The following is a 72,089-nucleotide window of genomic DNA, read 5'->3' as shown; positions in this document are numbered from 1 at the left end:
CTTTGGGGAAAAACAAGGCTGCCATTACAATTTTCATAAAAGCCACTTCTGGAACTGTAGTGGAAGATAGCACAAGTTTAGTGCTCATTTCTGTGTTATTTGCTTCCAGAAGAAAGCCATTTGCAAATAATATGGAAGTGTGAAAATTGCACTATATTCCACTATAGTTCCAGAAATTGCTTTTACAGTGTGTGGAAAGCTCAAATATGTGAAAATTAGCAGCAAGGGACATGTTGTGAAAATGGAATAAACTGCCATGTGAATGCATCTCATGACTGCCTAAAGTGGTATGATACTACTTTAACTGTGTAGTGCAGATGGTGTAGCTCAGTTAAAATAATCAGCATATTAAACTGACAAGAAGAACAGTGGAAAACAACATTATGGTGCTGCCAGTTGGGGGCTGAATATTGGCTGTTCAGATATCATAAACAGGAAATTGGGTGTATGTGTGTGGTTTTTTTAATTTGTCAGATTTCCCTCAGAAATGATAAATTTGGATTAAATGGCAGTGGGGGGGGAGATAAGGGCTGGCAATTGTTGTTGTCTCATAGTTTTTTACACAAATGTGTCACAGAGTGACTTACAACATAAGGATGGAAATAATAAGAAACATTAAAAAAGAACAAGAACCTAAAATGCTCACCCACAGATTTAAAAAACAAACAAACAACAGGTCCACCCTGCCCCTCTAAAAGGATGAGTACAGAAGAGGCTACAGGCACACTTGATTATTCTCCAAAGCAAGGACCAAAAGCCTGGGTAGATAAGCATGTTTTTGTCTGTGCCAAAAAACAGACTACGATGGCATAAGGCGTGCCTCCCTGGGGAGAGTCTTCCACAAATGGGGAACTACCATTGATAAGGCCTGTTCAATGTGTAGCCATCCTCTGTACCTCCCTTGGCAGGGAGTGGCACATAAAGAAGGGCCTCAGATGGCCAACACATGGTCCGTGTTGGTACATGTGGAGATAGGTAGTCCCTGAGGGATTGGAGTCTTGAGGCCAGAGATGCCATGTGGCACTGTGAAAAATATGCATGCTTGAGGAGCACTGATCCCGCAGTAAACACCAGTGGTGATGCCTATAGGGGATGGTAGACCAGAAAGCAGAGAGGCCAATGGCCAATGGAGCAAGAGTCAGTGGTGGGCAGAGGCAACTACTTCTAGTTTTGTCCCCATCTTCTTCTCTGCTGTGTTGTACAAAGGAAATGCTGAGACAGAGGAAGAGGAAGCTGACAGCCAGGGCCACCCCGTGGACTAGATGTAAGTAGGAAGACAGGCAGCTGGGGGCTGGCTGAGAGCAGACTGTGCCCTACAAACTCCAATGGGTCAGCCTCCCCTGAAAACTCCATTCTTGGAAGCAAGCTACTTACTCTCCACTGGAGCATATACTAGTAACCTACAAATCCTTCAGCAAGCAGGTATGTGCATATAAGTGTTGCAGCCTTTCCCTACTAGTCATGATTTAAGGATGCCTCAGTGTTCCTTTATTATATTTGCTTTGGTTTTATTTTTATAGCCACTCCTGCTTCTTCTAACTGAGAAAAGCACTTCTCCATTTTTATATTGTTCCTCTTTTCAAACCTCTGGGAGGTAATCAGTCAGTTCAGGAGTACTGAGTCAGGCTGAGAGATAGGGCTGTTTCCCCAAGGGCCCATCTGAGAAGACACAGAAGTTCCTGGTGAACAAGGAACAAAACAGATCTCTTGCAAACTGAAATAACCGTCCAGCGGGTGAGCTGGGAAGGTGTAATGGGAACATATGATGGAGCATCTGTGATTTATTAGCTGCACAGAAAATGCATCTTTCCTGCACCAATTATTTTGCTTTCATCACTAATGAGAAAGAGGCTCAGGGGTCTGTTGCTCATGGCAAATTCAAACAGCCTCCCACGCATACTATGCATGCACATTTCTCATGCGCTATTGCGCATTACATTAAACAACAAATAATACATACAAGGACAATTCATTAGGACAGCAGCAAAATGCTCAAAAATAGGGCTGGAACTAATTTGAAGGGAAGGAGGCAGAAACAATCTCAAAGCAAAACTTCCTTACTGTAAGAATTCAAACTTATATTGTCCCAATATATGTCTCTCTGTGTGCATATATAGGCTTACTTTTCTTCTTCAACAGCATCAACAGCTTATTTTCCCAGAACACCTCCCAACACAGGTATAAGCTGTCTTGACACATGTGCAACGTGTGTGAAAGAATGTACATTTGCACAGCTCATTGATCTGTGCACACAGGTGCACAGGTGCATTGAGTGCCCATAAGGGCCTCTGTATTTCCTTTTCTGCAAATGCACTAGAGTCTAATTGTAGATCATCATTTAAGATTTAGCAGCCTATAACGCAGGGCTGCCATATTTCAAAAGGTGAAAATCCAGACACAAAAGCTGTTGAGCAAAATCTCAAAACCAAAATACCTTTTAAGGAAATTCGCCAAAATTGACATTACCTACATGGGTTGTCATACATCCAGATTTCCCCGGACATTTCAGGGATTTCTGCCCGGACACAATTTCTGACGGCCTAATCCTGGCAATGTCTGGGAAATTCCAGCTGTATGGTAACTCTAAGATAATGATGCAAAATCTAGGGCCACCATGAGGATTGATGATGGTATCAAACCAAAATGAAATGAAGAAATAAGTGTAGCAACATCAAAATACAAACTCCACCAGTGATAAACATGCCCTATTTTGATAAAAGATAAACATACTTCAACAAATCACTGTAATTAATGTGATCTACAAGCAGTACTGTTATACATTTCCCCCCCTTCTGGTGTAAACATGAATGAAACCATATAATCATTATATAATGACACACATATTTGATTTCCCATATTCCAGAATGCTATAAACAGGTAGTTTCCAAAATTTGCCTTTTGATGGCTTGAAACTAGTTCACCAACACAGGAGCCAGATATATGGAGAAACGTGACTCAAAGAAGTAGGAGGCCCAGGGTTCGCTCTGATTGTTTAGAAATACACAATCGCTTTGAGGTCCTCTCCCCTAGCATGGAAGACGAAGAGCAGACTCCATTTGAGGATCTCTCCCTCATTACAGTCGATCAGGTATATGAAGACGAGCAGCAAAGTCAGTCCTCAGGGAATGTGCAGGCGACCTTGGAATGGACAGCTCATGGAAGAACCCCGACCAGACCTAAGAGGAGGCGTGTAGTGGTGATAGGGGATTCCCTACTGAGGGGAACAGAAGCAGTGATCTGTGGGCCTGACAAGATGTCTTGGGAAGTGTGCTGTCTCCCCGGGGCTAAGATCTAAGATGTAACTGAACGACTGCAAGGAATCATAAAACCCACTGACAAATACCCCTTCCTCTTGGTTCATGTGGGAACCAATGACACTGCAAGCAATAGCCTCCAGAAGATCAAAAGAGACTACTAGGCTCTGGGCAGGAAATTGAAGCAATTAAATGCACAAATTGTCATCTCATCTGTCCTCCCAGTTGAACGACATGGCCCAGGGAGAGAGGGAAAAATAGTGGAAGTGAACAGCTGGCTTCGCAAATGGTGTAAACAGGAACAGTTTGGATTCTTAGATCACAGACTGCAGTTTCTTGAAGATGGACTTCTGGCAAGCGATGGGCTGCACCTCACAACGGTTGGGAGGAATGTTTTTGCCAAAAATCTCAGAAACCTCATCAGGAGGGCTTTAAACTGACTAATGTGGGGGAGGGAGACAGTGCTCCTGAAGGTAGGAGTCTATCAATTGATGATGATCATCCAAATGTCATAGACCAAATGGAGCAAACAGCACTCAGACCTAGTGGTGGGAGGAAAAAATCCTTAAATAAGAGACACGGGGGAATGATTAATGGACTTCAATGTCTGTACACTAATGCGCAAAGCATGGGAAATAAACAAGATGAGCTTGAGCTCTTGGTACAGCAAACTAAATATGACATAATAGGCATCACTGAAACCTGGTGGGATAAGTCCCACAATTGGAATGTAATAATGAAGAGATACAATCTATTTCAGAGAAACAGACCAGACAAGAAAGGAGGAGGAGTGGCGTTATATGTCAGGGATGTGTATACCTGTGAAGAGATCCAAGATTTAGAACCTCAAAGCCAAAGTGAGAGCATTTGGGTCAAAATTAAGGGAGAGAAGAATAACAGTGACCTCATTGTGGGAGTTTACTATAGATCCCAAGCCAAACGGAGGACATAGATGATGCCTTCCTGGAACAGATGGCCAAGCATGCAAAAGGAAGGGAGATAGTAGTAATGGGGGACTTCAATTACCCAGATATTTGTTGGATGTCAAACTCAGCCAAGAGCATAAGGTCAAACAGATTCCTCACTGGCCTTGCAGACAACTTCATTGTCCAGAAAGTGGGAGAAGCAACAAGAGCAACAGCCATTTTAGATCTGGTCCTAACCAATGTTGATGACCTGGTTAGTGGGGTAGAAGTGGAAGGATCATTAGGCGCGAGTGATCATGCTCTTGTGAAGTTTACTATACAGCGGAAAGGAGCAGCCAAGCATACTAGGACTCAATTTCTTGACTTTAAGAAAGCCGATTTCATAAAATTTAGGGAAGTGCTGGGTGAGATCCCATGGACAGTAATACTAAAAGGAAAGGGAGTTCATGATGGCTGGGAGTTTGTTAAGAGGGAGATAGTAAAAGCACAACTTCAGGCAATACCAATGAGACGGAAACATGGAAGGTGCATAAAGAAGCCAGGGTGGCTATCTAAAGAACTTTTAACTGAGTTAAGATTAAAAAAGGATGTGTACAAAAAATGGAAAAGGGGGGAAACCACCAAAGAGGAATTCAAACAAATAGCCAGCATGTGTAGACACAAAGTCAGAAAAGCTAAAGCACAGAATGAACTCAGGCTTGCTAGAGAGGTTAAAAGCAACAAAAAAGGCTTTTATGGGTATGTTCGTAGCAAAAGGAAGAACAAAGAAACAGTGGGGTCACTCAGAGGAGAAGATGGTGAAATGCAAACAGGGGACACAGAAAGGGCTGAACTCCTCAATGCCTTCTTTGCCTCAGTCTTCTCCGATAAAGAAAACAATGCCTGACCTGAAGAATTTGGAGCAAATGATTCAGCAGAGGAAACACAGCCCAGAATAACTAAGGAGATAGTACAAGAATACTTGGCTAGTTTAGATGTATTCAAGTCTCCAGGGCCAGATGAACTGCATCCAAGAGTATTAAAAGAACTGGCAGATGTGATCTCAGAACCACTGGCAGTCATCTTTGAGAATTCCTGGAGAACAGGCGAAGTCCCGGCAGACTGGAGGAGGGCAAATGTTGTCCCTATTTTCAAAAAGGGGAAAAGAGAGGACCCAAATAATTACCGCCCAGTCAGTCTGACATCAATACCAGGGAAGATTCTGGAGCAGATCATTAAGCAAACAGTCTGTGAGCACCTAGAAAGGAATGCTGTGATCACCAATAGTCAGCATGGATTTCTGAAAAATAAGTCATGTCAGACTAACCTGATCTCGTTTTTTGACAAAATTACAAGCCTGGTAGATGAAGGGAACGCAGTGGATGTAGCCTACCTTGATTTCAGCAAGGCATTTGACAAGGTGCCCCATGATATTCTTGTAAAGAAGCTGGTAAAATGCGGTCTTGACTATGCTACCACTCAGTGGATTTGTAACTGGCTGACTGATCGAACCCAAAGGGTGCTCATCAATGGTTCCTCTTCATCCTGGAGAAGAGTGACTAGTGGGGTGCCACAGGGTTCTGTCTTGGGCCCGGTCTTATTCAACATCTTTATCAACGACTTGGATGATGGACTCAAGGGCACCCTGATCAAATTTGCAGATGGCACCAAACTGGGAGGGGTGGCTAACAATCACACTTCAAAACGACCTTGACAGATTAGAGAACTGGGCAAAAACAAACAAGATGAATTTTAACAGGGAGAAATGTAAAGTATTGCACTTGGGCAAAAAAAATGAGAGGCACAAATACAAGATGGGGGACACCTGGCTTGAGAGCAGTACATGTGAAAAGGATCTAGGAGTCTTGGTTGACCACAAACTTGACATGAGCCAACAGTGTGACGCGGCAGCTAAAAAAGCCAATGTAATTCTGGGCTGCATCAATAGGAGTATAGCATCTAGATCAAGGGAAGTAATAGTGCCACTGTATTCTGCTCTGGTCAGACTTCACCTGGAGTACTGTGTCCAGTTCTGGGCACCACAGTTCAAGAAGGACACTGACAAACTGGAACGTGTCCAGAGGAGGGCAACCAAAATGGTCAAAGGCCTGGAAACGATGCCTTATGAGGAACGGCTAAGGGAGCTGGGCATGTTTAGCCTGGAGAAGAGGAGGTTAAGGGGTGATATGATAGCCATGTTCAAATATATAAAAGGATGTCACATAGAGGAGGGAGAAAGGTTGTTTTCTGCTGCTCCAGAGAAGCAGACACGGAGCAATGGATCCAAACTACAAGAAAGAAGATTCCACCTAAATATTAGGAAGAACTTCCTGACAGTAAGAGCTGTTCGACAGTGGAATTTGCTGCCAAGGAGTGTGGTGGAGTCTCCTTCTTTGGAGGTCTTTAAGCAGAGGCTTGACAACCATATGTCAGGAGTACTCTGATGGTGTTTCCTGCTTGGCAGGGGGTTGGACTCGATGGCCCTTGTGGTCTCTTCCAACTATGATTCTATGATTCTATGAAACTTGTATGCCAAAAAAAGGGCATCTTTCAGAAAAGGAGATGTCAACTCATAAAGATAACTTTCTAAGACATGGTTGGGTTTTGATGAAATAGAAATCTGGTGAAAATGTTGCCTCAGATGCACGATATCTAAGCTGACAAGATGAAACTAAAATAGTTTTTTGGATCCCACAGTCCCCTTAAACTCAGTGAGACTTACTTCTAAGTAGGCATGTCTAGGAGGCACTTAACATTTTTTGAAAGTTCCTTTCAAATTCTAATCTCAAAATCAGCATTTGAACATATTCAGAGTTCAAACAGTTGATCATAGATTTCCCCCTAATATATGTTTCTTTGTAAGCAGATTGCCTAATATACACATTTTTGCAAATCAATTTCATTTTTATAATGCATTTGTATAAACAATTTTCACTAATATGTCCATTTCCATATACATTATTTGGCTAGAAAACTGCACGACAAAATTCAGAGAAGTGTGGTTTTGAATGAGGGCTCTGTTTCAGTTTGCATATGAAACAGTGAGAACTGAACTGAATCTCTCTCTCTCTCACCCCTAAATCTAAACGAGCACTATCCCTCCTATCAAGCAGAAACTCTCCTAAATTTCAGACACCATTGTCCATCATTCACTGGCTGCTCTAAATTTAAGTAGGAACTGGAGAAATACTTAATACATCATTCATACTTCTTCAGAAGAACAGCTGTCACTTTAAGATTTCTGCATTGTCAGATGAGCATTATTCTCATACTCCGTCCAAAGTGAGCTTTTGCTTTTGGGTTGATACAGTGCTAGAATATATACCGTATTTTTCGCTCTATAAGACGCACCAGACCACAACACGTACCTAGTCTTTGGAGGAGGAAAACAAGGAAAAAAATATTCTGAAGCCCAGAAGCCAGAACAGCTAGAGGTATCGCTGCGCAGCGAAAGCAGCGATCCCTCTTGCTGTTGTGGCTTCTGGGATAGCTGTGCAGCCTGCATTCGCTCCATAAGAAGCACACACATTTCCCCTTACTTTTTAGGAGGGAAAAAGTGAGTCTTGTAGAGCAAAAAATACGGTAATCCCCTTTCAATACTGACATTTATTTATCCAATTTTGTGGGATTCTGCAAGATGGATGACCCAGAAGAAACCAGAATTAGACTTTACAAACACCCATATAAATTCGCTGATGAGAGTGTTTTCAAGTGTAAGATTGATTGTTATCTTCTCTGCTATTTTATACCACTTTAATTTTTGTACATTCTGGCATACATCACTCAAACTTGATAATAAATGGAGCATTGGATATGAAATACTTATTACATCAATCTTATTTTTAATTTTTTTAAAAGCAGCTTTTGTTCATGTTTGTGAATTTAAGATGCTTCATCATCTCTTCTGCTGTTTTATGTGTTCTGTTTTAGTTTGGGTTGCTTGTTTATTTGTAGGTTGATCATGGTTGCTGTTTTTGTTTTGGATATGGCTAAACAAAATCACATTAATTTTTCTCTCACTTGTAGAGTGTAGCAAAGTTCCAGAGCACTTTCACAACACCTAATGTCAGAACAAGCACAATTGATTGTATCCAAGGCTGTCCTTTTGCTCACAAAAGAATCTTCGGCTCACAAAATCTGATTTTGTTCCTTGCCATAGAACACCATATGAGAAAAGTGAAACTAAATCCACAAATGTCATTCTGCTAGTGTAATACACTTCATGGAGTTGCTTAAATATGCCAATGTATGAGAATTGTTATTGAACCATATCTACCATGGTACTTTATTTTTTAGCATTTATGCAATGAACTACACTGAGATCTATGATTGAATGGCAGTTTACAAATTTAATAAATAATAATTTGTAGAACAGCAATAATGTCTATTTTCTTTCCATTTATAATTCATTGGTTCCAACCCTAAAATCCGGATCCAATGCAATATCTACTCAATGGGAAGTTCACACATTTGGGTAAGTGTTCTCAGTTAGGGCTATGTATTTCTCTCTGCATTACCTTATTTCATCACTACAAACTTATTTCATCCCACCATTCATTTGTTTAAGGAAGGAGAGGAAACATAGGACTCTGGTGGCAGCCATCATTTCCACTACCATCCAGGACCAACTCAGAAAAATGCAACTTGCATTTTGAATGGGAAATGGCAGCTGCTAGAAGCAATGATTGAAGTCAGTTCTGCTGCTGCTGCCACCAACCAACCCCCCCCCCAAAAAAAACACATCCCCAAAAGATAACAAACACAGGTAACAAAAACTGTGCCCATTGTCCTGCTTTTCACCCAACACACACAACGAGGCTCTTAAATGTAAGAAAGAGTTCTTTATTCAAGCAAGTAACAGCACAGAATTAGCAGCAGACAGAGTTCAAGATGCACGATTCTGGAGTTTAGGGATCAGGCAAGATGTGCACAACTGGACAGAAGCAACAAAGATGTCCCAACAGTTCCCATGCCCCACCACCAAGCTTTTAAAGATACAGTGTGATGTCCTCACTTGAAGTACTTGCTCGCTTTGCAACAAACGTGTACTTCTCTGTGCAATAAAAACACTTTAATTGTACTCTGGTGTGCATTTGAATCCCTCCTGGGGGGGAAGCAACAGTCTGGATGCATCCCGAGTGTCTTAAGAGATAAGAAATGAGTGAACGGGTAAGCATGCTGATCAATCCTTAGTTTTTCAGAAAACAAAGATACATGAAATGACACGTGGCAACTCCTTGCAACAGCAATTCAAGTTAGTTCATCTAACAACTGCTATCTTTATTTATTATTTATTTTTAAAGTGCCTTTTCTTTGCTGTCAGAAGCAATATGACTTTCAGGTGCTGAACATATGCAAACGCTTGGCAGGCACTTAGCCTCTTGTTAGAACAATAGCGACTGAACACATGCACTGGACAGCCTGTCATTCCCACGGTCCTAAATTTAAATGAGACTGTTGTGCTTTATATTGCTCATGGGGATATTCCTCAAGATTGTAAAGTTTTAATGTTTCTGCTGGCTCAATTCTCCCCATCGCAGTTGGTTGACTTACACTGGGATGAGGAGACAATTGAGGATGCTGCTTTCTGTTCCGAGAACTTGTGGTTGTCATCAGTTTATATACCTCCAGGGGCACAGTTTGTGGTCAATAGAAAATTTCATTGCCTCCAAAAAGACTCAGTGGAGGTCCAGCTTCCTGTCCATTCCGGTTGGGGGATTTCATCAACAATTTCATTTGCAGAATTCCTTGATACTGATAATTCAAGATCAATTTAATTTTACTGTCCCAGGAAGAGTAATATAAGGAGTTCTTTACAATTTCCTGAACCGAAATGGTTTATATTACTAACCAGAATGTAGATGATTTTTATTTATTTTTTGAGTTGGGGTGTGTGTGGATTCTAGAGCACATTTTCCTAACTTGAGAGTGCTTACAGCATTCCCCCCCCAAATGTATATATTCTTTAATTCGAGTCCATTTATTTATTTAGTAAGAGATCTCCTTATCAATATAATACATAATAAACAAAAGCATTCAAAAATTATAATAAATTGTATAAACAGGATGGGTAAGAACTACATAAAAGTGACTTAAACATGTCAGACACTAAAATCTCAGTGAAAAGGGTGAGTTTTTAACTGGCATCTTAAATTATGTGGAATTGGGATGAGACACAACACAGTGAGAAGGTTGTTCCAAAGGCATGGTGCCATCACAGAAAAGACTCTTCTGCCTGCCCTTGAACTACAAATGAAGGATGGATACTTGTAAGGAAGAGGCTTGGACCCCGAGACAATTTAAGGAAATGAATGGAAGCAAATTAATCAATTAAAAATTTCTCAACTTGCCCTCTTTTGCCCACCCTCAGTGGCCACAACTACCACTAGAGATGGGAACACACTTTCTGAGATAATATACAAACTGAAACACAGCCATCTTGCAAAATTTGCACCTCTCTAAAAATTGCAATGCAATTCTCCAGCCAAGTGATGTGTACAAAATTGCATATGAGCATGCATAAAAATGCTTTTATTTTTGAAAATAACATATTGAAATGCACTATGGAAAATTTATTTGCGAAAATGTGTATATTAGGGGGCATTGCATACAAAAATGTTTAAGTCAGAGGAGAAATTCATACGTACTAAAATGCTGGTGTTTCTTTAAGTCTTCAAGAAAATGCCAAAATGATGCAGAAATGTGGAGAACTGAACATAAGACAGGAAAAATGAGAAACAGAGATACTCAGAAATGAATATATTCACCCTTCCCTTTCCTGTTTCCTGGACACTGTGGAATAAGACACAATAAACGTTCTTTCTGTGAACTTTCTTAAGGGATCATATCTTAGAATCAAAGACCAATTTTCAGTGATTCCCTCTTGCTCAGTAGTTCCCATACCCCAGCCCACATTGTTCAGGGCAACCACACAGGGGACCCCCCCCCCCAGGGGCTAATCAGGGTAGGGGGCTAGAATGTTTGCAGTGGGGAGAAGGGAATGGGGAAAATTATTCTAGGAACTTCCTTATCTTATTTATGATCCAAGCCAGATTTTGGGAGCGGCGGGCGAGCGGAGGGTGGAAAGTGTAAATGTATTGCATTTGTCGATTTAAGAGTATCTCTGAAAGTCAAATTTTAGCAGTGAAATTTCAAATGTTTTAATTCTTTTTTAAAAAATGCTGAATTTCAAAGTATCATTACATTTACCTCTGATCCCCCACATGCCATTGGACTCCAAATCCAACTGGAATTGGATATTTAAAGAAATTAATACAGCGACAAGTGAGGTGGTTCTTCTTATTCCACATCAGAACAATTGGGATTGGGGAATTACTGCTTCATTTATTGGTTCCTTTTGGTTTAGGCAATCCAGGACACTCAAATGTGGGGTTTAATGTTACTCCTTGAAATTGCACTGCAGTTATCATGTATTGGCAAGAAGTCACAATGAGAAGATGGTACATAAAAATTTCATATTACTGACTGCTCGACTAGGAATTGCAAAAACCTAGAAGCCGACAGTTAGCTTAACCTTTGAGCAATGGCTCCATGAATTTTGGCACATTGAAGGAAAATTAACATTCCGTATAAAATTAGCCAAAGGAAAAGCAAAACCTTTTGACCTTTTTTGCTGCCTGGATTCCACTCATGAAATATGTTAAGGGAGACATACACATACAAGGCTCTTTTATCTGCTTTCCTGAGACTGTGGAACACCAGCTGAAATGGCTTTTGTCCTCTGCCATTTGGACGCTGTAATTTCTTTTGCTTTGGATAGCCTCAGGAAGCTTTTCAACTGCTTGTTCTACTGTGAGGGTGGGGTGGGACTTACCTGTTTCTATACTGTTGTTTTCTCATGAAAACCAATATACTACACAGTATATACAGTACAGCTTTTGGGCAGGGGCACTCAAGGGTATGCAATACCGGCACCCATTTTTCCCTAGAAGAAAAGCACTGGTTTAAAATGTGGAACTCATAACAACTTCATGGTGAAGAAAAGAACTGTATATATCTCTCTCTTATAATCCTGACCATTGGCCCTGATGGTGGGGCTGTTGGGAGCAGGGCCGTCTTAAGCATATCTGGTGCCGTGGTGCAAAGCTCCCTCCTGTGCCCCCCCCAGAGTTGTCCACCTTTTTTTAGGGAGGATGGCGCTGCCGGCGGGGCTGGAGGAGGGCTCCTCTGGTGGGGAAGAGGCGGAGGCTGGATGCGGCGCCTCCTGGCTCAGCTGACTGCTTCGTGCCATGGTGGCCATGGCACATGGAGGCTCCGGGCACGGTGCTGCTTTGGCACGGGTGGCACGGCGGAGGCAGGCGAGGGTGGTGAGCTGATGCCGGGAGGCAGCATGTCCAGCCTCCACCTCTTCCCTGGCGCCCTCCAGAACTAGGCACCCTGGTGCCCCACGCCACTAGCCTCTAGGGTAAGACACCCCTGGTTGGGAGTCAAATGCCTACAACATCTGGGGGACCACAGGCCCCACATCCCACATTACTCTAGTTCTCGCTGCCCAGAGAGTCACTTGTTTAGGTTTGCTTCAATGGGGATTGAAAAACAAAACAATTTTGATGCTGTATGGTATCTATTTATATTCATAAAAAGAAAAAGAAAAGCATGCTGTATAGCCCCACAAACACCATATGCCTCTATGGGGCGAGGCCACCGTATCAATGTGTGGTTCTTACTGCCAAAAGTGTCCCTTTCAGGAATCTGTTTCATTACTTCTGCAAACGTTCGTTGAATGTTCTGCTTATTTTAACTGCGATAACGTGCTTCACACAGCTGTTGTTGTTCTTTGTTTCTTTGTCTTGTTTTTATATTGCTGTTTTTGAAAATTTAATAAACACATCTTCGAAAGAAGGAATTCTGGTTTAGATTGATGAATTTCACTCCAATTAACTCCAGAACTGAAGCAAGCAGAATACGTCATAGATCTCGGTTCCTCAAGTTCCTTGACATATTTCGGCAAAACTGTTTCCCTTACACTTATGCCTACTGAGAAAACACTGCCAGAAAGAAGAAGAAGCAATTCTGATATAATCGTGGGTATAATTGCATGAGGCATTTCATTTTGTTTTATTGGTCACACACAGACAGGCACCCCTGCCAATTAGTAAAACATACCACAAAAGAATCTGGATGCAACTGGATGCACAATCACAACAAAGTTGTTCTCTTGCTGAGTTGTATTCATGCATATCTGCACATTGGTAATGAACTGAAGATTTGATAATTGGTGCTGAAGTGTGCATGTGGTGCCTTATATACATTCAGAAATAAACATCAGAACAATTGGGATTGGGGATTACTATTCCATTTATTGGTCTTTTTTTGGTTTAGGCAATCCAGGACTCCCAAATGTGGGCTTTGATGTTACCTCTTGAAACTGCACTGCAGTTATCAAGCAGTTTCATTATACAGACAAATCTGCATAGATTGAGAACAGGCGTTGATCAATGCAAATTTACTTCCTTTGCTTTTCTATTTTTCTTTTATGGCCTATTAATCCTAAATTTCTGGATAACTGCACTAGCTGTGATTAACGACTTTTTGATACCTGAAAATCCCAAAATAATATTGTTATATTACCTTATAGACCTTTGTCAATTACATGTATTTGTCTGCCACCTAGTGGGCATTACTAAGAAATGTGTGCAGAGAATGAGGATAAATGAAGACGTAGAGTCAGTGAATGTTTCTGCACCATGAGTAAAGTGGTTGTGCAATGAAGACATAGTTATAGAAAAGAGAGAGATAACTTGTGAGCATTTTGTTGCTGATGATGGTTTTTATCTGAGGGTGGTAGAGTTAAAAAGAGCTGTGATTAACAGTGTATAGCAGAAGACCATGAGACTGTCCCAAGTATTCTCCAAAAGTTGATACCTACTGTTTGCTTTCTGGGAAAAGAGGCTGGTGGTTCTGCTAAGGCTTAGAACCAATTTGTTTTGCTTCCTGGGTAAAAAAAAGAAGAAGAAACTACTGGTCTTGTCCATGCCTGTGGCTGGTGGTTTCTGGAATCAATGCAAAAGTATTTGCCCTTTTCCCCAGGAGGTTTGGCTTGCCTTATCACCCCAACATACCCATGGATATTTAAAGAAATCTGGCTAGTCATTCAGGTGACTGAGATTGGCTACCATTTGAAGCGTTGTCTCTCAGTGGTAGAGCATCTGATTTGCATGTATAAGGTCTCAGGCTCATTCCTTGACATATCCAGGCAGGCTTGGGAATGCCCCTGTCTGAAACGCTGGAGCGTCTTTGCTAGTCAGTGTAGCTAGATGGATCAATGGTTTGACTTGGTATAAGCCACCTACTTTTGTACTCATTGAGACTGATGATTAAAGACACTCTACTGTGTGTCTCTCAATAAACTTTCCGTTAACTGAGCTACCTTTATCAAGGTGTGTGAGTTGGTACTTTTTACTCCAAGTACTGCCAGCTGTCTTGTTTGAAAACAGTGAGAAAGTGACCACTGTAAGCAGATGAAAACATTAGCAGGATTTTAATAACACTTGTAATAAATACTATGGACAGTATGGCATAATACCATGGATTATGAAATAATATGCAGTTGAAAATGTTGACAATAGGACCCATGGTGGGAAGTCAGGAGATTCAGAGAAATATATAAATATGGATATACATTTGGTATTGTTATAACTTTACACTTGTAAAATTAAATAAAAAATATTTCAAACAGAAAAAAGAAAACAGTGAGAAAGCATACTCTTGTAATTCCTTTATGATATATTTTTTTGCTTGTTTGTATACCCCCACCCACATAAAAGAAAGAAAAAGAAATGTTACCATTGCAAAGGATGTAAACATGCAGCCTGCTCTAGCTATGTGAAAAGAAGTTGCAGTATTACCAGGAGCAGCTATGGGATGCAAACAACCATTTTTCTGCTCTCAATATCTCCCTCTCTCTCTGAGCACCCTTGACTGGAACAGCCTTTGCCAACCTGGTGCTCTCTGTGTATTTTAGGCTGCAATTTTCATCAGCCCCAGCCAGCACTGGCAAAGGTTGTCCTAGCTAATTAATAGTGTGAGAGCTGCTGTAATAACCAGATAGCTAATATTATTGAATTGCAGTTTTCTATAATATTCTACTGTGGTTTTACAGATTCATTGCACACACACTTGCTATTTTTGTAAAGCACTTAGAGACTATTTTTTGTATTTTATGTCTTCGTATTTAGTATTTATCATCTTAGTATCTGGTGTCTTGTTATTTTATATTTAGAATTTAGTGTTTTGGACTGCAACTTTTGGGGTTTTTTTTTGTTATTTCTGGGATGGGTTTTTTATGTTTAATATTTAATGTTATGGACAGTGACCTCCATCAACCCCAGCCATTATGTACTGACTGGGGCTAATGGAAGCTGAAATTCAAAAACCATTTGAGAGTGCCAAGCTGGCAGAGTCTGGACTAGAGCTAAGAAGAGTGTCTGAACCTTCATTTCCACTATAAGAGAACAATTGATTGCAAATCCCTGCAGATAAAAAGCAAAGAGGGGCAATAAAGAACCCAATGTGCATGGTTCTTTTGCATTAATTTTGAGCAACTAAAGGTGCAGTCCCAATACAAGCTTAGTATTCCATTGAACACGGATGTCTCTTTTTTCATTGGAGAAATGTTGGAGGGTGTGGCATGATGAAACATAGTTTGAGGGCATGACACAATGAAACTTATGTGTACTGGGCAGATTTACCATTTCTTAGACAAGGTAGCAGGAGGAGAAAATGACAATTTCCCCCTGAAAGCTGTTTTTATTCCTCTAGATTTTGCAATTGTTGTTGTTTAGTCATTTAGTCGTGTCCGACTCTTTGTGACTCCATGGACCAGAGCACACCAGGCACTCCTGTCTTCCACTGCCTCCAGTTTGATCAAACTCATGCTGGTAGCTTCGAGAACACTGTCCAACCATCTCGTCCTCTGCCGTCCCCTTCTCCTTGTGCCCTCCATCTTTCCCAACATCAGGGTCTTTTCCAGGGAGTCTTCTCTTCTCATGAGGTGGCCAAAGAGTCTCAGCTTCAGGATCTGTCCTTCCAGTGAACACTCAGGGCTGATTTCCTTAAGAATGGATAGGTCTGATCTTCTTGCAGTCCATGGGACTCTCAAGAGTCTCCTCCAGCACCATAATTCAAAAGCATCAATTCTTCGGCGATCAGCCTTCTTTATGGTCCAACTCTCACTTCCATACATCACTATAGGGAAAACCATAGTTTTAACTATACAGACCTTTGTTGGCAAGCTGATGTCTCTGCTTTTTAAGATGCTGTCTAGGTTTGTCATTGCTTTTATCCCAAGAAGCAGGTATCTTTTAATTTTGTGACTGCTGTCACCATCTGCAGTGATCATGGAGTCCAAGAAAGTAAAATCTCTCACAGCCTCCAATTCTTCCCCTTCTATTTGCCAGGAGGTGATGGGACCAGTGGCCATGATCTTCGTTTTTTTGATGTTGAGCTTCAGACCATATTTTGCAATAGCATTATATTTAAACCAAAATGAAATCAGTTGCATCTTAAACAGTTGCAACCACCCCTGAGACCTAATGGTGAAGGGCAGGTAATGATACTTATAATGTTGATATGACTATTACTATTACTGTATATCTTTAGTACAGGAGAGATGAAACTGTGTCTCTCCAGGTCTTACTGTACTCCAACTCCCATCAGCCCCAGCCAGCATAGCCAACAGTCAGGGCTGATGTGAGTTGTGATCTGTCAACATCTGGTGGGCACCAGGTTCCATCTGCCTGCTTTAGAGTAAGAGCAGTGATGCTTGACAGCTGTTTACAACTGCAAGTTGCCTTTGTTTCACAATGATTTCAAAAATAATAATAGTATATAGCAATAACATATGCAATTACTTTATACAAATTGAGAAATTGGCTTTAGAAATCCAGTCCTAGTCAGGAGCAATCTATCCTCTTTAATTTCTTCCCTGTTATGCCAAACATCAGAGTGCATTGTCAGAAAAGTTTAGATAAAATGAAGAGACGTTGCGATGAGCACGCTGGATGTCAGCATGGTTCATAACATGTTTGCAAGTGATCAAAAATTATCGGCTTTTCTCTAATGCCTCAAGATAAAAACAAATGATTTTCCCGTGTCTGCTATGCAATTTATCCTGCTGTCTGCCAAAATATATTTTTTGGCAATGGCTGGAAGCAGGAAAATTGAAAACTGTTTTGGAAAATATGAATAGAGCAGGAAGGACAAAATCTTAAACACGGCATTGTTGATAGATTTTGTTTCTCCAAACTGGAAAAAGGCGACCCTGTTCTGACTGAAGGCAAATGCATTAGGAAGCTTAATACAGTTCTACAAACTGTGTTCATGGACACATGAAAGATACCCATCTTCAGCTGAGAGCACAGGGACAAATGGCAGTTTCTAGAATGCCCAGGAAATCAATACAAGGACAGTGATACACAATTTTTGATATATCAGTATAGATATAACAACAGGTGAGGACATTCTCTTTACTGCAGGCAATCTGTGGCCTCCCATCAGTCTGAACCTGGTCAACAGGGATGATGGAAGTTGCACTCCCAGCAGCACCTGGAAGGCTGCAGATTCCCCCACCCTTGTTTTACTGCATTACCCAAGTAAGGAACATAGAAAGCTGCTTTGTACCAAGTGAAACTATTGGTAAATCAGGATTAGTATTGTCTACACATTGACTGATAGTGGCGATCCAGGGTTTCTGATAGGACACTTCGTTAAGTTACACAGACATTGAAAATGTATATGAATTAATGAAGGTTTAAAATGGATAATGGCTAGATGTGTATTGCTCACATTGGGGTTTATCCACAGTTGTTTTCTAAAGGACTCTGAGCTCCTTAATGCATAACTGTTGGTTGTTTTCTGTTACTCTAAACTGTTATAACCTTAGATCAGGTAACTAAGGTATTGAGTTGCAAATCCGTCATCTTGGAAGGGTGGTGGCTGTAGAAGGATGTAAATGAAGTTCTCCAGAAGGGAGAGTAAAAGGCCTAAGGCCAATGGAGGCTGGAATGCAGGCTGTGGAGAGAGAGAGAGAGAGAGAGAGAGAGAGAGACCTTTGCTTATATGTCTGTTTGGATTATTTCATATTTTGTAAGATGCCGCACCTGTACTGGACAGCGCAATACATTGTATGGATATTTCGGCTGTGTCTATGATGCTTATGTTTTGTTTTGAAGTATTCTGCCAGTAAAAGTTTGAATAATATATTTATGGGCCTGGAGAATGAATCATTTCCAAAAGGAGGCAGTTCTTATGCTTCCAGTTGCTTTGAACTGTGCAATATTAATTTCTGCAAAAGACTTGCCAAGTCTGACTTAGAGATGGTGGTGCTTGAACCTGAACCTAGAGCTTTTGATGTGCAAATCATGTGCTCTATCATGGAGATATGATTCTACCTCACCTGTTGACTGTGCCAGTCCCAGGTGTGTTTTTTGTGTGGGTGAGAGCAGTTGGTATGTTCATTCTTGGATAAGGCAAGAGCTAGTGAGCAAGAAGCCAGAAGCAGCTCCTCCTCCTCCTAGGGTTATCATATTCCAAAAAGTAAAAACCAAGACACCCCAAAAGTTATTGAGCTAATGGCAGCCCTACCTCCTCCTCTTTTTGCATGGTTTTGTTTTCCAGAAAAAAACCAGAATACATATAAATACATCAAAACTAACCCTTTCCGAAATCCAGATCTTGATTGCTCAGCCAAGGCCATCACCATTCAACAGCACAATGAAAAAAGGAGATAAAACACAGTCCACTATAAATATCCAATATATATCCAGTATCTTTACAATTAACCCCCCCCCATAATACTCATTACAGAAGTGTCTAAAACAGCATCTCACACCTATGCTCTACCCGCACGACCAGTGGCAGTGAATACTGCTTGCTGTAAATCACAAGTGCAGAGAGCACTGCTGTGGCACTTAGGTCATACCTATGGGCTTCCCACAGGCATCTGATTGGCCACTGTGTGAACAACACACTGAACTATATAGACCTTTGGCCACATAGCCAGCTCAAGACATTTTGTTGCCTGAGGTGAAGGACAAAACTGCACTGGAGGCCTTCCACTGCACCGGAGGGCAGCAGGTTAGCACAGAGGGTACAGCGCACACCACATGGCACTCACAACTGCATTCCCTCCCAGCACCTCACCATCTGCCACCTGAGGCAGCTGCCTCACTCTGCCTCATCACAAGGCCAGCCCTATTGGGCCTGACCCAGCAAGGCTGTGTGTGTGTGTGTATTATTCAACCCTGCTATTGGGCATTCTCCAGCCTCTTTCATTTTTCTAAATTGTTCTGGCAATCAATCAAAAGGGAATCAGCCCATTCTTATTCTTCTTTTGACAGAAAAAGTAACACCCAAAAAGCTATCTGGATCAAATATGGTTGTCTGGGTCTGATTTTTCAGAAATAGACCTGTGCACCCTCTCCTATCCAATGCCTGTTGTCCCACAATCCTTTTCCAAACTGCCTTCCACACTGCAAAAAAACAGTTTCTGCCTTCACAACACTTCTTCCATTGTTGAATTATTGGCCTGGAGACCTCCATGGAAGTGGCACCCCCAGCATTTTAGTCTAACTCTCCCCCCCCCCACACACTTTTTTTGCCAGCACAAATACCTCTCTGGACAGACATCTTCCTTTTCAGAATACCTCCTCCACCCACCCAATAAAGAGATTAATTTTAGCCAGGGGGTAAAGACTTAATACCCCCCTTCCCCGATTTCCACAACACACTGTTGTTAAGTGCTTATTACCTGTTTTGCATACCACGAACCCTTTCAACAAATTGCTTCCACACTACACTCTTAACTTTTGGAGGGAAATTTTCAAAGTCCAAGGGTTAAGAAATTTAAACGTTTAAAGAGTCATGAAATGGACCGTTTCCGCTTCCCATCTGGCTTTTATCAATTTTAAGTCAGTTTCAGAAGTACTGCTACACAATCAAAACATACAATCTCCCTTAGTCGGATAATTCAATTTTATAAATGAATTACTTATGTGCCTATAAGTAAATGCATTCCTATGCAGGGAGATATTGACTGCTGTCAATGAAATAATCAAGTCCAGGGAGGGGTGGGGGAGCTGTCCCTGGAAGCGGTCTGAGCTCTAGAGGGCTCATAGTATGCTAGCCTTGGGTCCAAAGGAGGGTAGAGGGAGAATTCACATCTGTATTTAAAACAAAACAAAACAAAACAAAAACCCACGTCTTTACAAGCAAGAAACCCTGGCAGGCCTCAAATTACTACTGCTTATTGACGGAACCAAATGCCCTCCCTACAGGGCTGAGTTATGGGCGATGGAAATCTTGCTTGCTAATAGGTTCAAAATTGTTTCAAATTTGGGCATGACCCAGTCAAAGTTAAGCACGTTCAAGGTGCTTATTAAGAACTCATGTGGATCTTTTCTGCAGGAACCTCCCTGCCTATGATGGTGGCTGTGTGTCCCACTTTGTAGAGGGCAGATGTTTATTGGAAGAGCTGTCATTGGACTGTCTTCTCTTTGGAAGGCTATTCAGTCAAAGTCTGGGTTAAAGATATAGAGTCATAAGGAGGGCGAGCAGGAGGAGGGGCCTTGAAGTTGCCCATCAGCCATGGTTTCCTGGATGGCAGACTGAGAAGGCACACAGACCATAGTCTCCTCTGCTAGGTTGAAATGTACTGTACTTCTGTTCAAGAAACTGTTTTAGAAATTTGCATCCATAAATGATGTATTATACTTCTATTTAAATTACGGTAATTATTTCTAAATTTGCAACCCTACGGACTATTTATTTATTTATACATACCCCGACTTTTTCCCTGATGGGACTCAAGGCAACATACAGATAAAAAATAAGGACTGCTAAAAACAGAAGAATCAGTCATTAAAATGCTATTAAACATTGATAGAATTCAAATTACAGACATATAAAATCTGCTTTAAACATACCAGTAATTACAATAAAAACAGCACAACACCAGCCCTTTAATGAAAAGCACTCAGTTCCTCAAAGCCTGTTGGAACAAGAGCTTCACCTGCCGGCAAAAGGACAGCAAGGAGGAAGCCAGTCTAGCTTCCCTAGGGAGCAAGTTCCAAAATCTGGGAGAAGTCCCTTGGCAAATTTAGTGAAAAGCAGCATCCTGTTCATTGGCGGTGTGTTCCCAATGCTAATGTTGTTTCGCAATGCCTAGCCTAATACAGCTGAAAGGGTCAGGTGCTCCTGTCCATGCCACTGCCAGTCCAACCAACACAGCTGCTAGGGTCAGCCCTATCATTAGGTGGAATGAGGCAGCTATCTCAGGTGGCTGATGCTGGGGAATGGGAGTAGTGGCAAGGTGCTGGAGGACAAAGGTGTCTGTGCCACCCCATCTGCCCGGCATCTCCTCAGATAGCAGGCTGCCCTTAGGTGCAGTGGGCAATGCTATCCCTCAATCAGGGTGGAAGTGAGATTAAATTGCCACCCTTTTAAAAGTTTTTGCTTACATATCAAACCTGAATTGCAACTGCACCCGGTGGGATAGATCAGATCCACAGAAAGGTGTGCTCGATACAGAAAAGAGACTGAACTACATAATGGGAAGTCTCTGAGTCTAAGGAACTGAGGTGGATAGTGGAGATGAGAGATGAAGTTCTAGGCCTAATGGACAAATTAAAGGTAAAGGTAAAGGGACCCCTGACCATTAGGTCCAGTCGTGGCCGACTCTGGAGTTGCGGTGCTCATCTCGCTTTATTGACCAAAGGAGCCGGTGTACAGCTTCCAGGTCATGTGGCCAGCATGACTAAGCCTCTTCTGGTGAACCAGAGCAGCGCACGGAAACGCCGTTTACCTTCCCGCCAGAGCGGTACCTATTTATCTACTTGCACTGTGAAGTGCTTTCGAACTGCTAGGTTGGCAGGAGCAGGGACCGAATAATGGGAGCTCACCCCATCGCGGGGATTTCAACTGCCAACCTTCTGATTGGCAAGTCCTAGGCTCTGTGGTTTAACCCACAGTGCCACCAGTGTCCCTAATGGACAAAATAAAGGCTGACAAATATCTGAACCCAGATGGTGTCCACCTGAGAGTTCTCAAGGAACTCAAATGAGAAATTGCTTGTCTTCTATGTAACTTGTTCCTCGAATCAGCCTCCAGGATTGAAAGATTGGAAAGTAGCCAATGGAGCACCAATTTGTTTAAAAAAAACAACTGGTCCAGGGGGCATCCTGGAAATTACAGATTAACATGTCCTGGCAAAACTGGAGGAAAGTTGGTAACTTTGGGCCAATCAGGATACCTAAATGTGAGGAAAACCTCTATTGCAATCATTAATATTGTGCATATGGAAGCAATAGGATGCATAAAAACTACTCTTCTTGAAATAAACATTGTCCAGACCAAAAATATGGTTCCAAAGCTTTACTAACAGAACTTGTTCTAAAACAGACACTCAAAACATTAAAGTTGCATCCAAATAGTTGCATAATATCACATGCTTCTCCAAGCACAGGTACAGCATCTTAGATATATGAAATTACTTCATCCAGAGCTGAAAACAAAGCTCTGCCTCTGCCGCAGCCTCCATTACAGCCTAAGAATGTATTCCTAGAGAAAATCATTTGCATACTTTTCTACCCAACTGCTTCAGAGCGAGAACAATGATGAAATCACACAAAATGGAGATTTGCAACTGAATACCCCGTGTGATCTAAGTTAAATACAGTGGTACCTCTGGTTGCGAACAGGATCCGTTCCGGAGGCCTGTTCACAACCTGAAAAGAACGCAACCCATGTCTGTGCATGCGCAGGTTGCAATTCGCTGCTTCTGTGTATGCGCGTGATGTCATTTTGTGGGTCTGCGCATGCGCGAGCAGCGAAACTCAGAAGTACCCATTTCTGGTACTTCCGGGTCGCCGCGGGACCCAACCTGAAAACGCACAACCTGAAGCAAACGTAACATGAGGTATGACTGTACATCACAAGAGCTGGCAGAGATACATTCTAAGTTAATTATCAACTGTTAAGCACTCAGCTGGTCTTGCTTAGCTTCAGTGGAATTATCCAATGTTAAACCTTTAGCAATACGCATACAGAGTTCAATATACAATTAAACAATATTTTTGTTGTTGTTTAGTCGTTTAGTCGTGTCCGACTCTTCGTGACCCCATGGACCAGAGCACACCAGGCACTTCTGTCTTCCACTGTCTTCCATGGTCAAACTCATGCTGGTAGCTACAAGCCCTATGTGTATGTAGTCTGGCCAATCAGGGTTTCTCATCACAAGGAAGACTCCTATGTGCATACACTTTGGCCAGCCAGGATTCCCAGTCCTACAGATGTACAGCCACCCCCAGTACCTGTTCATTCAGACCAACCATGCAGCAGAGGATGTGGTGATCTGTGGGGACACGTCCCTTATACTTTTGGTGTTATGGAATCGGAATTGGGCGATTCCTCCCTATGCATTCTTCTAAGCATAGGGGAAGTAGTTTGAACCTAGGTTCCCTGCTCCGAAAACAAAAGCCTCATAATTAAATTTATTATTTTATTTATTTTATTTCTTTACTGCTCTTCTTCCAAGGATCACAGGATGGTTTACAATATAAAAACACAAAAATTCATAGCATAGTAACAAATGAAAGCAATACCCCACCCACCCACCCATTTTGAAAAACCATGCCTTGCATTTTTGTTTTTCCACCATCCTGTAGAACAACTTTCACCAAACATCACCCCAGATGATTTGGGCAACAAGTCTCATCAAACCCACCCAACAGGGTCATTGTAGTCCAAACCATCTTGAGAGGGCATCTGTACAATATCTGCCTTCACCCTAATTATGATTAGAGCACAAATAATAGAATTGTAGAATTGAGGAGCTGGAAGGGACCCTGAGGATCATCTAGTCCAACCCCCTGCAATGCAGGAATCTCAACTGAAGCATTCATGACAGATGGCCATCCCACAATCTGTGTTGATGCAGAGACCTAGGTTCACATATTCAGAGACAGGGGTCATATAGGTGAAGGAAAAAGGGAGCTCTTACATTTCCATTTGTTGCTCCACCCACTTCTGCCTCTGGCCCTGACCACCACTGGCATGTGGCCCTGGGAGGGTTGCTCAGAAGGGAATGTGGCCCTTGTGCCGAAAAAGTTTCCCATCCCCAATCTACAGGATTTTCTTTGCCATCTTCCCAACAAATTGTGATCCTGAGGTCACATCTATCTTCCACACCTCAAAGATAACAGCCAGTAATGGCCAACCCAACTTTCAGTTTCGTAGTAGGGTTGCTTCTGTGTGAGTTAGGCCTATGTACACACTAAAGGCCCCATCAAATCTAGAACTAGCCCTACTGTGACTAGTGGTAATAGTTTTTGCCAGCATGTCTGCACAAATTTCCCTGTTCAGAAAAGCCTTTTGGTGTCTGAGAAACACCCACCCTGTAAGAGCTAATAGACCATCTTGGAAAATTCCACTTATGGGACCACGCCATAGAGAATATTGTTATGAATTCAAGTGTTAAAATTTAACCATGTCTTCTAATTCTTGGAATCGCCAGGCTGGCCTCCTGGTGAGGTGATAGCCTGGGTGACGATCCATTATGGGGGAACAAAAGAGGCTCTGTACGAGATGGAAAGTGTGTGGGGGCTCCTTCCCTCAACAGACAAAGCCAGAGTTTAGGATCAAAAGCTGCACTGAAGTGAGATAGAGGGGAAAGCAGCAAGCTGGAGAGAAAGAGCAATGTTTGATTTCAGTTTGAATCCAGGGTTGCTGCTGTGGAAGAAACAAGACCCTTTCAGGGTGCCAATGCTTGTGAGCCCCTCCATCATAGACTCAGAATGTATATATGTGTAAAAAAAGCACATATCATAAAGACGCCACAGTCTCCGATATCCCTCATTCTAAAAAGGAAACATGAACCCCGGGTAAGCACCTGGAACTCTTGGAATCTTGCACTGCTCCAAGATTGGGGTGATGTGCAACAAATCATAGGGCAGCGACATGGAAATGGATATTTTCTGCTATTGCCTCTTGATTGGGGAATGCTATTCTCTCTGCCATTTAACAACTCTCAGTTGCTTCAGGCATCTTGTGAAGACATTATTTGCCTAGTCTTTTCCTGACCCGGGTTTACATGTTTACATCCTTTTATGTGTTTTTATACTACTGTTTTACTGGTTTGAGGTTATCTTTTTGTTTTAATGTTTTGATGACACATTGTATGGTTTTTATACGATACCATACACAACTTGGAGGTTTTTGAAATATCAAGCGGTTCATAAAAAGCCTTTAAATAAGTAAGTAATAAATGTTCTAGAAAGAAAACAATATAAATCCTATTCAGCAACTTTGACAGGTTTTGAGGTGCTTTTGTGAGGTGCTTACATTTCAGGACTACTGGGACAGGGTTGGTTGTGGGCAGGGGAAACAACATCTAGAATAATAAATCTGTACCGTTATGCAGGCTCTAAAAAGGGTGGGGGTTGATAAGCTTCTCTGCAGTCAGCTATCCGCAAAGTTCAGGAGGTCCCTCTTTCCATGGGGGAAGTGCTTTAATCAAGATTACACCCCCCCCCCCGAAGTAATTGGAGCTCTTCCTGAGTTTTCCTCCACTTTCCTTTAGGATGAAATTATCAAATTTCCATGGCAATTAAATGGAAAAGTTTGAACATATGGATCACTTCGTACAATAGAAGGCATGAAGCAAGTGAAATTAAGTAGAAAGAATATGGAGGGGATCCCCAGGAAGGATTTCCACCACTGAAACATCAACCTGTTCTAAATCTGCGATTATCAAAGCCACTTCAAATGCATTTCCATCTATCAGTTCTAATCTTTTGTCACTAGCTAAACAAACTCCAACTGAAATGTTGGACGATGATCTAAAGCACAAACTTGCAGAGGGGAATGAATTAATTAGGCAATTAAGAGGAAAGCAAATAGCCTGCACATTAATGTTAGCCAGACTGAAATAATTTTCTGCCCTTCCAGGATGGCTATATTTCTAGGTGGGACAGATTAGGGGCCCTGAAGCAATTTCAATTTTGGGGAGTCCCTGGGGTGTGACAATCTCCCTGCCTTTCTGTAATATAGACATATTTTATGCAAAACTCACGACCATTAAAGGAGTCTTATTGAAGCTACTTTCACTTGCCAACCAGGTAATAATGTGAAATGTGAAATGAAATAATGTCTGCACAGCTTCCTTTAATCTGTGCTTAACACATCAAATGCATCTCTGTGGCTTCCCTTGAGGTCTGCTGGACTTGGCGGATCAACGCTGAAGTACACTGTGCGGTGATTTAATAAGAGCTAAGTAAGAGTCCTGCTGGATCACACCAAAGGCCTATCTGGTCCAGCAGCCTGTCCTCACAGTGGCTGATCAGATGACTACTAGGGGAAGCCCATAGCAGAACCTGAGCATAACAGCCCTCTTTCAACTTGTGACACAGAACATTAGCAGCCATTGATGGCCATATCCTTCCTGAAGTACACTGAGTAGTCCTGGATCAGTCACCATCCTTTGGCTTAACATATTTCCCAGGGTTTTTGTGAGGGTAAAATGGGGTAAGGGGAGGAGACTGTGAACGTCTTCTTGGCCTGCTTTGAGGAAAGGTGGGATAAACATGTAATAAGTTAATAACAATGCAACTCAATGCATGCTTACTTGGAAGAAAGCCATAATGTTCAATGTGGCTTTCTTCCAAGTGAGGTCTGTGTAGGATTGAAGCCTAACATCCCATCTCCTTGAAACCCAGTATCTCTGTATCTGCAGGAGTAGGAGAGTTCAGTCTGCATTAACCACAGAACTTCACACTAGTAACCTTGCAACAAAAAGAAGAAGAGAAATAATGGCGAATCTCAAACTAATATATTTTTATATATCGCAAGATACATTTATGTGGAGCAGAGCTCCTGGCTGTGACCATGTAACACCACCACCACCATTATTATTATTAAAATTTGTACAGCTCTCTATACCCATAGATGTCAAGGTGGTTCACAACATAAAATTACCGTATTTTTCACTCCATAGGGCGCACCGGACCATAGGGCGCACCTAGTTTTTAGGGGGGGGATAAAGAAACCCCCCCCAGCCGCGGGGCTGGGGTGGAGGAAGCCCGAGCTTCCCCCGACCCCAGCCCCCAGAACAGGTCCAGGAGCGGCGGAAAGATTGCGCGCAACCTCGTCGCTGCTCCCAGAGCTTGTGGGGCTGGGGATGGGGGAAGTCCGAGCTTCCCCTGACCCCAGCCCACAGAACAGGCTGCTATCTGCAAGCCTTCAGAGCCTGAAGGCTTGCGGATAGCTGCCTGCAGCCTGAAGCCCGGGGAGCGCAGTGCCAACTCCCGCCTCGCTCAGAAGGTTTGCGGATAGCAGCCTGAAGCCTGGAGAGTGAGAGGGCTTGGTGCGCACTGACCCCTCTTGCTCTCCAGGCTTCAGCGAAAGCCTGCATTCGCTCCATAGGACGCACACACATTTCCCCTTCATTTTTGGAGGGGAAAAAGTGTGTCCTGTAGAGCGAAAATATAATATAAGTATAATATAAAAAACACAAAATGCATAATAAAATAGTTAAATAACTGCACTGCTTGCATCTGACAATCCATTTAAAAGGAACAAGTTCTGCCCACCCCACTTAAAGGTTGAGCAGAATAGGGGCTACTGACACATCTAACTACCCTCCCAATTAAAAACCATAAGCCTGGGTAAATAAGAATGCTTTTGTCTGGCACCTAAAAACAGACAGTGATGGTACCAAGCAGAGTATTTCTGGGCAGAATACTCCCAAATGGAGAGCCACCACTGAAAAGTCATGGGACTTAGTAAAAATAAAACATTGTAAATGCGTTATAACACGGTGACACCAGATGGCACTGTAGAGCTGAAATCAGAACTCTATAAAAAATTCCATTGTGAGCTTTAAAACTGTTTCCCCCCAGAGTGTTTCCAGAGCCTTTTTTAAAATAGCTGTGTAGATGCAGCCCTGTTCTCTGCCACCATCCTCCACACCTCCCTACTAGGGGGGTAAATGCAGGGATGCAATTCAAAGCGGTGAATCCAGAATTTTAAGAATGAAATTCAAAGTGACCTTGGTAGAATAGAAAACTACGCTGAAACTAAAATGAATGAAATTCAAGAGAGAGAAGTGTAAAGTCCTGCATTTAGACAACAACAACAACAGCAACTCAAACATACAAGTTTAATGCTTGGATATTAGGATTGTAGTGGTCCACGAGCACAACACGAGTTAACAGTGTGATGCAGCTGCAAGCTAAAGCAATTTTAGATTGCATCCTTAGAACTACTGTTTCCAAGTCACGGAAGTAATAATTTCAGTTTAGTCTGCATCTGAAGTACTGTGGGCATTTTTGGTTGCCACATTTTAAGAAGGACATAGACAAATTGGAATGTGTTCAGAGGAGAACACCAAAGATATTTGGGGTATGGAAAACAAGTTCCATGATGAAAGTTTGAAAGAACTGGGTATGTTTAGCCTGCAGAAGAGAAAACTGAGAGGGAACTCGATCACATTCTTCAAGTACCTGAAGGGCTGGCACATATGAGAGGGCAACAGACTTGGTTCCTTCTGCCTCAAAGGGCAGAACTAGATCAAATGAGTTTAAGCTGAAAGAGGGCAGATTTAGGCTGAACACCTGGAGAAATTATAAGAGCCACTCAGCAATGGAACCAATAACCTGGTGGCAGAGTGTCCCGCATTTGAGGCCTTCCTTTAGGAGCTGAACCACCCTGTATTGAGGATTCTCTAGCTCAAGATTTTTGGAATCAAGCTGGGGGATGGAATAGATGGCCTTAGAAGACCCCTTCCAACTCTGAGATCCTATGACTCCAAGTGCATGAGATCATTTCACTCGACTCTGAACATAAATCTGGCCCAGATGTGTAAAGAAGAGAAAAAGAAAGGCAGCATTTCTCTGGCAGCCGTAGCGTGAGTGTCCTTGTGGCTGAAGAACCCTTGGAATCCCTTAGTAATTAGTTGGAACAAGATGACCTGGAAGTTCCAGTAATGAAGTGCGTCCTGAAACATCTCAGTCAACAATTTAAATGCAGCAGCTGGATTATGATGTTGAGAACTAGCTGTTACAGGTAAGCCAACTCAAAAATGTTTTTTCGTTTTTGTTTTTTAAGTTGATTAAAGTAATTGTGTCACTGCCATCAGCCTTGCAGCTGAGAGCTGGCTAATTAACTATCTTAGTAATCAGATGGGAAGACAAACCAACACAAGCTTCAAATCTTGCTGGAACCGTGGGAACAAAGCAAAGGCTAAACTACAGCATCTGGAGATTCTCTTTGGTAAAGTTTTCTTGTTGAAGAAGTTAAGTTTCACTGCCTGCACAAGACTGTGCGCTTGAATTTAGGATGCGGCTGCATCACTTGGGACATCTAAATTTACACACTAGGTCCTGTGGCCTCCATAAGTCTGAAATTTTGGCAGTGATATCAGTAACTGCCATGCTTTTTTTAAAAAAATGCATCTGTTGTATGCTTGTTGTGGGCCAGAAAACATTTATTGCTTCATCTGCTTCTGTCAACAAGCACTACCTGGACTTGTGATAGCTGCACTATTACGATGCTAGAATGTATGTTCCTTGGGGCTTGGCCCACCCAGTCTTTTTAAAATGTGTGCATATGTTACTTTGTAAAGGTGCTATAGAAATAGAGGAAATGGTCCTCCAATATAGGGATGGGAGAGAAATTCGATACAGTGCACACTTAAAGGCAAGCCTTCCTAATTCTCACTCTCTGAAACAATGTGCAAAATGAAACATAGCCATCCCTCAATGTTTGCACCTCTCTGAATTTTGCAATTTTCCAGCCAAGTAATGTGTCACAAAAATGCATATACTAGGATAAAGTGTGCATACATATGCACATATTAATGAAAAAAAAATACAAAAAGGTAAAAAAGGTTAAAAAAATGATCTGCAAAAAAAATAATAATCACACTACAAATACCAATGAATTTTCATAAGGACTTTTTAATGTTATCCCATTTAGCCCCCAAGTACTCATGGCACCATAAAGAAGGCCTATATGTGGCCTTTTTAGATCTTAAGGCTGCTTTTGATTCAGTCGATAGGGGGCTGTTATGGTCCAAACTGGAGTCATTGGGCCTAGATCCTAGGTTACTTTACCTGATTAAAAAGCTTTATTCAAATAATACCTGTCATATAAGAATAACCCCAGGGGACGAGGTGTCAGACCCTGTTGTTATAGATAGAGGTGTGAAACAGGGCTGTGTTCTTGCTCCCTCTCTTTTTAATTTTGCTCTAGCTCTCCTAATACTGCAGTACCTTCCCCCCAGTGGTGGAAGAAGGGGGTATCAGTGGTGCCGGTCACCCCAGGTGTCATTACTAAAGGAGGGGGGTGACAAAACTACAAAAAATTGGGCTCACAAAACTTTTTAGCTCACTCAACAAACAGAACGGAATGTGACTGGCACTGGGCGCCACACCGCGGGGGCCAGCACTTACCACGGGGCCTACAGCATACCTGAGCCACGCATCTCCCCTGGGAGTGATGTGGCGGCTTGGGCACCTGCAGGCTCTGCACTGCCTGAAACGGTAGCGTGGGGCTTGCGTCTACCCACCGCCCTCCCTCAGCCGCCCCACAGCTGAGGGGGAGGCGGCGGAGAGGCTCCATGCAGTGCATCCTTGGCACCGGGATATTTCCAGGGGAATTGAAGGAGGCAGTGGTGCGCCCGCTCTTAAAGAAAACATCATTAGATCCCTTAGATCTATCCAGTTACCGCCCGGTTTCGAATCTTCCATTCCTGGGTAAGGTGATTGAGAGAGCGGTTGCTGAACAGCTTGGTAGATTTCTGGATGAAACATCGGCTCTGGATCCATTCCAGTCTGGCTTCCTCGCTGGTCATGGGACCGAGACGGCTCTGGTCGCCCTAACAGATGATCTCCGCAGGCAGCTGGATCGAGGCGGGTCGAGGCTGCTGATTCTTCTAGACCTGTCAGCAGCCTTTGACATGGTCGATCACGAACTCCCGGACCACCGCCTTGCCAACGTGGGGATCCAGGGCACAGTCCTTCAATGGCTGCGCTCGTTTCTCTCTGGTCGGGGACAGAGGGTGGCGCTTGGGGGGGAATTGTCATCGCGCCACTCCTTGGTGTGTGGAGTGCCCCAGGGTGCGATACTCTCCCCGATGCTTTTTAACATCTTTATGCGCCCCCTCGCCCAGCTTGTCCGGAGTTTTGGGCTGGGTTGCCATCAGTATGCCGATGACACCCAACTCTATCTGTTGATGGATGGCCATCCTGACTCGGCCCCAGACACACTGACCAGATGTTTGGAAGCTGTGGCTGGATGGTTACGTGGAAGCCGGTTGAAGTTAAATCCTTCGAAGACAGAGGTCCTCTGGCTGGGACGGGACGATATGGGATTGGGGGGGCAACTCCCATCTCTTGCGGGGGTGCAATTAGTGCAAGTACCGTCCGTTAAGAGTTTGGGTGTAATCTTCGATACCTCCCTCTCTATGGAGGCGCAGATTACAGCTATAACAAAGGCGGCATTTTTTCATCTCCGCCAAGCTAAGCAGTTGGCCCCTTATCTCTCTCGCCCTGACCTAGCCACTGTGATCCACGCGACGGTCACCTCCAGACTGGATTATTGTAACTCGCTCTACGTGGGGCTGCCCTTGAGACTGACCCAGAAACTCCAGCGGGTACAGAATGCCGCGGCGAGACTCCTTATGGGGTCTTCGCTGCGAGATCACATTCATCCGGTACTATACCAGCTGCACTGGCTCCCGGTGGAGTACAGGATCAGGTTTAAGGTGCTGGTTTTAACCTTTAAAGCCCTATACGGCCTAGGACCCTCGTACCTACGGGACCGCCTCTCCTGGTATGCCCCACAGAGGAACCTACGGTCTGCAAATAAAAACATCCTGAAGGTCCCAGGCCTCAGAGAGGTTAGGCTGGCCTCAACTAGAGCCAGGGCTTTCTCGGCTGCGGCTCCAATCTGGTGGAACGCTCTGTCACAAGAGACTAGGGCCCTGCGGGACTTGACATCTTTCCGCAAGGCCTGCAAGACAGAGTTGTTCCACCAGGCCTTTGGTCAGGGCCCAGCCTGACTCCTCCCTCCTCTGGCAACCTGCACAGAATTTTGCTTAACGGTTGCCATTAATTTGATTTTAATTAATTTTTATAATGAAATGTTTTAGAATGTTGGATTATTTGATTGTTGTTAGCCGCCCTGAGCCCGGCTTCGGCTGGGGAGGGCGGGATATAAATAAAATTTATTATTATTATTATTATTATTATTATTATTATCCTGCCCCCATGGGTGGCTCACCCCACCCCTGGCTGCAGGACGCATGTGTCGCACAGGGCACCTGAGCGGCTAGCTACGTCGCTGTTTCCCCATGCCTTACTCTCTAGGCCTCCAAGTCTTTCTCAATGAAAACACAAACTTGTCGTGCCACTATTGCACTGAAAACATTTTCCCAATCCTGGAGTCTTAAGGCTAGTTTCCGTGTTCACACAGATTCAAAAGTCTCAAAACACTGTCCTTGGATGCCTTTGCAGCAGACATCAAAGGCTCAGAGCTGCAACTTTGGCTCAGGCAGAAAGGCCTGAAATGCTCCAGGCTCCAGGAACTTTGCCCAGGAGAGAAATCACTGTTATATCATGCCATTTTTGTGGCAGATGGTGGTAGGATCAACAAACAAGAGCAACAGAATTAGAAAATATTTAGCAGCTAAGTCCTTGATGCAGTTGTTTCTATATTTGCATCCCTGAAAAGCAAGCTCCTTTGGTACAGGTTTAAAAATGGAATTAAGTCAACAATCTTAGGTTGCAGTCCTATGCTCACCTTTTCCCAGGTCCTATTCAGCTCATTGGTGCCTATATAGGATTGCAGTCCACATATCGGGGAGTAGACACCATTGACTATAGTGGGGTTTACTTTTGTGTACACATGTATAGGATCGAACTGTTAGCCTCTGTGCTCCATATCTTCGGTATGGACATTGACCTATTTGCTTTTTTCTGTCACAATTCTATGCATGACTATGCAAGTTGCACTGTGTTCAATGGTACTTACTCCCAGGAGAGCACACGTAGAACTGCAGAATATTAGCTGGTTATGTAGCAAAAGGAAGAACAAAGAAACAGTGGGGTCACTCAGAGGAGAAGATGGTGAAATGCAAACAGGGGACACAGAAAGGGCTGAACTCCTCAATGCCTTCTTTGCCTCAGTCTTCTCCGATAAAGAAAACAATGCCCAACCTGAAGAATTTGGAGCAAATGATTTAGCAGAGGAAACACAGCCCAGAATAACTAAGGAGATAGTACAAGAATACTTGGCTAGTTTAGATGTATTCAAGTCTCCAGGGTCAGATGAACTGCATCCAAGAGTATTAAAAGAACTGGCAGATGTGATCTCAGAACCACTGGCAGTCATCTTTGAGAATTCCTGGAGAACAGGCGAAGTCCCGGCAGACTGGAGGAGGGCAAATGTTGTCCCTATTTTCAAAAAGGGGAAAAGAGAGGACCCAAATAATTACCGCCCAGTCAGTCTGACATCAATACCAGGGAAGATTCTGGAGCAGATCATTAAGCAAACAGTCTGTGAGCACCTAGAAAGGAATGCTGTGATCACCAATAGTCAGCGTGGATTTCTGAAAAATAAGTCATGTCAGACTCACCTGATCTCATTTTTTGACAGAATTACAAGCCTGGTAGATGAAGGGAACGCAGTGGATGTAGCCTACCTTGATTTCAGCAAGGCATTTGACAAGGTGCCCCATGATATTCTTGTAAAGAAGCTGGTAAAATGCGGTCTTGACTATGCTACCACTCAGTGGATTTGTAACTGGCTGACTGACCGAACCCAAAGGGTGCTCATCAATGGTTCCTCTTCATCCTGGAGAAGAGTGACTAGTGGGGTGCCACAGGGTTCTGTCTTGGGCCCGGTCTTATTCAACATCTTTATCAACGACTTGGATGATGGACTCAAGGGCATCCTGATCAAATTTGCAGATGACACCAAACTGGGAGGGGTGGCTAACACCCCAGAGGACAGGATCACACTTCAAAACGACCTTGACAGATTAGAGAACTGGGCAAAAACAAACAAGATGAATTTTAACAGGGAGAAATGTAAAGTATTGCACTTGGGCAAAAAAAAATGAGAGGCACAAATACAAGATGGGGGACACCTGGCTTGAGAGCAGTACATGTGAAAAGGATCTAGGAGTCTTGGTTGACCACAAACTTGACATGAGCCAACAGTGTGACGCGGCAGCTAAAAAAGCCAATGCAATTCTGGGCTGCATCAATAGGAGTATAGCATCTAGATCAAGGGAAGTAATAGTGCCACTGTATTCTGCTCTGGTCAGACCTCACCTGGAGTACTGTGTCCAGTTCTGGGCACCACAGTTCAAGAAGGACACTGACAAACTGGAACGTGTCCAGAGGAGGGCAACCAAAATGGTCAAAGGCCTGGAAACGATGCCTTATGAGGAACGGCTAAGGGAGCTGGGCATGTTTAGCCTGGAGAAGAGGAGGTTAAGGGGTGATATGATAGCCATGTTCAAATATATAAAAGGATGTCACATAGAGGAGGGAGAAAGGTTGTTTTCTGCTGCTCCAGAGAAGCGGACACGGAGCAATGGATCCAAACTACAAGAAAGAAGATTCCACCTAAACATTAGGAAGAACTTCCTGACAGTAAGAGCTGTTCGACAGTGGAATTTGCTGCCAAGGAGTGTGGTGGAGTCTCCTTCTTTGGAGGTCTTTAAGCAGAGGCTTGACAACCATATGTCAGGAGTGCTCTTATGGTGTTTCCTGCTTAGCAGGCGGTTGGACTCGATGGCCCTTGTGGTCTCTTCCAACTCTATGATTCTATGATTCTATGTAAATACAGTCAAAACTTGGTTCTCAAACTGCTCCATTGCTGAATGCTTCAGCTCCTGAATGTCGAAAATGGTCCGTTTTTTTAATGTTCCTCAGAAGACGAACGTCCAGTGCAGCTTCTGATAAGTGCAAGAGCCAATCGGAAGCTACACCTTGAAACTCGAACGTTTCAAAGTCGAACGTCCTTCCAGAATAGATTATGTTCAAGTTCCGAGGTTTGACTGCATTTTGATGCTCCTCTGAGCAATCTGGCCACTGTATTCTTTTCTAGTTTTAGCCTCCAGACCAGATACAAGGGCAGCCCTGCATGAAGCATGTTACAACAATCAAGTCTTGAGGTTACCAAAGCATGGGCTGCTGTGGTCAGGCTGCTGTGGTCCACGAACAGTTGCAGCTGGTGCTACTGAAAATCACTCCTGACCACAGGAGTGTCACTTGGGCCTCTAGTGACATATATGGAGTACCCCTAGACTTGCCAAACCACACTTGTGAAACAACTCCCTTTTCCATTAAATAGTTCACATGGGCTGCCTGCACACACACTGGTTGGTTGCTTGCTTGCCTGCCTGCCTGCCTGCCTGCCTGCCTGCCTGCCATTCTGTCATCATGCTGGAGTTGGTGTGTCCTGCTGGTGGTCATGTGAACTGCAGCATGACAACAGCCTTACAATTTTATGTATATAGGAAGATTCTCTCTCTCTCTCTCTCTCTGACATACATACACATTTGAGATGAAATTGAAACGAAGAGATTCTTTCACAGCCATAAACCACTGTATTTAGAGTTAGACAAATATGTCAATATCAGTTTCTCTCATTGCTTCATTTTTCCAATCTTAAATTCAGTTCTCCACATTTCTACATCACTTTGTAAATTTTTTTTTTAAAAATCCTTAAAGTCCTCATGAAAATTCATCTATGTTTTTTGTGTGCCTTTCTCTTACTATACATATTTTATCTGCATTTTTGCCTAATATACATTTTTTTCAAAGCCATTTCCCCTGCTAAAATACTTTTTCATATATTGTTTTCATTAATATATGCATTTGTATGCACCCTTTGCCAAGTTATGTGTGGGTGGGTGGGTAAAGGGCACATATAAATGTATATGTGCATTGCAAAATATGGATAAGTGTGACTATTCAAGAACAGCTGTGTTTCAGTCCACATGTTGTTTCAAAAAATGTTGATTTGGTACATCTGTCTGGTGAACTGCATTGAATTTCTCCTCCATCCTTAGTTGTACTTATCCTGATATCACTAAGGGAAGTGTGAACACACCCATTGTCTCTGCCATTCTTCTTCCTGTCTGCATGATTTCCACTTTCAGCACATGATGGCTATCTTCAGATGCTCCCTGGATGGTTTCCAGCTTCTCAGCCATTTTACTATATCTCACTGACCTCACCATAGTCCCTCTCTTCAGTTCCTTACTAACTTCTAATTAACATGCTCTCAGTTTCCCCCGCACTTCAAATGGAAACTTCTTCCTTAGATAAGATACCTACTGGATGGTGTTGCACATCTTTCCTGGGTCTTAATGTGTTTTGCAGCAGTGACCTTTGAAGAAAAACCTTACCAGATAGACTTCCTTCTCATTTCCATTTGGAAGAGCTCAAGCAGCACCTTGATTTTCGGGAAATATCTTTTCGTTTATGTCATACCTCAAACCACAAACTGTTTCAATCAGGGTTTTGTATTATTAGCAGAGTTCGGAATAGGCAACAAATGCTTTTTAAGTCCTTGGCTTTTGCCTTTATCATCAGACATCTGAGATGGCTTAGAGTGGAGTCCCCCCCCCCCCCATCTCCACTCCCGCTTCTCCTTCTGTTTATCTCCAAGCTAAGCCTCAGGCTGCATAATTTAACAGTAACATTATCACCCCAGAGTTGATGCAAAAAAAAAAAAAAAAATTGTTTACAGGATAGGGTCAGCAAGAAGACGATGACAGTCTCTTTCTTCTGAAGACTTCATTCCCCATTCCTGAAGATGGTCTTTCCTCACCTCCCCAGTGGTAAACTGTGGGAAAAGCATTCAAAGTTCTCTTTGTGTATACCGGGGTGTTGTCAATATGCACATGTACCCACAGAGGCCTTCCCTACCTGTAGGGTTCTCTCCTGCTGATATTAAGTTTGAAAGAAGCCTTCTGTTGGAGCCAATAAACTAGGTGTGTGTGTGTGTGTGTGTGTGTGGTTTTGCAGATGTCCTCTGTTTGAAGACCTCAAGTGAGGGAGAGCTCATAGTGGTCCTTGGTAACTGATTCTGTTGTCAAACTGCTCTTACTGTCAGGAGCAAGTATTCAGCTAAATAAAACTCAATTATTAGTGCTAGCATGATAGCATTTCCCCCCACTCCTCTGCCCATGGGCGCACCACCCCCAAATCTGCTCCAGGGGGCTGAGGGGACCCCCAGAAGAGATTTAGAGATGAGTGCAGCGGAGGAGGAGAGGGGAGGATGTTCTACTGTGCAATGAGAAATCATTGCACTGTTGTTGAACATAATCCAATATATTTCTCCCAATATTCTATCAAAATCTATCCTCCTATAAATTAAGCCTATTCTAGTACTGCTTTCTGGAGAGGCAGAGAAGGAGGACTGCATCCAACTAAGTTATACCAAGAGAAGACCTGTTGAAATTTATGGGCTTGCTAATGATGCTCATTAATTTCAGTAGATCTCCTTTGAGCATGACTAACATAGGATACAACCCCAAGTCTTTGCCCCTTATTATGTGACAGCCCTTCAGGTATATCTTCCCCCACTCAGTCTACCTGCTAGAAATTCTGAATCCTCCTCAACAACATCACCACCTGAGCTTCAGAAATTGCCTGCATACTTTCTAGACCACATATTTTCAAACCTTTCAGACCCAGGACCCACTCTTCACCCAAACATGTGTTTGGGGACCCATTTCTTTATCCTTTACCATATACCGTATTTTTCGCTCTATAACAAACACCAGACCATAACACGCACATAGTTTTTAGAGGAGGAAAACAAGAAAAAAAATATTCTAAACAAAATAGTGGATATATGATTTTTGTGGTTCATGCTGTAGCCACAGACATGTGATCTGACAGTGAGTTTGGAGTAGCCCAATGCAAAAATCCTGAGGATCCATGTGGATCCATGCTTTGTAACCACGGAGGAGGGAAGGAAGGGGAACCATGGATCCTCTGCTCACGACTGCAGCAGATCCCCCCCGCCACCCACAGACATTCGCTCCATAACACGCACAGACATTTCCCCTTACTTTCTAGGAGGAAAAAAGTGAGTGTTATGGTGCAAAAAATACAGTATCTGCATGGTGGTAGTGCTTCTGTTGCAACCTGCTTAGGATCATAGCATGACCCAATAGTGGGTCCTGACTGACCAGCTGAAGGTAATGTTCTAGATCTAGACTATTGTTAAGGCTCCTTACTGTTAGGCAGGTTTCTGGTTAGCTGTTCAAGATAATAGGATAGTGCTTCACCAAGTGGAAGCTTGTAGGAACTTGTGGCCCTCCAGATATTGTTGGATGCAAATTCCCCTTAGGCACAGCCAGAATGGTCTCTGGTCAGGGGATCATGGGAGTTGTAGTCCCACCAACTTCTAGAAGGCTATCCCTGAGTTATGATGTGGCCTTTGGGGACCTCTTTGTGTTTGTTTTTATTTGAGAAGGTTCTCTTAATCAAAAGAAGAAAAATAATGAATATGCACATATAGCTATGGTGATAAAAGTCACCATAATAAATAAATTAAGTATATTCTTGCCAGAAAACTAACATCAGAAAAGGATAAGTGAAGGCCACAATAGCAAATGTAGCATTTCTGCCTGCACATTTTTTTTATAAGTTGTCTCTGTGTGTGAGTGTGTTCCAAAATTAAATAAATAGATGCGATTATTCATACAATTGAGAGACAGGGTTATAGTTACCTTTCCATGAGTTTTGATAGGACACAAAATTATTCAAAAGCAACGTGAGCTGGACTCTGTACACCTAAAAATGGAAACTGGGTTTGTTCCCAATATTTCAGTTAGGATCTGCCTGCCATAATACAATCCTTTATAAAACCTAAGAAGAAGAATAAAGGTGTAGATGATATGTGACATCTCACTAAGGCTGTAAGCGTATGTACATGTACTAGCAAGCAAGCCTTATTTAACCCAGTGAGGCTTACCTCTCAGCAATTACACATAGAAATACACTGAGAAAATTCCCAGGTACTTGTGTATAGAATTTCAGCTTAGTTTAATTTTTGTAGGGTGAATTATACATCTTTCCAAAAGGCTTGGACACAAGGTAATACCACTCCATATATAAATAAATGGCCCTTCAGATGACCTGTGTATTCAGCATTGGTCCTGATTTGCTTGCACAAAGCTTACATGGTGTTCAGACGATGTTTAGTCTTTACTGATTTGTTTACAGCGTGGTTACATGACAAAAACATTCCTCCTAATTTACTTTCAGAGTGTTTACAAGTCTTCCCATTATTCATGCAACCCACACTTTTCAGTGCATTTCACTAGCACTTTCCTAACCATAAAAAGTCATGCAAACACACAAACATATACACACACATATTAAAAGTAGATTTATTGTGCTAAGATGACAAAGCTTGTGAATCTACTTTAATTGCACAAACCTATATTTCTTGTATGCACTTGACTCCCTCCTGCAAAATAGTGAAAGTTTGGAGGCACCCTACAATCCATCCTTATAATCTACCCAAGTCCCATTGGTGCATGGGACCATTGGTACATTATCTTATAACAAGGTTCCTTTAGAGAGGTTCAAGGAAGCTCATGATTATAAGATCTTCCTTTGGACATTTCCCATGCCTTAGAAGGAGATACCCATTGTGCCTTAGAGAAAATGACTCCTCCAACTGAGGGAGGGGCCAGATGTGTGTATGTGTGCATGAAACAGCTGTTGACAGTTTTGGATAAGGCAGAGGGGCAGTGTGAGGAGGGGTGCTGACAGTTCCCAGCTGGAGAGAGCTGCCCAGTTGGTTCACTGCAGGCATGCTTGCCTACACCTAAACCCTGCTTGCATGTTTGGAAATAAAACTTAAAGTTACAGAGATACATTAAAGTCTGAGACAAACATATCAGAAAAGTTTTCCAGCAGAAGGGAAATGCTTCTGCCTCCACAGTCAGAAGTAATTATGCCTCTGGATTCCAGTTGCTGGAAACCACAGAAGGGAAGAATGCTCTTCTGCTTGGGTCCTGTTCTCAGTTTTTCAACAGGCATCTGTTTGGCCACTGTGAGAACAGGATGCTGAACTAGATGAGCCACTGGTCTGATCTAGCAGGGTTCTTGTGCTCTTAAGTGGCAAAGGAGGAAGAGGATTATGCATGGGCAGCAGCTATTAGAGATAGGGACGTGGGTGGCGCTATGGGTTAAACCACAGAGCCTAGGACTTGCCAATCAGAAGGTCGGCGGTTCGAATCCCTGCGACGGGGTGAGCTCCTGTTGCTCAGTCCCTGCTCCTGCCAACCTAGCAGTTCGAAAGCACGTCAAAGTGCAAGTAGATAAATAGGTACCGCTCCGGCGGGAAGGTAAATGGCATTTCTGTGTGCTGCTCTGGTTCACCAGAAGTGGCTTAGTCATGCTGGCCACATGACCCGGAAGCTGTATGCCGACTCCCTTGGCCAATAAAGTGAGATGAGTGCCGCAACCCCAGAGTCAGTCACGACTGGACCTAATGGTCAGGGGTCCCTTTACCTTTAAAGTTCTCCTGAGGAAGCTTGGAATGAGCTTTGGAGTGTCAAAGAAACCCACCTCAAGTGAGAGGCAAACTTTTAAAGTCCATTTTCCCTCTCTCCAGTTGGATTAAAACCCAAGCCCGTTCAGCTAAACTGGCATCCATAAATGGCATGCAAATCAGAAATGGTCATTGTTGTCAGAAATGGCCATTGTTGAGTATCTGATGAGTCCCAAGCCCCTGCAAAATGACTACTGTCAACTAGATTAAATTGTATTTTAATCAACTTGTTTTTATTATTGGTTGTTAGCCGCCCTGAGCCCGGTCTTGGCTGGGGAGGGCGGGGTAGAAATAAAAATATATTATTATTATTATTATTATTATTATTATTATTATTATTTATTGTTATTGGAATGAGAGAGAAATTTGATTCGGTTCACATATATAGATGAACACATCTAATTCACAGTTTCCCAAACCAAAACACAGCCATCCTTCAAGATTTCCAAATTTAGCAGTGCAGTTCTCCAGCCAGGCGACGTGTACAAAAAATCTGCATATAAATGCAAATATTAGCAGAAAAAGTATATTAAAATGTTTGTTTGTTTGTGTGTGTGTGCAGTATATATTAGGCAAAAATTAATTCCAAGGTGGATATATTTGGAGAACTTTGCACTAAAATGCTACTTGTGTTGTTTTTTAATGGCAGATTGCTGTGGAAATGCAGAGAACTGAATTTAAGAGTGGAAGAATGAGAAACTGAAAGAAACCATTATTGACAGATTCACTCATCCCAAGCCGCAGCCCACCTGATAATCTCTCAGCAATGCTGGATCCAGCAGTTGTCCTCAAGCTGCAAGCCTGCTTCTTAGAACAGATCATGAGCCCATCTCAAATCTTGAAGTCAGTGGGATTTAGGAATGCTTAACCTTGGCTGGATCACGCTATTGTTCCTTAGAACTGTCAGTCAACAGAATACTCTTCTTAACAAAGAGCAAAGAGATCCGAGGAATACATCCTCTCTCCTCTCCACTTTCCTTTCAGCTGCCAAACTCCTATATACATGAATGTTTTTCCCCACATTACTTTCAGCCTTATTAAATGTGTCATGTTGTTATGGCCTCCGGTCCTTTTTTTAAAAACGGAAAACAAATAAACAGCAAGAATTTGTCAATCTCCGTCCTAAGCGAGAGTGGCAGCAAACTTAATCTGGTGCTAATTAGGCTTGTGGAAAACTAAATCAAGCATCAGAAACCACAGATTATTTTAAGCTTCCTCCAGCATAAACAGAAAGGGCCGAGGATCGGTAACATTTTATTTTTGTTGACAGTTTCCCACTTTCCCCCCATTTCATTCCCTGCATCTGATAGGCTGGCCCTTGATTGCCTCTAGCTCTGTCTTCTTTTGGCCTCTGCACAGCAGTTTGTTAATCCTTCCTATTTATGTGTATTTAAGCAGGATTACAAACTTCAAATACACTGTAAAAGGAACCTGTATACAAGCCTTCAAAAGCACTTAAATAGGCTGCTGATAGATAGAACAGCCTCTCAAGGAAATGCCCAACCTTCTGGAAAAAAACAATCCCGGGTGTTTATTTGCAAGCCATTTGCAATTACTACGCAGCGAGGGACAAAAGGACTGGAAAATGTAAGATGACGGAGGGTTTAGCATCACATTTCAACTTGTACAGGACAAGGCAGGGATCAGTGTGCTTTCAAGTCAACGGAAATGTCATTGGGTAGATGCAATTTGTTGGCTTATTGGCAGGCTAATACAAAAAATGGGGAGGGGGACATTAGAAGGTGCCTTACACTGAGACTGATCATTGGTCCATTGAGCACAGTATGATCTGCAATGACTGGCAGTGCCTATCCAGGCTTTCCCATTAGGGACTTTCCCAGGCCTACCTGGGGTTGAACCTGAGATTTTCTGCATGTAAAACACAAGCACTACTACTATTACAACCCTTCCCCAATCAGTAGGGACACAGGAAGCCACTTTATACCTAATCAGACCATTGGTCCATCTAACACACGCTGCATTTCCCCGATGATTCCCTGTTAATTTTTGTGTTATATTTGAGCTTCCGCGTGTTGTAAAAGCCACTTCTAGAAGACAGATGGAATATAGCACATGTTTAGAGATAATTTCTGTGCTGATTCCAGAAAAAAAAAATCCAACTGCAGCCTCCTTAACCCTGAAAATTATGGGAGTAAAGTGAGGAAATTTAGGGTGGCATACTGGCATACAGTTCTTTCCTGCTGTTTCCATGGATAAAAGAGTGGGGGAGTGACAGCTTTGTCCAAAGATGTCGCACCATGCCCACTGGTGCAAATGAAATTTAGCATAGCATACTGGTATAAAGGTAATGAAGTCATAGTTACATAATACAGCATGTCTGCAGAAACATTAGAAAATGGGACAGAGGAACTAGGATTATAATCTGGAAAACTAAAGCAACATTCCCCACGTCTGAATGCACCCTCAGTACTGAGTACAGATGCTGATGAACTACAGCTCCCATCATCCCTCACCACTGGCGTTTCTGCCTAGAGCTGATGGGAGCTGGAATCCAACAGCATCTGGTGAGGCACAAGGTTTCCTATCCATGTTCTGCTTACAAAGAGCTCTGGATATGGGATATAGGATAGGGATAGGAATTCTTTTAAAGATGGACAAAGACACGAAAAGGAACCATAGGCACCAACAAGCATCTGATTGATGATACTTCAGAAGCACTGGTCAAGGCACTTTGCAAGCCCTGTGCATGGTGTTTTGGAAGCATTGTATCATCATTGTTGAGTGTTCGGAAAGCACTGCACAATAGCACAACAGCAGAGACTTCAAAGGAGCTCCCCTTGACCAATTGACAGGGAGACTCTTTGAAGATGTGTCCCCCAGCAACAATAAACTGAAAGCACATCTTCAAAGGCAGTTGCTCTAACCCACGATCAGCTGATTGGCAGTTACAGCAACCCCAAAACTTTGATAGGTGTCCAACACCTGACATCATTATGATGTCAGGTGTGTCAGGAGCTCATCCTACTCTCAGGTAGGACCTTGGTAGAGACACATGCCCGACTGGCATGTTCTCTCCCTCCTGGTCAATCTTTCGGGAGCTTCAAAAGCTTTCTTCTGCCCAAACATCACAGCGACCGATGCCAACAGATACCGGCACACTTAGGGATCTGCAGAGTCCATGCAGTTCGCGTAACAGATCTCAGCAACTCAGCATTTTGGCTAATATACTTTATTTACATATAAACACACACGGAGCACTGCAACATGGCTCCCCCTGTCTCTAGCATCAGACAGCAAAGAGAGAGAGCAAAGGACAATAGTCCCACTTCACAGAACACAGTAACACAAACATCCTGTCTCTGTCACTTCCCACTCTGTGGAGTCAAAACATACACCATCATGTGAAAGACAACAATCCCATGACTGTAATCATGGAGCAGGAATTCTAACAAGGAGATTTGAAGATGGGGAGACCCGTTCATGGTGGTATCTGTTCTATTGCCAATAGGTTACACTGGGTCATCCAAAGTTCCTGGGTTAGGGGATAGGGAGAAAAAGTTATCTCTATTCCCTTTCTGTACATCACACATAATTTGTCATCTTCCCCACCCCACTCACAAACTAAAAAGTCTCAAATGTTTTTGCTCTATCCTCCTATGCTAGATGCCCCACCCCACTTGATCATCTTGGTCACCCTATTCTGTTCCAAAACCTGCCTGTTGACCAAGCTCTTCTTAGCACACCTCACATGTCCCTTGATCTTCTGACCATACAGGAGCTGAGTAGGACATATATTATGTGAGGAACTACGAAAAGCAAGTTTCCTATTTGCCAAGTTTCCTATTTAATGATTTGATTTGGGTTTGTTCACACCATTACACTGAACTGAGTAAGAAGGTGTCTCTCCACATGTACAAGCATTTATGTGAGTGTGATTTTTTTTATTTGTGTAGCTCAGCCATTGCATAAGTAGACTGTACCTTCATTGAATGTTATACATGAATAACTGAATGAATGTACAGCTTATCCATTTCTGCATAGCTTGAACACTCATTGAATGTAACATGTCAACAGCTCTGTTAGTTAAAAGCCAGGTGAAACTCTCAAGGTTAGCGCTCCTTATAGTGATCTTTAATAATGCAACTTAAAGAATACCATAGAAAAACAATTGCCTCCAATCCAGTACAGTGCCATGCCACATTAATAAGTAACTCAATATTGCATGAGAGGGCAATGAAAAGGCAAACAGAGGGAATGATATTTCAATGTGATAATTGTTTCCTAGCCGTAATATTTCTCTCCGCACTAAGTAAATAAAGCTGCCATGGCTTCCTGGGGTTGTCAGTGCTCCAGTCCCCAGCTCTCAGGAGCCATCAAACAAGGATGTCTCAAATATTATTTTTTTGGGTGGGAGATAAGGGCTGATCAGTGCACCCCAGTAACAGTGTTTCTTGTGGGGGTGGGCTTCTGGATGTGCATATGGGGTTGTCCTGTTTTAAAGTGGCTTGGACGCGGGTGGCACTGTGGGTTAAACCACAGAGCCTAGGACTTGCCAATCAGAAGGTCGGCAGTTCGAATCCCCATGACGGGGTGAGCTCCCGTTGCTCGGTCCCAGCTCCTGCCAACCTGGCAGTTTGAAAGCACGTCAAAAGTTCAAATAGATAAATAGGTACCACTCTGGCGGGAAGGTAAACGGTGTTTCCGTGTGCTGCTCTGGTTCGCCAGAAGCGGCTTAGTCATGCTGGCCACAGGACCCGGAAGCTGTACTCCGGCTCCCTCGGCCAATAAAGCGAGATGAGCACCGCAACCCCAGAGTCGGTCACGACTGGACCTAAAGGGTCCAGTCAGGGGTCCCTTTACCTTTACCTCAGTTCACTTAGAGCAATTGGGTTCATTGAAGTAAATGGGGAAGGCATTCAGAGCATGGGCAGACTTTTGTTGGGGGGGGCAGAACCGATGTGATTGGTCAGTTAGTTAAGTATTTCTATTGTTTTACTTGATGGGGGGAGCTGCCCCTCCACACACACCCCTTGGCTATGCCCATGACCCAGGGATGAACGAACTGCATCACAACATTTGGATAAGTTCAAATTTTCATAGATAGCTGCATTTTGGTTTGCAGCTATCTATCAGTGAGTGTGAATTAGGTAGGTTCTCATTCAAATGCAAATTGAATTGAATTTCTCTCTCACCCTTTGAACTATGAAGGGTGGTGGCACTGCCAACAGGGTTTCTCCTTGATGATCTTAATACCTGGGTAGGTTTATGTGTTGTATGAAGGAATTTCCCTGTTTGTCCTCGATCTCTCATACATTGATTTCATTGGATGAAATATTTCTTATAGCTACTTTATGCAGGCAATCTTCATACCTCAGCATACCTTCATTGACTTCAGCAACATGCATTTGAATAAGAAATTCAAAATTCTATATTCATATAGAAAAGCAAATCTTGGGTTCAGGGTTGCCAACTTGAATAAAATATTGGGGGGCAGATAAGTCCTGCCCCACATAATTGATCAAAAGATGTGGTGCACACACCCCATTTGAATGGCAATGCCCATCAACTCTGCAGGGACCCAGCTCCCTCAAATATTTTATTGGAGGGGCCAAAGGAACCTCAGCCCCCAGGAATTGGCTCCTATGCTTGGGCTACACAGACTTGAATTCATACGCCGAGTCTCAGCAGGGGAATTGATGAATGGAGTATAGTTGCACTTGTTCCAAACTGCCACAAGGTGGAGCATTCAAATACATTTGGGATGCAGACAATATTACTGTATAATGTTCTTTTCCCCCCAAGAAAAAGGAAGGTAGTTAGAAAAGGGTTGTGCGTTATAATGTGTGGTATACAATTCCTACCTTTTTAATTCCAGTAAACAGGTTCATTGTTTCCCCCCTAAAGCTTAAAAAAATCTGAAAATGTATTTGACCAAAATCCAATATTGGGGGGAAAGAAATATATGTGTGTATGTGTGTAACTGCTTTTAACCCTGTCTAGCTCTAGCTTTACTTAACAAAGCATATGAATGTATTGTTTTAGGGGGAGAAAATTAATTGACTTAAGTAAAGGTCTGTAATTGTGCATAAACCATAGATTCACTTGATAACAACAAAAGCAACAACAGCAGGTTCTTAAAGCCTGCAATGGCACTGAGAAACAATCCAAGCCTATTTATTTACTTCACTGATAAACACCTAAAATCACTGTATGGACAGCCACTTTTAGAATTTTTTTATTAACCCTCAAAGGGACTGTGGTATTAATGTCAGCTTGAGAAAAAATTCCCAACTCCACTGTTGGGCAAATAATTTTTATTAGGACAGACCAAAAGGTCACAAAATTGTGACAGGCTTTCAAATTCAGCAGAACTTTTCTGCAGGTGAGCTGTCACAGAGAGAAAGGGGAGCTGGGGCTCAGAGGCTTTCTGAGCAGCGAGAGGCAACTCAGGGGCACCCTTGCACTCACAGGTAGCACAGCAGTGAGCCTGCCTGTAATAATAAATGCTCTAATCAGAAAAGGAATTGAAAGGGTGGCTAGATCCAGCAGCCTGAGGATGCTTAGCATGGCAGCCTGGGGGCAGTGGGGTGTTAAATGGGACCTGTGAGACCTCACCAACCCTGCCCACAACTAGGGTTAACTAAGGACTAAGCAGAAAGAACTAGAGGGCTATATTTGGCTCCTGGGCTTGGGATTCCATCCTTGGTTATATTTTTTTAGTCCTAGCTTTCTGCTGCTTATTCGATCCTGCCTCTGGTTTGCTCCTCAGTCCCTGGCCACTGGCTTGCCCTACAGATTATGACTCCCAGTGCCTGCCTCATCTTAGGCACTGCTCATGGTCCATCCCTGACACCAGGGGACCTCTCAAAACTGATGCCAACCCTGCCTGGAGTAATTTTAAACCTTCATATAAGGTGCTCCAAAGTTCAGTTTCGGTATGTGATCATGCAATTGTGTTAAGGTACCTGGAACTCTGCCAGTAAAAAGAGAGAGAAAGTTAACTCTAAATAAGGTGCCTGCATCATCATCAGTGTTTCCTGAGTCTCCTTTGGTGCAATATTTTATAGCAACACTCCCTGAATTCAACACTGCAGTTACCATTGTACTGAAGATATAGCTCTCTGGTCCAGAAAGATACATAAACAAACAAAAAATGAGGAAAGGGGCATTTAAGTCGGCTCTGCTAGGAACCTTTTGCTCACATAGCCAATTTCACTATCTAAAAAGAAATTTTTGGAACATTCAGTCAGCACGGGGCGGGCGGGGGAGGTTGCTTTTTATATTTGCCTTCCTCATTGCTATCAAATGCTTTAAAAAATGCTCCATCTGATTATGAATTTAGTTGCCAGAAGACAGCCTCTGTGATGTAGTTGATACAGGAGTGGGGAAGATGAGAGGCAACACTGCACCAGAATGCAGTGGCAAGAAGTGGGGGGGGGGGGAGTTTCTGGCACTGGTGGGAGCAGTGGAGCAGGTGGGAAAACATCCTTTGTTTTTCCACTGCCTGAGGTAGGTGCTTCAACCCACTTTATTGGTGGGCCTGCCCCAGTTTCAATGAAGGCAAAGTGGAGTGTAGGATGGCAGAGAAAAGCTGAAAGAGTAAGGGAGAGAGAAGGACAGATAGTGACACCCTCCCCCCCCCCTGACTTCTGCCCTGCCCACTATCAGCATGGCCCTGACAGATAATTTGTGAAGAATGCAGTCCTTGACAGAAAAAAAATCCCTGTCCCTGAGGGGATATATTGCAATATTTTGTGGCAGCTTCCACTTGCCAGTGGCTATTAGCCATGAAGGCCGACCACAAAGGCAGTATGACACGTGGCAGTTACTGAAGACCAGAAATGTTGCTGCATGAGGTGAAGGACAAGATGGTACCCCCTCCTAATTCAACATTTCAGAGCCAACTGGGCTGGCAGTTGAATCTTATTTTGGTGGGACAGCATTGTCCTCCGCACCTGAGGCAGCAGGCCGGATTAGTGAGCCCTGGAGAGGCCATGTAGCAACACCTGGGGGTTCAGGAGGAATAACCATGACTACCACCTGAGGCAGTTGCCTAATGGTAGGGTCAGCAATCGAAGAGTGGCTGTTGAGAGCCAGTGTGGTGTAGTAGAGTATCAGACTAGGTCCTGGGTGACGAGGGTTCAAATCCCTACTCAGCTGTTAAGCTCACTTGGTAATCTCGGGCCCAGTCACTGTGTTTCAGCCTAACTGACCTCACAGGGTTGTTGTGGTTTAAATGAGGAGGGGGAAGAACCATTTATGTTTCCTTGAACTCCTTGGGGGAAATGATGGGACATAAATGCAACAAACAAACAAACAAAAACACTGCCTTCTTGCCCTACTTAAGGGATGTGTCCAATTGACCACTTTAGGAAAGAAAATACTGCCCTAGATTGGTCCCTAATATGATCCAGCAGGACTCTCTTCATTTGTCTCATGCTTAGGAAGCTGCTTATTCATGTGCCCCTTGCACTCTTTTCAGCAGACTTTGTGAGGGTGAAACAGCCGGTGAAGTGTGCCCTTTGTATTTGACATAATTTTCAGGAAGGAGACAGAAGGCCAGAGGCTTTGCAGGTGTACCTGTGATTTTTTTCCTTTCTATTTTTGACATAACAGCCTTATTTTGGGTTTAGCACAAAGCAACAAAATTTACCCTTCAATGTACAAAAGGTTCTAACTTGTAACAGTGCAGAGATAACATCCAAATATAAGCCATTTGTGTGGGTTTCACGTGGCCTGTTTAAGAATTAACTGGAGCAGGTGTAAGTAGCACCTGCACTTTGGAACACACCCACACCCAAAATCAGAATGGTATCAACATTTTGTTCTTTCAAGTGCCATATATATATATATAGTCAGACTTTTTAGGGGTAGCATTTTTGGATATTTTTCATGCTGATTTTGCAGAGGGATTTAATGTATTCTTGTTGTTGTAACAGCATTTAGTTTTTTATTTCTTTTTTGTACAATAGTACAATATTTTCAAACTGGGTGGTTTATAAATACAGTAAGTAAATAAATGAATCATCTAAGAAAGTTTCAGAGTGGCATGGTGATCTGCAATAGGGCGGTCCTATAATGAAATGGGTACGTTCAATTTTGTAAATTTACAAAAGATTGTAAAATAACAACAAGGCTGTCCTAATTAAAATAAAAATTGGCTGCAATTCTTTTCTGTTCTCTTACATTTTTAAAAATTGGGACCACACAAAGCAATAAAACAACAAAGTGATAACAAAATACATCAAAACACTAATATATTGCATATTCAGAATATCACTGGGATATACAATTTATTCCTGTATTGTGGGGGGCTGGACTAGGTGTCCCTTCCAACTCTACAATTCTATTATTCTAAGACACAGAGGATTATGCTAGCAAATGCAGAGGCCATAAATCAGTTTGGGGATTTTTACTCTGGGTGCCAGCTTTGACAGTCAGGTGAGGCAACCTATTTCTCAGTCATATTGTGTCATTATGATATCACAGGGTTGACAGCTGGGTTGTCCTCCGCACCCTGTTAAAATCCCTTGCGTGGGATCCCCAAACTCGGAAACCACAGTGCAAGGGGCTTTGTCAGCCTAATTTCAGGGGTTGAAAGGAGCAGCGGGAAATGGCTCACAAAGCCCTTTGCAAGCCTCAAAAACTGGAGGTTGAAATGAGCAGCACACTGTGGTTTCAAAGAGCAGTCTAAGAAGGAGAAGCAGTTTATATTGATTCTAAACTGCTTTCCACTCCTTGAGCAAGGCATGCTCCTATGGCCCAATGGGAGCACACCTTTTGCCAGCAAAGGAGCAATCAGCAGCCCACTCTGAGTGGCTGGTTGTTCTTTTGAAGCCCTGCCCTTACCTGCTGCACATCTGACATCCAGTCATTGCATATCCTGTAACTTCCTGCCAAAATCCATAACTGGTTTATTTATGTCCTGCTTTTGTTTTGCCGTAGCCCCCCTGGACAGGCAGCAATAATGTGTTAACAATAGGGAAACATTGCAGAACCAAGAAAAAACAGAATAAATTCACCACCCGTGCACTAATATTATGTCAACCATATGTTGCAGAATTCTCCTGCAATAAAACAGCGGTCTTTTCTGGATTAGAAAGGTCCTTGGATGGCAATTTGTGTTACTTCACTTACTGCAAAATTGCTGAGTGGGGCCTTGGACATTTGCCCCAAAGCCTTGTTCTGACAGCACCACTGAATGCTTTGCAGCAGAGCTGGGGACCTGTGGGCACTCCAGATGTTGCTGAGCTCCAGCTCCAGTCTTCCTTGGCTATCAGTCATGCTGGGTGAGGCTGATGGGAGATGAAGACCAACAAGTAGCCAGTCATTTTAACCATCGTTTTGTACTGCTTTTCATTGTGTTTTATCATTGTACACTGTCCTGATTCATCATATGGTAGCATACAGGGTGGCCCCTAGGTAGGTATACTGCTTTAGAATCCACTTTCTTTGTTCTTGACTCATGTTCACTGTCATCAGTCACAGTATCAGTAAAGAAAAATAATCCTTTTATCTGACTCCACTGTTCTTTCCAACTACCAACCTGAAATTTAACTGCCACTTTGTTGTGTGCCACTAATGTGTACCCATATAACCTGTTGTGATGAATTTCATTTATTCAACTGTATACCTACTTTGGGGCCACCCTTTATAATGCCTTTATAAACAAACAAACAAACATATGATAGACCACAAGTTCTCAATATCTGCTTCATAGTTTTGTTCTCCTGCCAAACTTGTAAACCACCATTTCCCTTTTTTTACAAATGGAGACTAGGGAACAGCATTATCTTTGGGGAAACCCCAGTGAATTCACATCTTCCATATCTGAATCCAGTTGTCTGTCCACACTGTCTCTCCCATAGGGATGAGGGAGAAACTCAATTTAGTTTGCATTTAAAGATGAATCTATACCTAATCTTCACTTTCCAAAACAATACATGAAACAAGAAAACAGACTGTTCACAATTCACACCTTCCTTCCTTCCTTCCTTCCTTCCTTTCTTTCTTTCTTTCTTTCTTTCTTTCTTTCTTTCTTTTTAGCAATTCAGTACTCCATTATGCACATTTTGGGGGAGGGTGAGCATAAAAATGAATGTACCCATGAAAACAATATACACAAATGGATTATATGAAGTTACACAGCTTTCCAAAATGTGTATATTAGACAAAGTGCATACAAGCATATGCATATTATGAAAAATTTGCATTAAAATGATGCTGAATTTAACAAGGACTAATTTTCCCCCACTAAGCAACCACTGACTCTTGTAGACATATTTTTCCTCCTTTGTGGAGGGAAATCAACCAATGACTAGTTTGCAGGGAAAAAATTTTGCTTGTGCCATTTCAGCTGCTTCCCTCATCAACAGGCACCCTCGTCATCAAGGTACTTTCCCTGGTGTGGACAACAAGGAGTGAGATAGAGCAAAAAGTTGCCTATGGCAGGACAGCAACCTTATTCCTCTGCCTCACTACATTCCAGGCAGTTTTTAGCCCTAACTAAAACAAACCGACCAAGGAGTTGTCCTTTTACTCCGGGTGAAAGGTGAGACACTGCACTGCTAGAGCCACCAAGCAAGAGGCCATTGGGAAATCAAGAGAAGCCCAAGGATAAAGAAGGTGGGGTGGGGTGGGGTGGAGGTGTTTGACAGGTAAATCTCTGCTCAGCCGCACGAGGGCCAGGAGATTGGACAGGGCCGTCCGCAATTGCTCTCCAGCATAGCTATTCCTCGGGGCCAACAATGCACAGGACCAACAGATTGATGAGAGAAGAAGGAGCAAGCTGGTTCTTCTTGCCCACTTGTGGCAGAAACAAAAGGGTTGCTGGAAAATGGAGCCCCTGAGGGTGGCATCAGTGCCAAAGGCAATTGAGAGGGAGAAAGAAAGGTCTCCAGTGACACCCCTGAAAGCCAAGGTAAAACATGTGGTGTTTTGGGTTTCTTTTGCTTGGTTCAGCCGAAATCCAGTTTCTTGCAGTATTTCTTCATTTCCTTATGAATTTAGTAGAAGTATTGGTTGGCTTTCCCCACACCCCATATATATGTTTTTAAATTGCAACAATAGTAGGGGTTTTTTTGGCAATTGAGAGAGGGATTCTGTATTGGATTTCTTTGGGAAGTATTTTCCTAGACACTTGATTCTTTGGCCAAATTGGTCTCTGGTGCAATAACACCACTGGGCTCATGACAGGTGGAAGAAGCTGTTGTGCAGTAAACCCAGCTATCTATTCCAGAATTGCCTACTTCAACTGTCATCTATCTTTCACAGCCCTGGCACCTCAGATTTTTTAGCTAGAGGTTCTAGGGTTGGAACCTGAGGTTGGAACCTGAGACCATTATTTTTAATGTCTTGTGTGAAGGATGAAATAGTATCACAAACACACACATGCTCCATATACAGAAGCTGACTGGTGGCAGAGCATCTGCCTTGCATGCAGAAGGTCCCAGGTTCGGTCCCCGGCATCTCCAGGTTGGGCTGGGAGAGACCCTTGCAAATCTTGCTAATGTAAATTATTGCAAAGCAACGTCTCCCATTATAATGCATTTTTGCATGCTGTTTTCACTAATGTATGCACTTTGATGCAGACTTTATAAATGCATTGTTTTACGTGTTACTTGTGGTACTCTACTGAAAAATTTGAGGTAGTATGCATTTAGAAATATGGTTGTGTTCTGGTTTGTCAGGAAGAGTGGATTTGGTAGGTTCGACTTTAAATGCAGACTGAATCCAATTTCCCACCCATCCCTATGCAAGGATGACCTGGCCTGAGACATGCATATGGGAGGAGAGCATAGGCACTACCATTGAGTTAGTTATCCCAGAACCAAATGCCCAACACCCCTTCACTGCAGTTCATTAGGCCCAGGGAAGATCTACAGGTTCAGTGGCAGAGCATCTGATTCGTAACCAGGAGGTCCCAGGTTCCATCCCCTGTATCTCCCGGTAAGACTAGGAATGTCACCTGTCTGAAACAGCAGAAAGCTTCTTGCCAGTGGGCAGTGTGTGGCTTATGAGAGGAACTTTGCCTTTGAAATGGCCCTTAGCTCACAGTCATTTGGCTTATTTCTATAGGGCAGGATTTGTCATGGAAACTTTAAAAGCTATTGATGGAATGTCTTGCGATTCAGTGCTTTTACAATTCTCCACAGTGTTTGGTTAGCAGAATACAGTAATTACATAGGTGTATATGTTGGGGGATTTGCCCCCCCTTTCCTTTTTACTATGTTGCACAATTGGTAATCTCAGTCAGACTCTTCTCCTTTTTCTTCAGCTACACAGTTCCCCAATTGCAAAAGAAGCAATATTTATCATTATATGATTTTCCTGTAAAGGTGAGGATTTTCCTCACTTCTCAAGTCACTTTTCAGTCTTGAAAACAAATTATTTTAATAATAATAATTCCACATCTGTATCAAAAAGATACAAGTGGGAAAAGAACAGGGTGGAGAACATTGATAAAAGAGCCTTCATTATCTGTACAGTGGTACCTCGGGTTAAGAACTTAATTCGTTCTGGATGTCTGTTCTTAACCTGAAACTGTTCTTAACCTGAAGCACCACTTTAGCTAATGGGGCCTCTTGAAGAAGAAGAAGAAGAGTTTGGATTTGATATCCCGCCTTTCACTCCCTTTAAGGAGTCTCAAAGCGGCTAACATTCTCCTTTCCCTTCCTCCCCCACAACAAACACTCTGTGAGGTGAGTGGGGCTGAGAGACTTCAAAGAAGTGTGACTGGCCCAAGGTCACCCAGCAGCTGCATGTGGAGGAGCGGAGACTCAAACCCGGTTCCCCAGATTACGAGACTACCGCTCTTAACCACTACACCACACTGGCTCTTGCTGCTGCGCCGCCGCTGCACGATTTCTGTTCTCATCCTGAAGCAAAGTTCTTAACCCGAGGTACTCTTTCTGGGTTAGCGGAGTCTGTAACCTGAAGCGTATGTAACCTGAAGCGTATGTAACCCAAGGTACCACTGTACTGTATTCCCTTCGCATGCATAAGAACTAATATATGCCTCACAACTAGCCATTATAATCAAAATATTGCTGTATTGGATGAGTTCTCCTGTTCCAGACACTCCATTCAATTCCTCCTCCCAGTTTTTCTCCTCTCTCCCCACCCCACTTAAAAAATAAAAGAAGCCAATATTATGTGGCTACTCATCATGTTCAGTCCTTGTTGGACTGTTTCAGGGGTTTCCTTCCCTTTAGGCCCACCCCCAAACATATTTTTTGCACTTATGCAAACTTCAGGGCTTCCCCTAGTTGGCTGATTCCTCACTCTTATTGGGCTGCTTTTGACCGCATAGATGAAAACACTTAAACAGAGGGAGCATTGTTACTACTCTGGGGCTGAAACTGTCATAGGCCTAGCGAATGCATGGCTATGGCAAGAATTGAACTATGGCATGGGACTTCTGATCTCAAGTTCTTAGCAATAACCACCACATTGCGCCATTTCTGTTGGTTTCCTGTTGCAATATGGGAAAACACCCACAGCATCAGGGTGACCCAGGCTTACAGTCAAAGAGCCTAAGAGAAGTAATCTGGGCTCACAACAGAGGCAATTTCAGGTTCTGGACGGAATGCCCCTACACCCCTGTGTAGATCTTAAGAGCTTTCTGATGCTTGAGGTGCTAGGCCAAGCTTCACCAACCAGCCACAAGCTGCCTGGGGCTATTGGGAGTTGGAATCCAAAAGAGCTGAAAGTCACTAGGTTGGTGAAGATGGTGCTAAAATGAGAGCCAAGTGACATGTCCTTCTTTGTGCACTGGTTTGCTGCTTATGTTTGAAGTAGAGAGTAGCCTGGCAGAGTCAATTCCAGGATTAAGGGGGATTCTCGGTCTAGTGTTTTATGATCAGTGGCTTAGTGGTTGAGCAAATGCTTTGCAGATAGAAGGTCTCAAGTTCAACCCCCAGCATCTCCCATGTCTAAAACCCTGGAGAGCTTCCAGTAGTCAGTGGATACCAGGGATGCGGACCTTGTGCGCCTCCAAAACTTGTTACAGTTGAATTCCCACCAGCCCCAGGCAGAATGTCCAGTGGTCAGGGGTGATGTAGTCTGACAACATACAGAAGGCCACAAGTTTCCTATTCCTGGTGTAGATGATATGGAGCTAGATGGCCCAACAGTCTGAATATGTAAAGCAGTTTCCTGTGTACCTCCTGGTTGAAGAAAGGTGGTAGCTCAGTGGTAGAGAACATGGTAGAATGTCACAAGTTGAGTCCCTGGCATCTCCAGATGGAGCTGGTTAAGACTCCTCTGAAACCCTGGACAGACACTTCCAATCAGTGTAGACAGTACTGACCTGGATGGGCCAGGAGTCTGACTAACCTTAAGGCAGCTTCCTATGTGACCTGGTGTTGGGCAATTGGAGCAGTGATAATCCAAAGGGTGTTTGCAGCAGCTTGAAGTCACCATATCCTACAATCTCCTGCAGTAATTTCCTGTAGAATATGTAATGAGAGCATGAGGTGAGCCTCCCTGGGAAGGCCATTCCACAAGCAGGGAGCCACTACAGAAAAGGCCTGTTCTCATGCTGCCACCCTCTGGACCTCTCTTGGAGGAGAGGGCCTCAAAAGATGATCTAAAGGTCTGGGTAGATCATATGGGGAGAGGCGGTCCTTGAGGTATTGCAATTGGTGTTATATGCTCAAACCATCCTGCCCACAACCTGGCCACTGAATCCTGCACCAGCTGAAGTTTCTGAACAGTCTTCAGAGCCATGTTCTTACTTTTTGTGTCTACTGACATCAGGATTCTGACTTCAGTAGGGCCCAGAACTGGGTGAATATGTACATTTTGGCTTCTCTCAGCTTCTCCTGTTTTTTTTAAAAATCTTAAATTCAGTTATTCACATTTCCACATCAGTCTGTGAGATACACACACACACTTCATGAAAATTCATCAGCATTTAGTGCAAATGTATCCTAATATATACATCTTGGAAAGCAATTTTACCACTACAATGTATTTTGTATGTTTTTTCCATGAATCTGCCTTTTTATGTGCACATTACCTCAGCATTTTGGTACACGTGGTACACGACATTTTGTACACATCCACCCGATGCTGTGGAATACTCTGCCAATAGAGATTCAACAGGTGCCTCCTAAATCAGTCCTTAATCAATTCTGTTCAGCTAACCTTATACATCTTTCAGAAAAGCTTATAATTTTATGTGGTTTTATACTATATAGATATTATTGTTAACCACTTTGATATTTTTCATGATATAGCAGTGTGTGTGTGTGTGTGTGTGTGTGTGTGTGTGTATGAATGAAAATGAACAAAAGTGATTTGTTGGCTGGAGACCTGCATTGCAAAATCTGGAGACGTGCATTTCAAAGGATGGCTGCATTTTGGTTCTTGTATTGATTCAGGAAGTGTGGGTTAGCGAGATTCTCCATTAAAAGTGAACGGAACAGATTTTCTCCAACATCCCTAGTAGCACAAGGGCTGTGGAAGTTTCCAGGGCAGCGGAGAGGGGGAGTTCAACATTAGATCATCATACTCCATGTGGTGATATACATAACAATGTGTGCATGTGGTATGTCAAAAAAATCAGTGTCGGAGCCGGTCTGTGAAGCTGGTCATCACTTCTCTTGTGGTTCCTGCTGCCTCAACTGTCCCCTGCTTCCTGCAGAGGGCAGCAAACCACAAGAGCAGGGACTCAAGAAAGCAGCCTACCTGGGAACTTTCCTTAGTAATATAGATACCATGAGCTTCTTGTTTTAAGCACCAGGCACCAGGCTGGTACGATATGAGGGAGATGCCAGCGCGAGATGCCTTACGGTTCTTGCTAGGAACTTCTTTCCCTCTTCCTTGCTCCTCCTTTGGGCTCTCTCTGCAGGCAGGGCCATGCTAGTTCTGTGGAAAAATAAACTGTAATCCCCATATTTTGGGGGGGGGGGGGTACGTAAAGCCACAAATCCCCAGAATGGGGTGGCAGCAAGGTGGAGGGCTGCTTACCTGAATTTAGGAATACAGTGCAAGGGCTCTGGGGCAGTTGTGATCTTGGTATATCGTGATGTTTAGCTGGTAACATATCACAATGTTGTACACCAGGCACCATTTCATTAAGTCCATTTTCTGTTCCTATCACGATCTGTCATAAAATGGTGCTTTTGCATCCCTCAGTGAAGGCAGTGCCCGGGCTCTGGCAAGTCACTGCCAGGGCTCTGACCACATCCGGGAAGCCTCACCCTGCCCTTCCAAAGCCGGAAGCTAGAGAAGGAAAGACGGGCTCTAGGACCTGCCAGAGCCCTAGAGCTGGCACCTTGTTTTGCTGCAATGCGGGGATCCGGCACAGGGATCTGATCTGGAGTGGTACAAAATTACGAAGATTCATAATTGAGAAGTTCCATTTAGGCATGCCACTTTTTTGCTTAAAAGATTATTAAAATCTGTCCATTTTATCCCCCTTTGGGAAGGCAGTCTGAGGGATCTGGGGTGTTACCAGAATCCCGGCAGTGCTTTCCCAAATCTGGGAAAACCTCATTTGATCCCAGCTTTGGTATCTTTATTTAACTGCTCTACACACCTTCACTGGGACCCTTGCCCTACCTCCCCTTAACCCTGCAGGTTGCTGCCTGGCTCTGCCTTTTGAACAGCTACTGCTCTCAGCCAGAACTAACTCGAAGCTGCTGCTAGTGCCGTGGAAAAATAAACTGTGATTATTTGCTTCTAAGATGAAAGAAATAAAATCACCCCTTCCCCTGTTGTCTAATTTCAATTTTTAATTTAAGAGAAAATGTGCTGATGTTAAAAAACTATCTGTACTATAAAATATGTAACCATATGTTAAAGTATAAGTTTGTGATCTCAGTAAATCGTGATGTTTAGCTGGTAACATATCACAATGTTGTACACCAGGCGCCATTTCATTTAGTCCATCTTCTGTTCCTATCACGGTCTGTCATAAAATGGTGCTGTTGCATCCCTCAGTGAAGGCAGTGCCCGGGCTCTGGCAAGTCACTGCCAGGGCTCTGACCACATCCGGGAAGCCTCACCCTGCCCTTCCAAAGCCGGAAGCTAGGGAAGGAAAGACGGGCTCTAGGACCTGCCAGAGCCCTAGAGCTGGCACCTTGTTTTGCTGCAATGCGGGGATCCGGCACAGGGATCTGATCTGGAGTGGTACAAAATTACGAAGATTCATAATCGAGAAGTTCCATTTAGGCGTGCCACTTATTGGCTTAAAAGATTATTAAAATCTGTCCATTTTATCCCCCTTTGGGAAGGCAGTCTGAGGGATCTGGGGTGTTACCAGAACCCCGGCAGTGCTTTCCCAAAGCTGGGAAAACCTCATTTGATCCTAGCTTTGGTTTCTTTATTTAACCGCTCTACACACCTTCACTGGGACCCCTGCCCCACCTCCCCTAAACCCTCCAGGTTGCTGTCCAGGTCTGCCTTTTGAACAGCCACTGCCCTCAGCCGGAACTAACTCAGAAGTTGCTGCTAGTGCCGTGGAAAAATAAACTGTGATTATTTGCTTCTAAGTTGAAAGAAATAAAATCAACCCTTCTCCTGTTGTTTAATTTTAATTTTTAATTTAAGAGAAAATGTGCTGATGTTAAAAAACTATCTGTACTATAAAATATGTAACCATATGTTAAAGTTTGTGATCTCAGTATATCGTGATGTTTAGCTGGTAACATATCACAATGTTGTACACCAGGCGCCATTTCATTAAGTCCATTTTCTGTTCCTATCACAATCTGTCATAAAATGGTGCTGTTGCATCCCTCAGTGAAGGCAGTGCCCGGGCTCTGGCAAGTCACTGCCAGGGCTCTGACTACATCCGGGAAGCCTCACCCTGCCCTTCCAAAGCCGGATGCTAGGGAAGGAAAGGCGGGCTCTACGACCTGCCAGAGCCCTAGTGCTGGCACCTTGTTTTGCTGCAATGCGGGGATCCGGCACAGGGATCTGAAGTGGTACAAAATGACGAAGATTCATAATTGAGAAGTTCCATTTAGGCGTGCCACTTATTGGCTTAAAAGATTATTAAAATCTGTCCATTTTATCCCCCTTTGGGAAGGCAGTCTGAGGGATCTGGGGTGTTACCAGAACCCCGGCAGTGCTTTCCCAAAGCTGGGAAAACCTCATTTGATCCTAGCTTTGGTTTCTTTATTTAACTGCTCTACACACCTTCACTGGGACCCCTGCCCCACCTCCCCTAAACCCTCCAGGTTGCTGTCCAGGTCTGCCTTTTGAACAGCCACTGCCCTCAGCCGGAACTAACTCAGAAGCTGCTGCTAGTGCCGTGGAAAAAAAAACTGTGATTATTTGCTTCTAAGTTGAAAAAAAGTAAATCAACCCTTCCCCTGTTGTCTAATTTCAATTTTTAATTTAAGAGAAAATGTGCTGATGTAAAAAAACTATCTGTACTATAAAATATGTATCCATATGTTAAAGTATAAGTTTGTGATCTCAGTAAATCGCGATGTTTAGCTGGTAACATATCACAATGTTGTACACCAGGCGCCATTTCATTTAGTCCATCTTCTGTTCCTATCACGATCTGTCATAAAATGGTGCTGTTGCATCCCTCAGTGAAGGCAGTGCCCGGGCTCTGGCAAGTCACTGCCAGGGCTCTGACCACATCCGGGAAGCCTCACCCTGCCCTTCCAAAGCCGGAAGCTAGGGAAGGAAAGACGGGCTCTAGGACCTGCCAGAGCCCTAGAACTGCTTTTCAGAACCTGGCACCTTGTTTTGCTGCAATGCGGAATCCAGCAGTTTTCCTGCACATGGTGCGGAGCTGTCACCTCCTTCTTAGAGCCCCGTGCTCTGGGATGCCAACAGAGCCATGGCCCCACCTTCATATGATTGAGTTTTGCTCAGGTGTGTGTGTGGAAATGGGGAAATAAATAAATGCAGTGTGGGATTCCTTCACTGTCCATTTTTTTATTTACTTTCCCTTGCACCTCCTGCACTGGGACCTTAGGACCCTGGACTCACCAAGAGCCATGACTCGCTTGGAAGCCACCGCTAGTCCCATGGAAGAAAGAACTGGGGTTATTTACTTATGAGGTTAAGAAAATAAAAATAAGCCTTGTATTGTTGTTTAAGCCTATTTCCTCCCTTCTCCTCTGTGTGTGTGTGTGTGTCTGTCTGAGTCTCCTGTTTGACTATTAGGGAGCACTCTCTCACCTTATTTTGATATCTATGCTACTAATTGCATCTGTAGTTTTAATGTTGGGAAAAATGTTGCCCTGCATCTACATAGTCCCACCCTTATTTCAACATCATGTTATATTGGCATATCACAGTGTTTAGCTGTTGACACATTACAGTGTTGAAAACCAAACATTGCCCAGCCTTCATTGCAGTGGATTTAGCGTCTGAACTATGTTTATGTAGGATGCTCATTTCAGTTTGTCAATCTTGATGCCTTTTCAATCAGCAGAACCTCATATATGATAGAATACATTGCCTGTAGCGATCTCCTTTTCTTGTAGGGTACAATACTTCTGAGATACTTAGCACTGATTCCAGTCCATTATTCCTGTTCTCATTTCTACATAGTTCTATACTATTTCAGCCAGCCCAAAAATCCCAACTGTGCCCCTAGTGGTGAAACCTGTGATGCACATAAGTTCTTAATCATACAAAAAGGTACGACTGAACTACTTTGCTTAATTGTCATATTTCTAATGACTATTTCTGAGAAATGAGGTCACCCTGCATCTGGTGGCTTTTAGGGGCTGCTGTTTTGTTACCTCTGAAGAGCCACCCCCTTATCTCATTTTAACCTACTACTCTCTCTCATGTTGAGGGGGTTTATGAAGACTGATCACTTCAGTGCTGCTAATACCACCGAGCCAACATTAAGGGTGGATCTTTATTGTGCATATCCCTTTGCCTCAGGCTTATTACCCACCAGTTAGTTAGTGTTTCAAGAACAGAAGTAGGTGGCAGAGTGGAGCATATGCTTATGAACTGTGGACCCACTATTTATTTTGCTGCAAGTATATCTTTATCTGTCACTGTGTCAGGACAGGACACTGGGAGACAAAATTTGGGGTCCCACTCAGCTGAATGTGTAGAAGGATCCAGTATATGGGATAAAAATGTGTAAAGCCACAAATTTCCCAGTACAGACCCCAGAAAGGTGTGGGACAGCTTACCTGACTTTGGGAAGGTGGTGCAAGGGCTCTGGCCATGTCCCAGAGTCCTCCTGCCAAAGCCCAATAAGCACTTGTGCAGCTAGTGGAAGGGCTTTAGGACCCTGTTGGAGCCCTGGAACAAGTGCCTTGATCCACTGCAGGGCTGAAGTGGTGCCAGCAGTATTTTTGTACAGGGCACTGAGCTGGTGCAAAATTAAGAAATTCCACTTGGTGGCGCCAAATATTGGTCTTGCTCTGGCCGCCATTTTAAGAAGTATATTTTGTCTAGTCCATTTGTAATCTGTCACAAAGTGCGCCAGTACAGACCGATATTTGGTGCCTCCAAGTGGATTTTGTAAATATTTAACCATCAAAATCCTAGTAATTGTTCACCCGTCCCCCCGCCCCGCTTTGGGAAGGAGATAAGGCTGGCACTGCCTTCCCAAAGCCAGGACCTCATAAGAGAAGAAAGCCCTTTCCCCCTTGCCTCCCAAATTGCCCCAAGTTGCTCCCCAGTCTTGTCTGTTGAACAGCTGTTGCCCTCAGCTCCAGCTTTCTTGGAATCTGCCAGTGGTCTGCTTGAGCTGTGGAAGAATAAACATGGATTATTTACTTTTGAGTTAAAAATATATTTTTGTGTGTGTTTCTGTGCCCCCATCCTGTCTACCAGGGAACCATCTTTCACCTTACTTTTGATATCTATGCTACTAATTACTTCTGCAGTTTTAATATTAGAGAAAATGTGCTGATTTAAGAATTATATGTACCATAAAAAAAATTGCAAAAATATGTTAAAGATAAGTAAAAAATTATAAATTTAATACCCCATGAGTAGTAACAGGGGTTAACAATTACAGATAGGTAGCCGTGTTGGTCTGCCATATTCAAAATAAAAAAAATCCTTCCAGTAGCACCTTTAAGACCAACTAAGTTAGTTCTTGGTATGAGCTTTCGTGTGCAAGCACACTTCTTCAGATACACTGAAACAGAAGTTGCCAGATCCTTCTATATAGTGAGAAGGTGGGGAGGGGTATTACTCAGAAGGGTGGTGGGAATGGGAGATTGGCAGATAGCTGAGATGAGCCTGCTGACGACTCTTAACGACTGTAATAGGTCTTACAGGAAAAGGCAAGGGGTGAGAAGGTGAGAAATGGCTTAGTCATGTATAATGGGATAAGAATCCAATGTCTTTGTTCAAACCAGGTCTCTCCATGGTTTTAAGTTTGGTAATGAGTTGCAATTCAGCAGCTTCTCTTTCCAGTCTATTTCTGAAATTCCTTTGTAGTAAAACAGCTACTTTGAGATCTTGTATAGAATGTCCTGGGAGATTGAAGTGTTCTCCTACTGGTTTCTCTGTTTTGTGATTCTTGATGTCAGATTTATGTCCATTTATTCTTTGGCGTAAGGTTTGGCCTGTTTGTTCAATATAGAGAGTAGAAGGACACTGTTGGCATTTGATGCCATACACAATGTTAGATGATGAGCAATTGAATAGTCCCGAGATGGTATGTGTGATGTTGTTGGGGCCAGTAATGGTGTTGTCCGGGTGTATGTGGCAGCAAAGTTGGCATCTGGGTTTATTGCAGGCTCTGGTGCCAGTGTCCGTGTTAAGTCTGGTTGTAGTATTATTGTGGGTTAGGAGTTGTTTAAGATTGGGTGGCTGTCTGTAGGCAATGAAAGGTCTTCCTCCCAGAGCTTGAGAAAGAGAACTGTCATTGTCCAGGAGAGGTTGTAGATCTCTGATGATGCGTTGTACTGTTTTAACTTGGGAGCTGTATGTGATGACTAGAGGTGTTCTGTTATTTTCTTTTTTGAGTCTGTCTTGCAGCAAGTTCTCTCTGGGTATAAGTCTGGCTCTGTTGATCTGTTGTCTAACTTCATCTGCTGGGTATTTTAGTTCTGTAAAGGTTTGCTGTAGATCTCTTAGGTGAGAGTCTTTGTCTGTAGAATTGGAACAGATGCGGCTGTAACGTAGTGCCTGGCTATATACAATGGACTGTTTGGTATGTTTGGGATGGTAGCTAGAGGCATGTAGATATGTTTGTCGGTCAGTTGGTTTACGGTATAAGGTGGTGTCTATGCGCCCATCCTGTATTTTTATAGTAGTGTCCAAAAAATGTATTTCTTGCATAGATTGATTCATTGTAACAAGGGGTTAACAAGTTTTTGGCCCCATGTAAAGCCTACAGAGGGGGGCTATTGAGGCTCCAGCCTGTGTGTGTATGTGATCACAGATGTGAGTGGGGTGTGTGCCAAACTGGGTCTTTGACCCAGAAGAAATAAAGCCTAGTTTTGCCCCTGCTCTTCTCCTCCAAATAATTCTGCCCTTATTTCAGATATAGTGTGATATTGGTATATCTTGATGTTAAACTGATAACGTATCAGCTGATAAAATATCATGATGTTGAAAACCAGGCATTGTACCAAGCTGAGGAGATGTCAAATTATGAAGATCCACTTGGGGCGCCAAACATTGAACCCACACCTGCCGACATTATATGAAGTATATTTTGTCTGTAATCTGCCATTACCTGACACCTTGAGCGAGGCCAATATTTGGCGCCACCAAGTGGATCTTCTAAATGTTACACCACATCAGTAAAGGCGGTGGGAGGGCTCAGGGAAGGCAGGGCTGTGCCAGAGCCCTGGCACCACCCTCCTAGTCATAGCTTGCCCAGCTTTGGTAAATGAAGAAGGGCTCTAGGACCATGCCTGAGTCCTGGAGCTGTTTTCTCAGAGTCAGCTGTCGTTCCATTTTATCTGTCTTTGGGAGGGCGGTGCGAGGGTTTACATACGCTTCAGGTTACATATACTTCAGGTTACAGACTCCGCTAACCCAGAAATAGTACTTCAGGTTAAGAACTTTGCTTCAGGATGAGAACAGAAATCGTGCTCCGGCGGCGTGACAGCAGCGGGAGTGGTGCTTCAGGTTAAGAACTTTAGCTAAAGTGGTGCTTCAGGTTAAGAACAGTTTCAGGTTAAGTACGGACCTCTGGAATGAATTAAGTACTTAACATGAGGTACCACTGTATTGGATAAAACTCATACTATCACAGCTTTGGTTTATTTACTTCCCTACATCCCTGCACTGAGGCGCTTACCTCATCTCTCTAAAGCCCCCCCTAGTTTCTGCCAAGTTTTGCCTTCTGAACAGCTTCTGCCTTTAGCTGGAGCTTCCTTGGAATCTGTTTTAGACCCCTATGGAGTAGAACTTGGTGGGACATTGCCCCGTTCCCCTCAACATAGCTCCATTCTTATTTTAGACCATGTGCTATATCCGATGTTAAGACCCCTTATCTTCTGAACTGTGTTTATGTAGGATGTTCTTTCAGGTTGTGAATTGCATGCCTCTTCAGTTAGTAGAACTTCATATATGAGAGAATACATTGCTTGTAGGATCTCCTTTTCTTGTATAATACTCTTTAGATACTTAATTCTGTTTCCAGTCCATTCTTCAAGTTCTCCTGTTCGTGTGTGTGTTTATGTCTATCTCACCTTACATTTGATATCTACGCAACTAATTACTTTGACCTTTTTACTATAAAATATCACTTGTAACAATATTTTAAAGGTAAATAAAAATTTGTAAGCTTTAGAACCCTCAGTAGGAGCCATTGCAAGGATCTTACCCTGTTGACATCCACTTGATGCCGTCCTTATTTCAGACATCATGTTTTCTTGGTATATTGCGATGTTTAGCTAGTAACATATCATGATGTTGAAAACAATACATCGCATCGAGCAGCCACCATTTCATTAAGTCTATTATCTGTTCCCATCATGATTCATCATAAAATGGTGCTGTTGCATCCCTCAGTGAAGGCAGTGCCCGGGCTCTGGCAAGTCACTGCCAGGGCTCTGACCACATCCGGGAAGCCTCACCCTGCCCTTCCAAAGCCGGAAGCTAGAGAAGGAAAGACGGGCTCTAGGACCTGCCAGAGCCCTAGAGCTGGCACCTTGTTTTGCTGCAATGCGGGGATCCGGCACAGGGATCTGATCTGGAGTGGTACAAAATTACGAAGATTCATAATTGAGAAGTTCCATTTAGGCATGCCACTTTTTTGCTTAAAAGATTATTAAAATCTGTCCATTTTATCCCCCTTTGGGAAGGCAGTCTGAGGGATCTGGGGTGTTACCAGAATCCCGGCAGTGCTTTCCCAAATCTGGGAAAACCTCATTTGATCCCAGCTTTGGTATCTTTATTTAACTGCTCTACACACCTTCACTGGGACCCTTGCCCTACCTCCCCTTAACCCTGCAGGTTGCTGCCTGGCTCTGCCTTTTGAACAGCTACTGCTCTCAGCCAGAACTAACTCGAAGCTGCTGCTAGTGCCGTGGAAAAATAAACTGTGATTATTTGCTTCTAAGATGAAAGAAATAAAATCACCCCTTCCCCTGTTGTCTAATTTCAATTTTTAATTTAAGAGAAAATGTGCTGATGTTAAAAAACTATCTGTACTATAAAATATGTAACCATATGTTAAAGTATAAGTTTGTGATCTCAGTAAATCGTGATGTTTAGCTGGTAACATATCACAATGTTGTACACCAGGCGCCATTTCATTTAGTCCATCTTCTGTTCCTATCACGGTCTGTCATAAAATGGTGCTGTTGCATCCCTCAGTGAAGGCAGTGCCCGGGCTCTGGCAAGTCACTGCCAGGGCTCTGACCACATCCGGGAAGCCTCACCCTGCCCTTCCAAAGCCGGAAGCTAGGGAAGGAAAGACGGGCTCTAGGACCTGCCAGAGCCCTAGAGCTGGCACCTTGTTTTGCTGCAATGCGGGGATCCGGCACAGGGATCTGATCTGGAGTGGTACAAAATTACGAAGATTCATAATCGAGAAGTTCCATTTAGGCGTGCCACTTATTGGCTTAAAAGATTATTAAAATCTGTCCATTTTATCCCCCTTTGGGAAGGCAGTCTGAGGGATCTGGGGTGTTACCAGAACCCCGGCAGTGCTTTCCCAAAGCTGGGAAAACCTCATTTGATCCTAGCTTTGGTTTCTTTATTTAACCTCTCTACACACCTTCACTGGGACCCCTGCCCCACCTCCCCTAAACCCTCCAGGTTGCTGTCCAGGTCTGCCTTTTGAACAGCCACTGCCCTCAGCCGGAACTAACTCAGAAGTTGCTGCTAGTGCCGTGGAAAAATAAACTGTGATTATTTGCTTCTAAGTTGAAAGAAATAAAATCAACCCTTCTCCTGTTGTTTAATTTTAATTTTTAATTTAAGAGAAAATGTGCTGATGTTAAAAAACTATCTGTACTATAAAATATGTAACCATATGTTAAAGTTTGTGATCTCAGTATATCGTGATGTTTAGCTGGTAACATATCACAATGTTGTACACCAGGCGCCATTTCATTAAGTCCATTTTCTGTTCCTATCACAATCTGTCATAAAATGGTGCTGTTGCATCCCTCAGTGAAGGCAGTGCCCGGGCTCTGGCAAGTCACTGCCAGGGCTCTGACTACATCCGGGAAGCCTCACCCTGCCCTTCCAAAGCCGGATGCTAGGGAAGGAAAGGCGGGCTCTACGACCTGCCAGAGCCCTAGTGCTGGCACCTTGTTTTGCTGCAATGCGGGGATCCGGCACAGGGATCTGAAGTGGTACAAAATGACGAAGATTCATAATTGAGAAGTTCCATTTAGGCGTGCCACTTATTGGCTTAAAAGATTATTAAAATCTGTCCATTTTATCCCCCTTTGGGAAGGCAGTCTGAGGGATCTGGGGTGTTACCAGAACCCCGGCAGTGCTTTCCCAAAGCTGGGAAAACCTCATTTGATCCTAGCTTTGGTTTCTTTATTTAACTGCTCTACACACCTTCACTGGGACCCCTGCCCCACCTCCCCTAAACCCTCCAGGTTGCTGTCCAGGTCTGCCTTTTGAACAGCCACTGCCCTCAGCCGGAACTAACTCAGAAGCTGCTGCTAGTGCCGTGGAAAAAAAAACTGTGATTATTTGCTTCTAAGTTGAAAAAAAGTAAATCAACCCTTCCCCTGTTGTCTAATTTCAATTTTTAATTTAAGAGAAAATGTGCTGATGTAAAAAAACTATCTGTACTATAAAATATGTATCCATATGTTAAAGTATAAGTTTGTGATCTCAGTAAATCGCGATGTTTAGCTGGTAACATATCACAATGTTGTACACCAGGCGCCATTTCATTTAGTCCATCTTCTGTTCCTATCACGATCTGTCATAAAATGGTGCTGTTGCATCCCTCAGTGAAGGCAGTGCCCGGGCTCTGGCAAGTCACTGCCAGGGCTCTGACCACATCCGGGAAGCCTCACCCTGCCCTTCCAAAGCCGGATGCTAGGGAAGGAAAGACGGGCTCTAGGACCTGCCAGAGCCCTAGTGCTGGCACCTTGTTTTGCTGCAATGCGGGGATCCGGCACAGGGATCTGAAGTGGTACAAAATTACGAAGATTCATAATTGAGAAGTTCCATTTAGGCGTGCCACTTATTGGCTTAAAAGATTATTAAAATCTGTCCATTTTATCCCCCTTTGGGAAGGCAGTCTGAGGGATCTGGGGTGTTACCAGAACCCCGGCAGTGCTTTCCCAAAGCTGGGAAAACCTCATTTGATCCTAGCTTTGGTTTCTTTATTTAACTGCTCTACACACCTTCACTGGGACCCCTGCCCCACCTCCCCTAAACCCTCCAGGTTGCTGCCCAGCTCTGCCTTTTGAACAGCCACTGCCCTCAGCTGGAACTAACTCGAAGCTGCTGCTAGAGCCGTGGAAAAATAAACTGTGATTATTTGCTTCTAAGTTGAAAGAAATAAAATCACCCCTTCCCCTGTTGTTTAATTTTGATTTTTAATTTAAGAGAAAATGTGCTGATGTTAAAAAACTATCTGTACTATAAAATATGTAACCATATGTTAAAGTATAAGTTTGTGATCTCAGTATATCGTGATGTTTAGCTGGTTACATATCACAATGTTATACACCAGGCGCCATTTCATTTAGTCCATCTTCTGTTCCTATCACGATCTGTCATAAAATGGTGCTGTTGCATCCCTCAGTGAAGGCAGTGCCCGGGCTCTGGCAAGTCACTGCCAGGGCTCTGACCACATCCGGGAAGCCTCACCCTGCCCTTCCAAAGCCGGATGCTAGGGAAGGAAAGACGGGCTCTAGGACCTGCCAGAGCCCTAGTGCTGGCACCTTGTTTTGCTGCAATGCGGGGATCCGGCACAGGGATCTGAAGTGGTACAAAATGACGAAGATTCATAATTGAGAAGTTCCATTTAGCCGTGCCACTTATTGGCTTAAAAGATTATTAAAATCTGTCCATTTTATCCCCCTTTGGGAAGGCAGTCTGAGGGATCTGGGGTGTTACCAGAACCCCGGCAGTGCTTTCCCAAAGCTGGGAAAACCTCATTTGATCCTAGCTTTGGTTTCTTTATTTAACTGCTCTACACACCTTCACTGGGACCCCTGCCCCACCTCCCCTAAACCCTCCAGGTTGCTGTCCAGCTCTGCCTTTTGAACAGCCACTGCCCTCAGCCGGAACTAACTCAGAAGCTGCTGCTAGTGCCGTGGAAAAAAAAACTGCGATTATTCCTTTTGGTGCTAGTGTATGGTTTTGTCAGGGCAGGATGCTGGGTGACAAAATCTGAGTCTCCACTCAGCTGAATGTGGGGGGAAATGTGTGGAGGGCTGGTTACCTAACTTTGGGATGCTGTACCCCAGAGGTCTCCCATCTCCTGCCAAAGCCCAGAAACTGCTTGTGTAGCTTTGGGAAGAATGGAAGGGTTCTCAGACCCTGCCAGAGCCCTGCAGCTTTATTCTGAGAAGCTAGATCCCTGGTACTGCCTTTCCAAAGCCAGGTAGACCCCAGGTTCCTGTCCCCCCCCCCCGATCCACAAAAATTATTAAAAAGCACTGAAATACTCAACTAACTTTTGAAAATATTAGTAACAAAGAAACCAGAGATATATCTCCTTGGATTGATAGATTAAGAGATACCACGGGGGCGGGTTCTATATGCAAGTACAGCTGCTAAAATAGTGATTGCTGCTAGGTGGAAGTCACAAACTACCCACAAAGGAGGAATGGATTTGTAAACTAAACAAATATTTAATTTTGGCAAAATTAACTGCTATAATAAGAAATCAGTCGAATCAAAAATTTAAAACAGAGTGGAAATGTTTTTATGAATATATGGCAAAATATTGCTCAAAAAAAGATACACTAATATGCCCAGATTAAAATGTGAAGTACTGGATGAAAGCAAGATTAGTAAGGAAAGATAATGATAATATATAGATGATTTGAGAGGATTGTAGAATGCAAAGATTATTGTAAATTGTATAATGTGGAGGAAATTGAGTGGGGGCAGAAGAAAGTGGGAGGAAGGAGAAAAAAATAATTTGATGGATTGAGGAAGTAGAAATGTAAACGTATGGGGGAATGGGGAGGAAATGGTGTTGGCTTTGGTACATCTGTATTATAATGCAATATGTGAAAACCAATTTTTAAAAATGGTTCTGCTGCCCCAGCATAAGCTCCCCCCCCCCCCCAGTAAAGCCAGCCCCCTATAATGTCCTCTTTTGGGGGTTATTTTTTACCTGTGATTTCCCCAAAAAAACTTCAACAACCTTAGGGAGCTATCTCCTAAAAGAGAGCTCAACAACTTTGATTACCCCCTAAAAAACCTAGTCCTGTGAAAGTATAAACTGGGATTATTGGCTTCTGAGATTTGAAAAATAAAATTAAACCTTCCCCTCTTGTTTAAGCCTCTTTCCACCCTTCTCTTCCTTTTTGTGATTGTTTCTGTGTGTCTGTGTCTCCCTCATGTCACCTGGGGATCATTTTCTCACCATATCTTTGATGTCTATGCTACTAATTACTTCTACAGTTTTGATTTTAGAGCAAATAAGCTTATTAAAAATATTATCTGTACTATAAAAGTAACAATGTGTTAAAGGGAAGTAAAAAATAAACAATGCACTTGTATTGTGCAAAATAAACAATGTATTTTGGTAAAATAATAAATCTTTAATGGGAATTATTTTAAATATATAAATAAATAAACAGAAGTAAAAATTGGCAAGTTTTGAAAACAAAACAAAACACTCCAGGGGCTAACCAGGATTTTTGCCCCAGGTAAAGCCTCCAGAGGGGAGCTATTGAGGTTGCCAGGCTGTGTGTGAGTATACACAAATGCATTTGGAAGTTGCCAAACTACATCTTTGACCTGGGTGAAATAAAGCCTAGTTTCGCCCCCGCCCTTCGCCTCCAAATAGTTCCATCCTTATTTCAGATATCATGTTATATTGGTAAATCACAATGTTTAGCTGGTAACATATCACGATTTTGAAAACCAAACATCGGACTAGACTGACGCCGCAAAATTAAGAAGATCCACCTGGGGGCGCCAAGTAGCGACCTTGAACTGGGCGCCATTTTCTGGAGTCCATTTTCTCGGGTCCACCTGTAATCTGCCATAACATGGTGCCTTTGGGATATTTGGTGCCACCAAGTGGATCTTCTGAATGTTGCGCCACCTCAGCATAGGCGGCGCCAGGGCTCTGGGTAGGCAGTGCTATGGGAGGTGTCAGAGTCCTGGCACCGCCTTCTAAGAGCCCTAGTATCACCCTCCCAAAGCTGGAAGCCTAGCAAGTGCTTCCATGGCTTTGGGGAGGAGAGACGGGCTCTAGGACCCAGCCAGAGCCCGGGAGTTGCATTCCCGGAGCCAGGCACCTTGTTCTGCTGCAGTGCGGGATCCGGCACAGAGATCTGAGTTGAGGTGGTGGAAGATTGTGAAGATTCATAATCGAGAAGTTCTATTGAGGCATGCCACATAATTGGCTTGAAATATTATTAAAGCCTGTTCATTTTATCCACATTGGGAGGACAGGGCAAGGTATCAGAGATGCTACAAGATGCTACTTCCTTCCCAAAGCTGGGAACACCTCATTTGATCACAGTTTTAGTTTCTTTATTTACTGCCCCATACACCTTCTTTGGGGCCCTGGGGCCCTTGCCTCACCTCTTCCAAACCTCCCCAGGTTGCTGCCCAACTCTGCCTTTTGAGCAGCTCTTGCCATCAATTGTGGCTGGCTTGGAAGCTGCAGCTAGTCCCATGGAAGAAGGAACAGAGGTTATATAATCTCAAGTTTAAAAAATGAAAATAAACCTTGCCTGTTGCTTAAGCCTCTTTCCCCCCCTCATTTACTTCTCTCTCTCTCTCTCTCTCTCTGTGTGTGTGTGTGTGAGAGAGAGAGAGAGAGAGAGAGAGAGAG

The 72,089-nt window shown here is 43.3% G+C and overlaps 1 long non-coding RNA gene across 2 annotated transcripts; it reads right to left on the bottom strand.

Moving 5' to 3' along the window:
• Positions 1–17,987: 17,987 nt before the first annotated feature.
• On the bottom strand, positions 17,988–57,870 carry LOC308468865. 2 transcript variants are annotated; one of them, XR_013981903.1, is made up of 5 exons: positions 57,704–57,870; positions 57,422–57,601; positions 56,066–56,178; positions 50,867–51,024; positions 17,988–18,190 (listed from the first exon to the last, which is right to left on the bottom strand). It is a non-coding gene; the product is annotated as an uncharacterized lncRNA (long non-coding RNA). The 2 variants fall into 2 exon arrangements; XR_013981904.1 differs by lacking the exon at positions 17,988–18,190 and having other exon boundaries at positions 49,651–51,024.
• Positions 57,871–72,089: the final 14,219 nt, after the last annotated feature.

The sequence above is a fragment of the Podarcis pityusensis genome, assembly GCF_964106645.2.
Source record: "Podarcis pityusensis genome assembly, chromosome: Z".
Taxonomy (NCBI): Eukaryota; Metazoa; Chordata; class Lepidosauria; order Squamata; family Lacertidae; genus Podarcis; species Podarcis pityusensis.
This window is presented reverse-complemented; position numbering and strand designations above follow the sequence as displayed.